The sequence below is a fragment of the Mustela putorius genome, unplaced genomic scaffold (genome assembly GCF_011764305.1).
Source record: "Mustela putorius furo isolate JIRA1106 unplaced genomic scaffold, ASM1176430v1.1 tig00004067_pilon_pilon_pilon, whole genome shotgun sequence".
Lineage (NCBI taxonomy): Eukaryota > Metazoa > Chordata > Mammalia > Carnivora > Mustelidae > Mustela > Mustela putorius.
This window is the reverse complement of record NW_025422198.1, coordinates 8313-79826: the sequence shown is the minus strand read 5'-3', so window position 1 is coordinate 79826 and position 71514 is coordinate 8313. Positions and strand designations below refer to the sequence as shown.

At 43.9% G+C, this 71514-nt stretch overlaps 2 protein-coding genes and 1 non-coding gene across 3 annotated transcripts; all 3 read right to left on the bottom strand.

The window, feature by feature from the left end:
- Positions 1–24847: 24847 nt before the first annotated feature.
- On the bottom strand, positions 24848–39886 carry ITIH6 (inter-alpha-trypsin inhibitor heavy chain family member 6). The gene is given in 20 exon segments (XM_045072770.1): positions 24848–24895; positions 24898–25025; positions 25028–25166; positions 25169–25373; positions 25650–26041; positions 26044–26139; positions 26141–26586; positions 26589–26679; positions 26682–26736; positions 26738–26793; positions 26795–27125; positions 27127–27151; positions 28009–28077; positions 28080–28164; positions 33694–33726; positions 33729–33761; positions 33764–33824; positions 36165–36179; positions 39403–39544; positions 39850–39886. Coding segments are annotated over 20 exon segments (2487 nt in total).
- Positions 39887–50947: 11061 nt separating this feature from the next.
- Positions 50948–58982, bottom strand: LOC123389897 (melanoma-associated antigen D2-like). The gene is made up of 13 exons (XM_045072771.1): positions 58977–58982; positions 57568–57600; positions 56700–57191; positions 55784–56092; positions 55594–55657; positions 55259–55338; positions 54606–54700; positions 53826–53905; positions 53690–53732; positions 53300–53362; positions 52094–52212; positions 51277–51694; positions 50948–51083 (listed from the first exon to the last, which is right to left on the bottom strand). The coding sequence occupies exons 1-12, from the start codon at positions 58980–58982 to the stop codon at positions 51285–51287; spliced, it is 1794 nt and encodes a 597-aa protein (XP_044928706.1). The 3' UTR covers positions 50948–51083; positions 51277–51284.
- LOC123389898 lies at positions 52388–52519 on the bottom strand. The gene has a single exon (XR_006604580.1). It is a non-coding gene; the product is annotated as a small nucleolar RNA SNORA11 (small nucleolar RNA).
- Positions 58983–71514: the final 12532 nt, after the last annotated feature.

Here is a 71514-nt window from a genome sequence, read left to right as displayed (position 1 = left end):
TATACCACATTATATTTACATACATATATACCATTATATATATATAACACAGACATTATATATTATATATATGAATATTACTCAGACATAAAAAGGAAAAACTCTTACCATTTGTGACAACATGGATGGACCTTCAAAGGATTCCAGGAAGTGAAATAATTCAGGGGCGCCTGGGTGGCTCAGCTGGCTAAGCATTTGACTTTGGCTCGGGTCATGATCTCAGAGTCCTGGGATGGAGCCCGACATTGGGCTCCCTGCTCAGCAGGGAGTCTGCTTCTTTTCTCTCTCTCCCTCTGCCCCTCCCCACCGCTTGTGTCCTCTCTCTCAAATTAAGGAATAAAATCCTTTTTTTAAAGTGAAATAATTCAGACAGAGAGATACTGTATGATTGCAGTTAGATGTGGGCTCTAAAGACACAAAACCCTCATTGAAAAAATCAGACTTGTGATTCCCAGAGGGAGAGGGTGCACTGAAGGGGAACTGGAAGAAAGTGGTCAAGAGGTGCAAACTTCCAGTTATGGTAAATGAGTACCACGGTACAATGTACAACACAATGACTATAGCTAACACTGCTGTGTGATATGTAGGAAATCTGTTAAGAGAGGAAAACTTTTTTAAAAAATTTAATTTTAGTATACTTAACATACAGTGTTATAATAGTTTCAAGTGTGCAATATAGAGATTCAACCCTTCCATGTGTCACCCAGTGCTCATTGTGATAAATGTACTCTGTAATCCCTACCTTCTACTTTACCCACCCACCCCACCCAACTCCCCTCTCACAACCACCAGGTCCTTCTCTTCTCTTCCTTTCTTAAGAGTCTGTTTTTTTGACTCCTCTCTGTCTCTCCGTCTCTCTCTTTTATACTGCATTCATTTGGTTTCTTTCTTTCTTTTTTAATTTAAATTCAACTAGCCAAGGTCCAGTACATGATCAGTTTTTGACATGGCGTTCAATGATTCGTTAGTTGAATTTGTTTTGTTTCTTAAATTCCACAAATGCATAAAATCATATGGTGTTTGTCTTTCTCTCACAGACTTATGTCACTTAACATTATACTCTCTAGCTCCATCCACATGTTGCAAATGGCAAGATTTCAATTTTTTTTTTCCTAGGGCTGAATAATATTCAGTCATATACCCATTATGTATCCCTTCTTCTTTATCCATTCATCTATCAATGGACGCTTGGGCTGCTTCCATGGTTTGGCTACTGTAAATAGTGCTACAGTGAACATAGGGGGGCTTATACCTTTTCAAATTAGCATTTTCATATCCTTCGTGTAAATATCCACTAGTGCATTTACTGGATCCTATGGTACTTCTATTTTTAATTTTTTGAGGAACCGCCATACTGTTTTCCTCAGTGGCTGTATCAGATTGCGTTCCCACCAACAGTGTACGAGGGTTCCCATTTCTCTGCATCCTTGTCAACACTTGTTATTTCTTGAGTTTTAGACTTTAGCCGTTCTAACAAATGTGAGATGATAGCTCATTATAGTTTTGCTTTTCATTTACCTGATGTTAAGTGATGTAAATTTTTTTTTAATGTGTCTACTGGTCACCTCTATGTTTTCTTTGGAGAAATATCTGTTTGTGTGTTCTGCCCATTTTTGAAAATTTATTTTTTATTTATTTTCATTAAACATATATATGATATACATTATATATATATACATATATATATATATATATATATATATATATACAAGTAGTACAAATATATATATTTGTACTACTTGTTTTTTTTGGTGTTGAGTTGTATAACTTCTTTATGTATTTTGGATACTAACCCTTGATTGGTATGTCATTTGTGAATATCTTCTCCCATTTTCAGTAGGTTGTCTTTTAGTTTTGTTGATTGTTTCCTTTGTTGTGCAGAAGCTTTTTATTTTGATATGGTCCCCAAAAGTTTATTTTTGCTTTTGTTTCCCTTGCCTAAGGAGACATATCTTTAAAAATGCTGCTGTGGCTGATGCTGGAGAAATTACTGCCTGTGCTCTCTTGTAGGGCTTTTAGGATTTCGGGTCTCACATTTAGGTCCTTAATCCAAGAGAGTAAATCTTAAGACTTCTCACCTCAAGGAGAACTTTTTTCCCTTTACCCCTTTCTTTTTTCTGTTCTTTTTATTGTGTCTATATTAGAAGATGGATATCAGATGAACTTATTGTGATAATCATTTCATAATACATATAAATCAATCACTCTGTATGCCTTAAATTTATAGAGTGATGTTTTCCAATAAACCTGGAAAAAATGGAGACACTCACACACACACAAAAGTATAAAAACTTCTTAGATTGTTGTATTCCTTTGGTTTCCAATACAGTTAGGGTTTTGAAAATCAATTTTGTCTGCTTTATGGTTACTTTTTGAGGCGAGCGTTTGCCGATCTTCTCAATAAACCATAGCTGGAAGTCTCTCACTATTATTTTAGTCACGCTTTACAAAAGATTGAGCAGCTTTAATTGTCCATAGAAAGAATATTTAATTTATTTGATATGGATGTGGATTGGTTGATGGATTTTATATGGGGGGAGGCTAATATCATTAATATCCCTCAAAGTCACCCTTTAGTCCCTTCACTACCGGACCCCCACACAAATCTCTAGTTTTTGTTTGATTGTTTATTTGCAGTTGTCTGTGTTTATAACCATTTTCTCTCAGGTCTTGGAATATCTCAGGGGCAGGGATCAGGTCTGAGTCCTCTTTAGTCCCTCACCTTGTCTGGCAGTAACCTGGCATAGATAAATTTTCTCTACATCTTAGATTAATAAATCCTCTAACTTAAGGACAGGCCAACACCCATTGGAGGGGTGACTCATTGACTTTACTTCCACAGTGTGGATTATGATCAACATGACTCAGCTAGAAAGGGTTTAAAAAAAAAAAAACAGCCATAGAGAAGGAGTTGGGAAGAATGGGATACAGTTCTTTCTCTTCCATTAACCTGTGTGATCCCAGTTAATGTTTTTACCTGCTTTGAGCCCTACCTACTCTAAGAAATGAGTGTTAGAGTAGGCAATTTTTTAAAAGCTCCTTTTACCTCTTTCTATGAGGAATGCTAATAACATTAAGTACCATTTATGTGTCGGGCCTTGAGCTGGGTACCATAAAGGTGTATATATATGTATGTAAATACATACATACATACATACATCATTTTTCTTATTTCAACTTCATAGCCTTGCAAAATATGACTGATTCTCTCCCTTCTACTGAGACTTAGAGGGAAAACCTCACCAACTTGACGTCAAGTGAAAGGGGAGAAGGAAATGGTGTGTGTGATAACACACACATCCCACTGGGTGACAATGGAGACCATTGTTGGACCTCATCTGTTCTATACCATCCAGCCATTTGTATCATGTGTCTGTTTGCTGCTGGCCCCAGAGTGGCCCTTGGCTATAGTCCTGCAAATCCAGAGGCAACGGGGATGATCAACCATCCTCTACACATGTGCATAGGTCCTCAGACAGGCAGCAACCAGGTAGGGAGCAGACAAAACAGGAGAGGAAAAGAGTGGAGCCTAGATGCAATGCTCTTCTCTTCTTCTTTTCCTCTCTGATGTCTACCCATCTTCGAAGGTTCAGGCCAAGTTTTACTTCCTCTGGAAGCCTTCCCGGTCTTTTTTTTTTTAAGTGAACTTCAAGCCCAGGATGAAGCCCAGTCCAAGGCTTGAACTCACAACCCTGAAATCAAGACCTGAGCTGAGATCAAGAGTCAGATGCTTAAGCAGCTGAGCCACCCAGGTACCCTGGAAGACTTTCCAGTCTTAAACCTTGTTCAAAGCATTTGGTGCTATTTACCAAGGAACTCCTGTTTGGGTAGAACACTCCAATCAGCCTGGAAGGAGGGCAGGGGGGGCATGTGTCTCCTATACCCTACTTTTTTCTCCTAGTGTTGCTACTTTACCATGTTGGGGAATGCTTATTGAACAACTGGTTGTTTTTGTTTGTTTTTGTTTTTAATTTTTTATTTTTTATAAACATATATTTTTATGCCCAGGGGTACAGGTCTGTGAATCACCAGGTTTATACACTTCACAGCACTCACCAAAGCACATACCCTCCCCAATGTCCATAATCCCACCCCCTTCTCTGTTTTTTTTTTTTTTGGAGTTTCACATCTTGCTTTATTTAAGTCCATGCTCATGTATTTACATATTTAATGACTGTGTTATGATACAAACCATCTTTGTTGGATCTTTTAATACCTAAACCATGGCTGATTATTGAGCTAATAACTTTTAGTTTTAATTCCTTAGAATCAATATCCCAAAATCAAATAGCTAGGGCAAAGACTTGATTCAATACCAGAATTCCTCTTGAAAACCAAGTGGTTGCCAACTTCAGTTACAGTGTAACACCGAGCTAATGCAGAAAAAGAAAAAAGCCCTGGCAAATGGATAAGCAAACAATTCCCATTTATACTAAGAAAGTTAAGCCCTACATACTTCATTTTTTTTAAATGAAGCAATAATAATGGGTATTTGTTCCCTTTTCACTGATGAGTATCTTATTCATGTTCAGATACTGCCTGTTTGCAGGCTGGCCCTCTTGCAAGTTTTAAACACACTGAGTTAGAAAAACATATAAAATATTTAAATTTTCATCTTGCAGAATTCAGAACTGTTTAAAAAATGTTCCCACTGTTTGGGTAATAAATACAGTGACTGTCCAAACTGTTATAGTAAATTAAATAGAATACCTTAAGAATTTACTCATTAGTAGTTGGCAGGCTTTTCCACTGTAGATTAGGGATCCACGATGGTATGCTGCATCTTGAGTAACATGATGTAGTTTTAGAACTTACTGTTCATGAACTAACATACTTTTAAATTCTGTTGGTAGTAACTTAGGACTAAGGGCAAATCATCTAGCATTCCCAAACATCTTATTTTCTCCATAGCCTGCTGTTTACAAAACTGTCAGATTCCTAGTCTCCTAGAAGCATGTATATAGAATATTTTTTAAAAGATTTTATTTGAGAGACAGAGGACACAATCCGGGGAAAGACAGAGGGAGAAGCAGACTCCTTGCTAAGTGAGCAGAACCTGATACAGGGCTCGATCCTAGGGTCCTGGGATAATGACCCAAGCCAAAGGCAGATGCTTAACCAACTGAGCCACTCAGGTGTCCCTAGAATATTTTATTAGACTATTTAACCTATCTCCTAATAGCATAAACTAGAAACCAGTTAGTTATATGATCCAGTTTAGGAATATGTGTTTTACATAATTTATAGTCCTTTACAAATAGAAAATCAATAATACAATATGCTCAATCTACACTGATTCAATTTAAGGAATCCTGGCTATCAATAAATTCAACAAAGTCCTTTAGATGGGGATTTGTTTTGGGTTTACTGCAACACTTTTTGTGTTGAAGCCCTGGGTAGGGTGACAGTAAGCCAGGTCTCCTTTTCTGTGTTTGATAATCCCCTGCCTTATAAGGCAGAGCCCACCTGCCCCCAACAGAAGCTGAAAAAGCCACCTCTTCGCTTGCCTAGACTCCTTTGCAGCTAAGCCTTGGGCACATGACTAGACTACAGTAATTAGATCAACTTATCCTAGACTTATAATCAGGAGTTAAGCCTAAGGAAGCAGGGGGCTACCTGCAATCCATTTTGCTGGTGGGTGAATGCAGCTGCAGTGGCTACATCTGATTTCCAGAAGCAGTAGAAGAGTTGGGTAAGGTGGGGACTGCAAATGATGGCATCAGTATCTCCGCAGGAAAAATTCCGAGGTGGGATTCTGGGTATCATTCCTGGCTATGTAGCCGTTGCATCTGGTTTTCCTGCTCTTGCAGACTCTGTGAATGATCTAATAACTGTTTAACAAATTTCTTTGTGCTTTAATCAGCCAGAGTTTATTTTTGTTGTTTCTAGCTAAGAAAGAGTAGGGGTTCTAGTCCCGGCTCTGCCATTGACTTGCTCTGTCCTCCAAAGTAGGTCACACACACTCTCCTGTCCTCTGTCTTATCCTCTGTTAATAGTACCATTGCTGAACTGTAGATTCCACCCTACTTACCTAGAAGATAAAGGGGACTGTGACTCTTATGGCAGTAGTAGTCGTTTGCTACTATGAAGAAACAGCTATCTGAAGAACACCTTCAGAGATCATCACTGTGTTGTCATTTTGCACCACGGTTGCTAGGAAGCTCAAGCTTCTGGGCTGTGTTGGAGTAGCTTTCTCCAGTATGGGTCTTCTGGTATAATTACTACCCCACCATTACTGAGCACTTAGTCCTTTGACCTGGTCTGCAGTGTTTATTATAGCCAAACCACTTATTCTAATGCAGTGACATGCTTGGTGGTCTATCCCACATTCATTTTACCCCTCACACAATCTGTAGCAGCCATGTAGTTGGTTGGTGCTGACCCAACCTTTACATCCAAGAGTGGGTGCGGGTTTGGTCTAAGCCAGTTAACACGACCCTATATCCTAGGACACAATAACTGTTTTGAAAGTGGGAATGTACACAAGTTGAAGCTCTGGACTTCCTGTCAGTGTTTGTTGCTGTTGGCTATCACCCTGTTGTTAAGGGAGCCAAGCTTAGGATAGAGTGACTGTGGAAGGCAATGAAGAGATAGATAGAAAGGAGCTGAATGTTACCTTGGTGACATCATTGAACAGCTGTGAACTGGTTCTTAAACCGACCCTGCTTTTGAATTTCTTTCAGTTACATGAACCAATAAGTCCCCTTTATTAAAATAGTTTGAGTTGGATTTTCTACCACTTGCAACCAAAATTATTGTAACAGAGATCTATGCATGAAATCTCAAGACTTTTGGAGAAAGAAGTGAGATTAATTAATGAATAAATGTTTTTGGAGGCTCACAGACACCTTAAACTAATGTAGGCTCCCCACCAAAGCCTCCTTCTTCTCCTAGGTATCCCCATCTTAGGAAATGGCTCCATCATTCACCCAGTCTCTGTATATCCAAATGTTTATGTGTCTTAAGGTCTATGTGTCTTAGTGTCTTTGTAACACAATGTCTTTTGTATTTCATTTTCTCCTTATGTCTGTATGTGAGTGCATTAGCATCTGTGTGCCCTCAGTGTCTGTTTGTCACAATGCCAGCATGTTGGTTGTGTATCTCAGTTCAGTGTTTCTGCATGCCTCAGTATCTTTATCCTTGTCTGTGTGCCCTAGTGTTTTTCTGTGTGTCTTGATATCTGTGAAAAGAGTCTGCATGTCCCAGTGACTGTATCCCCACATCTATAAGTTCCAGTGTCTATGTGTTCTTCTGTCCGCATGTCCCAATGCCTGTATGTTCCAGCGTTGGTGTCAATGTCTGTATGTTCCAGTGTTTGTGTGTTCCAGTGACTGTGTTCCAAAGTAAGCATGTTGCAGTGTGTTTATGTGTTTTGGTGTTTTGTGCGCTCTACTGCCTGTACTCCAGTTTCTGTGTGTTTGGGTCAGAGTACCTTAATGTCTGTATGTTTCACTAAGGATGTCCCTGTGTCAGCATGGTGTCGTATGTCTGAGTTTCAGTGTTTCTGTGTGCCTCGGAGACTATATCCCTGTGTCTGTATGTCCTAGTGTTTATGTGTCACAGAATTTGTAGGTTTAAGTGTCTGCAACCAGTGTTCGTATATCTCATGGTCTATATGTTTTCTGGTGTCTGTACCTCCCAGTTTCTGACAACCTCAGCGTTTGTGTGTTCCATTACCTACGCATTGCAATTGTCTATGAGTGTCAGTGTCTGTATGTCCCAGTGGTCGTTTGTCTCTGTCTGTGCACCTTGTTTCCCTGTGCTTGAATGTCCCAGTGACTTATTCCTTGATGTCTCTACCTACAAATGTCTATGTGTCTCAGGGGCTGTGTCCCAGTGTTTATACTCCGACCCCTCACGTATCTGTCTATATCTCAGTGTTATGTATCTGAGTGTCTGTGAACCTCAGTGTCTATAAATCCCAATTTCTGCCTCTACCCCTGCCTGTGCATCAGTGTCTGCATCAAAAATGACTGTGTGTCACAGTGTCTATGTATTTCCCAGTGTCTGCAGATCATAGTTTCTCTCTACACTAATGTCTGGGTGTCCCCAGTATCTGTTTATGTCTTAGTGACTATACATTCTAGGGTCTGTGTGTCTTGGAGTCTGTGCATGTTCGAGTGCCTGCATCCCTCAGTTTCTCTATGTCCCAGTTTGTGTAACTTGACCATGTGCATGTTACATGTGTCTATCAGTTTCAGTGTTTCTGTGGACTTCAGTATCTATAGCTCAGTGTCTATGTATTACAGAGTCTGTATGGGCCAGTTCTGTATAGCCCCATGGCTGTATGAGCCACTGCCTGTGTAAGCCTCTACAACTCTATGTCCCAGGGTGTGCTCCAGTTTCTGTATGTCCCAATGCCACTGCGCTTCAGTACATGCATATTCCAGTATTTGCTTGTTCCACTATTTGTGTGTCTCAGCGTTTTTGTCTGTCCTTGTGTCTGTGTGCCTCAGCGCCTGTATCCTGTTGTCTGTGTGTCCCAGTATTGTCATGCTACTGTGTGTCTCTGAGTTTCTGCTTCTGTGTGCTTCAGTCTTCATACCCCGGTTTCCTTGTGTCTCAAAGGTGTGTGTATCCCAGTGTGTGTGTCCATCTTAGGTCCTATGTGTCCCTCTGTGTATCCCAGTGTCTGTATGTACCGGTAACTCTGTGGCAGTGTCTGGTCCCATTATCTCTGTGTGCCAGCATCTCTGTGTGCTCTGACATCTATTCTAGTGTCTGTGTGTTAGTGTATGCATTCTAGTGTCTGTGTGTTTGTGTGTATACCTGTGTCTCTCTGTGTGTTAGTGGTTGCCCATGTTTCTTCATGGCTGTGTGTTTCTTAATATTTATATGAGCAAGTATCCAGCTGTGTTCCAGTGTCTGCATATTTCATTTTCCCAAGGTTTTTGTGCCCCAGTGCCTCTGTACTCTGGTGTCCGTGGCTTCCATTTTATATTGTGGTCCAGTATCTGCATGTCTTTGACCCCCTGTAAGTCTGTGAGTTTCTTTGTCTTATTCTTCACACATCCCTGTGTTGTACATCCTATTAGTCCCTGTTTCAGCATCTGTATACCACCATCTCTGAGTGTCCCTGAGTCTCTGCCTGTATTATGCATCTTCTATGTTCTTGTCTCTGTGCATCCCTCATCACTGTGTTTTAGTGTCTGTGCATCCTTGTCTTTGAAGGTACTTGAGTTTCTGCATATCCAGAGCCTCTTCAATCTACTGTCTGTGTCTTCCTGTCTCTGTGTACCCACAGATCTCTGTGTCTCAGTGCCTGAGAAACCAGCGACTGTCTCTGAGTGTTTGTACATCCCTTCTTCTGTGCATCACTGAGTTTAGTGCATTCTTGATTCATTACATGTCCTTGAATCTCTGCGTGTTCCCAAGTCTTTACGTGTACATGAGTCATCGTGCATACTTGAGTCGGCGTGTCCCTAAGTCATTACATGTCCCTGAGTCTTAGCTTGTGAACTAGCATCTGTGCATCTCTGTATCTAGGTGCCCATGAGGCCCTGTGTTCCAGGACAAGTGTCTCAGAGTTTCTATCTCTGTGCATCCCCAAGTCCTTGCATATCCCTGAACCACTGTGAGCCACTGGAAGGTGTGTCTCAGGGTCTCTGCATTCCTGCATCTGGGTGTCTCTGAGCCTCTGTGTTGCAGTGTCTGTGCTCCTGAATCTGCATAAGCCTTCTTCCATGTACCTTTTGTTGGTGAGTCTCTGAGTCTGTGCATCTCTGGGACTTTGTTCTCCATGTCTGTGATTTGGTATTTACTGCCATTCCCCATTTACTTCCCCCAGTTTTGGCCAAGTTTTGGCCAGTTTTGCACTTCTTTCTTTCTTTCTTTCTTTCTTTCTTTCTTTCTTTCTTTCTTTCTTTTTTAATTTATTTGACAGACAGAGATCACAAGTAGACACAGAGGCAGGCAGAGAGAGAGGAAGGAAAGCAGGCTCCCCACTGAGCAGAAAGCTGGATGCGGGGCTCGATCCCAGGACCCTGAGATCATGACCCAAGCCGAAAGCAGAGGCTTTAATTAACTGACGCAACCCACTGAGCCACCCAGGTGCCCCCCTGCACTCATTTCTTGATGTTGCTGTGACAGTGCCTTAAGTTCTTCGGTGACTCAATACCCCTATTTCTCAGTCCCTGCCTCATTTTCTCTAGGTTCCTATGGCTGTGTTCTTGTTTCTATGGGTCTATTTTCCAGGGTGCCTCTCTGCATCTGTTTCTCTTACCTTTTTGCTGTGACCCTGCTTTTGTTTTGATCCGATTCACCACCTCCTTGTTCCTGCCTTGCTGCTTGTGCCTAGTGTCTGATCAATGTCTTTTTATTTTAAGTTTCTATTAAAATTCCAGTTCGGTAACATACTGTGTAGTAGTACTTTCAGGTGTACAATATAGTGATTCAACACTTCCATACATCGCCAGTGCTTATCACAAAAAATGCTCTCCTTAATCCCCATCACTTATATAACCCACCCCCACCTCCTGGTAATCATCAGTTTGTACCCTATAGTGAAGAATCTGTTTCTTGGTCTCCCTCTTTCTCCCTCCTTCCTTTTGTTCATTTGTTTTGTTTCTTAAATTCCACATGAGTGAATCATACGGTGTTTGTCTTTCTCAGACTGACTTAGTTCGTTTAGCATAATGCTCGGTTGCCCCATCCATGTCATTGCAAATGGTAAGACTTCACTCTTATGGGTGAGTAATATTCCAATATATATGTATACCATATTCTTCTTTATCCACTCATCAGTCGATGGACACTTGGGCTGTTTCCATAAGTTGGCTATTGTAGATAATGCTGCTATAAACATTGGGGTGCATATATCCCTTCAAATAAGTATCTTTTGGATTTCATGGGTAAATACCTAGTAGTGCACTAGATGGATTATAGGGTAGTTACCCCTTTAACTTTTTGAGGAAAAACTGCATACTGTTTTCCAGAGTAACTGTACCAGTTAGCATTCCCACTGACTGGTGTAAGAGGGTTCCCCTTTCTCCGCATCCTCGCCAACACCTGCTATTTCCTGTGTTCTTAATTTTAGCCATTCTGACAGGTGTAGGGTGTAGCTCATTGAGGCTTTCATTTGTATTTTTCCTGACGATGAGTGATGTTGAGCATCTTTCATGTGTCTGTTAGCCATCTGGATGTCTTCTTTGAAAAAAAAAAAATGTCTGCTCTTGTCTTCTGCCTATTATTTTTTAAACTGGATCATTTTTAAACTGGATCATTTATAAGTTCTTCATAGATTTTAGATACTAACCCTTTATCACAGGTGCCATTTGCAAATATCTTCTCCCATTCTGAAGATTGCTTTTTAGTTTTGTTGATTGTTTCCTTTGCTGGTCAGAAGTGTTTTATCTTGAAGTCCCAATAGTTTATTTGTGCTTTTGTTTCCCTTGCATCAGGAGACATATCTAGTAAGAAGTTGTTATGGCCAATGTCAGGGAGGTTACTGCCTGTGTTCTCCTGTAGGATTTTGATGGATTCCTGTCTCACATGGAAGTCTTTCATCCATTTTGTGTATGGTGTGAGAAAGTGCTCCAGTTTCATTCTTTTGCATGTTGCTCTCCAGTTTTTCCAACACCATTTCTTGAAGAGACTCTCTTTTTCCCATTGGATATTCTTTCCTGCTTTGTTGAAGATTGGTTGACCATGTAGTTGTGGGTCCATTTCTGGGTTTTTAATTTCAGTCCCATTGATCTATGTGTCTGTTTTTGTGCCGGTACCATATTTGCTCGATCACTACAGTTCTGTACTACAACTTGAAGTCCACAATTGTGATGCCTCCAGCTTTGCTTTGCTTTTTCAAGATTGCTTCGGCTCTTTGGGGTCTTTTGTGGTTCCATACAAATTTTAGGACTGTTTGTTCTAGCCCTGTGAAAAAAATGCTCTTGGAATTTTGATAGGGATTTGCATTAAATGTGTAAATTGCTTTGGGTAGTATAGACATTTTAACAATATGTGTCCTTCCAATCCATGAGCATGGAAAGTCTTTCCATTTCTCTGAATTGAAGTCCTCTTCAATTGCTGTCATTAGTGCTTCATAGTTTTCAGAGGGCAGGTCTTTCATGTGTTCCGTTAGGCTTATTCCTAGGTATCTTGTGCTTTTTGGCACAATTGTAAATGGGGACAATTCCTTGATTTCTCTCTCTGCTGATTCATTACTGGTGTATAGAAATGCAACAGATTCCCATATATTGGTTTTCTTTTTTTATGTCCTGTTACTTGACTGAATTCGTGCATGAGTCCAAGCAATCACTGGGGGGAGTCTCTTGGGGTTTTGATATCGAGTATCATGTCTTTTGCAAATAGCGAAAGTTTTACTTCTTGAGGATTTGGATGTCTTTTATTTCTTTTTGTTGTCTGACATCTGTGGCTATGACATCCAATACTATGTTAAATAACGGTGGTAAGAGTGGACACCCCTGTGTTGTTCCTGACTGAAGAAGGAAAGCCCTCAGTTTTTGCCCATGGAGGATGATGTCAGCTGTGGCTCTTTCATATGTGATCTTTAGTATGTTCAGATATGTTCCCTCTACTCAGCTGATGGTGTTTTTCATGAATGGATGTCCTACTTTATCAGATGCTTTTTCCGCATCTATTGAGAGGACCATGTGTTTCTTATCGTTTCCTTTACTAACGTGGTGTATCACTTTGGTTGACTTACAAATACTGAACCACTCTTGCGGCCCAGGAATAAATCCCACTTGATCCTGGTGAATGATTCTTTTAATGTACTGTGGGATTGAATTTGCTAGTATTTTCTTGAGAATTGTTACATCCATATACATCAGGGATATGGGCGTGTAGTTATCTTTTTTTTTTCCTGGAGTCTTTGACTGGTTTTGGAATCGGGGTAATGCTGACTTCATAGAATGGAACTGGAAGTTTTTCTTCCATTTCTATTTTTTGGACTAGTTGAAGAAGAATAGGTATTAAGTCTTCATGTTTAGTAGAGTTCCCTTATGAGGCTATCTGGCCCTGAACATTTGTTTGTTGGGAGATGTTTTATTACTGATTCCATTTCTTTGGTGGTTATTGGTCCATTCGAGTTTTCTATTTCTTCCAGTTTCAGTTTTGGTAGTTTATATGTTTCTAGGAATTTATCCATTTCTTCCAGGTTGTCCAGTTTGTTGTCATATTGTTTTTCATATATCTTCTTACACTTACTTGTATTTCTGTGGGGTTGGTTGTCATTTCTCCTCTCTCATTTGTAATTCTATTTGGGTCCTTTCTCATTTCTTTTTTATAAGTCTAGATAAGGGTTTACCAATTTTATTGATTTTTTTTCAGAACCATCTCCATCTCCTCATTTCTTCGATCTCTTCTGCTGTTTCTTTAGTTTCTAGGTCAGTTATTTCTGCTCTAATCTTTATTATCTCCCTTCTTCTGCCAGCTTTAGGCTTTGTTTGTTGTTCTTTCTCCAGCTCCTTTAGGTGCAAGTTTAGGCTGTTTATTTGAGATATTTCTTGCTTCTTTTTTTTTTTTAAAAGTTATTTATTTATTTATTCATTTGACAGACAGAGATCACAAGTAGGTAGAGGCAGGCAGAGCGAGAGGAAGGGAAGCAGGCTCCCCGCTAAGCAGAGAGCCCGATGCGGGGCTCGATCCCAGGACCCTGGGGTCATGACCTGAGCTGAAAGCAGAGGCTTTCACCCACCGAGCCACCCAGGTGCCCCTCTTGCTTCTTAAGGTAGGCCTGTATTTCTATATACTTCCCTCTTATGACCACTTTTACAGCATCCCAAAGGTGTAGAACTGTCATGTTTTCATTTTCATTTGTTTCCATGTATTTTAAAAATTTCCCATTTAATTTCCTGGTTGGTCCATTCACTGCTTAGGAGCATGCTGTTTAACCTCCATCTGTCTGTGGTCTTTCCAAATGTTTTCTTCTGGTTGACTTCAAGTTTCATACTGTTGTAATGAGAAAAGATGCATCGTATGATCTTGATCATTTGGCACTTCTTGAGGCCTGACCCAATATGTGAGCTATTCTGGAGAATGTTCCATGTGCACTCCAAAAGAATGTGTATTCTGCTGTTTTTGCAATGAAATGTCCTGAATATATCTGTTAAGTCCATCTGGTCCAGGGTGTCATTCAAAGCCAGTCTTTCCTTGTTGAGCTTCTGCTTAGGTGATCTGTCCATTGCTGTAAGTGTAGGGGTGTTAAAGTCTCCTACTATTACTGTGTTATTATCAATGAGTTCCTTTATGTTTGTTGTTAATTGTTGTATATATTTGGGTGCTCCCAAGTTGGGGGTATAAATATTTACAACTGTTAGATCTTCTTGATGGATAGTCCCCTTTACTATGACATAGTGCCCTTCTTCATCTCTTGTTACAGTCTTTGGTTTAAAATGTAGTTTTTCTGATATAAGTATTGTTACTCCAGCTTTCTTTGGATGTCCATTTGCATGATAAATGTTTCCCCATGCCCTCACTTTCAATCTGAAGGTGTCTCTAGGTGTACAATGAATCTCTTGTAGACAGCACATAGATGGGTCTTGGGGTTTTATCCATTCTGACACCCTATGTCTTTTGATTGGAGCATTCCATCCATTTATGTGCAGACTAATTATTCATACATATGTATTTGGTGCCCTTTCGTTGCTTGTTTTGTCATTGTTTCCAGACATTTCCTCTGTTCCTTTCTTGTCTTTGTCACTTTTGGTCTTCCCTTCCCACTCGAAGTGTCCTCTTTAATACTTCTTGCAGGGCTGTTTTAATGGTCACAATCTCCTTTGGTTTTTGTTTGCCTGGGAAACTCTTTATCCCTCCTTCTATTCTGAATGATAGCCTTGCTAGATAGAGAATTCTTGGCTGCACATTTTTCCCATTCAGCATGTTGAATACATCATGCTACTCCTTCCTGGCCTGCCAAGCTTCTGTGGAGAGATCTACTGCTAGCTGGATGGGTCTTCCCTTGTAGGTTAGGGATTTCTTTTGTCTTGCTGCTTTGGGGATTTTTTTTTCTTCACCACTATCTTTTGCAAATTTCACTACAATATCGTCTTGGTGTTGGCCTGCTTTTGTTGATTTTGTTGGGAGTTCTTTGTGACCCCCAGAACTGGATGTCTCTTTCCTTTCCCAGATTAGGGAAGTTTGGGGCCATTAATTCCTCAAATAAACCTTCTGTCCCCCCTTCTCTCTTCTTCTTCTGGGACTTCTATGATATGAATGTTATTATGTTTGATGGAGTCACTGAGTTCCCTCAGTCTACTGTTGTGTTCCAAAATGTTTCCTTCCTTTTTTTTTTGTTCAGCTTTATTGTTTTCCATAATGCTATCTTCTATATCACATAGTCATTCCTCTGCTTCTTCCATCCTTGTGCTCATTACATCCAGTTTCGAATCTTAGTTCTTGAATTTTTCATTTTGGTCTGACTGGTGTTTAGCCCTTTTATGGTTGCACTAAGGGTCTCCCTGATGTCTTCCAAGCTTTTCTCAAGCCCAGCTAGTGTCCTTATGATTATTGCTTTAAATTTGGGGTCTTGTATATTACTTATATCTGTTTTGATTAGATCCCTGGCCAGGACCTTTTCTTGTTCTTTCTTTTGGGGTAAATTCCTCCATCTTAGCATTTTGCCTAGGTTTCTGTCTTTTTCTGCATGTTAGAAAAGCCTGCTGTGGTTCATGCTCCTGCAAGTAATGGTTTTACAGAGAAGGGTTCATATAAGGTCCAGGACCTGGTGCTTCAGGAAGTGTCTCTGGCATGTGCTATGTGCCCTCTGGTGCTGTGTTTTGGCTGCTCTATCCCTCAAGCCAGTGGTCTGCAGAGGTTCTCCTTGCCTGCAGTGGGGGATGTTTGGATCTTGGCCAGAGTGTGGCGAGTTTTAACTAGTCGTGCTCCGGTCTGCTTGTTAAAAGGGACCTGATGTTTTTTCCACTAGAATGGAACATTTACAGAATTCTGTGGTCCCTAGACATCCTGTGTGCAGGGGCTTCCATTGCTCTTCTGGGGATGTGGCCCACTGAGCTGGTCTTTAAGCACACTTGCCCAAGAATGGCAGTAGTATGGGCAGAGCACAGGGAGGCAGGACTTGGTAGAAGCAGGTAAGGCAGCCAGTGTTGGCACTATGGTGTTTACTGAAGTTAGTTTATGCTGAGGGGCGGGACAGAGAAATGGTGCCAGCCAGCTCCTTTGTCCCCAGAGACAGGAGTCTGAGAGCCCATGCCTGCTGCTCTCAGGACAGCACTTTCAGAGGAGCAAATGATCTCCCCTCATGCATCCCAGGCTTTTTTTTTTTTTTTCCCAGATCACTGCTTCCACACTGTCTGTCTCTGGGTTGCTTGTCTGCCTGGAGCAGTACAGTGCACCTTGGGCTCTATCTCAGCCACACCTGATGATTTTTAAAATTCCAAACCTCAGGGACCTGATGTGGCAGGGACCCATGCTGGTCCTCTGGGGAAGAGTGTCACAGTGGTGGGACTGACACAGGTGTGACCCAGAAAGGCCGTCATGCCAGAGCACAAGGGCACGGTATTTGGAACAACGCAGGCTAAACAGCCAGTGTCTGGGTTTGCTGCCCTCAGCAGGTGTCTCTGCACCTATGCTGAAGGGCTGGGGAGAGAAGTGGTGCCTACCAGTTCTTTTGTCCCCAGAGAGGCCATGCCACCGTTTGTGGATGCACTCCAAAAACATACAAATAGTCCCTCCCCATGCACCTGAGATGATCCACAGATCATGCAGTCTGTCCCAGGGTTGCTTGCCTGTCAATGGCTTTGGAGAAGTGTTCTCTTCATGCATATCCCTGTGTGCTCCACTCTTTCCTGCCTTTCTCTGCAGCCAGGGCACCCTCCCCTCTACAGCTGCCATGCCCCCTTTCTTCCACAAACCACATCTCTGTATTTCCTACCTTCCTCAGTGTGGCCTCTTCTCTCCCTCTAGCGGTGTAGTCTGTTCTATCAAACCTCAGGTTGATTGCTTGGGTATTCAGAATGATTTGATAGTTATCTAGCTGTGTTCAAAGGATGAGGCAATTCTAGGGTCCTCCTACTATGACGGCAGCATAGTCTCCCATCAGTGTCTTAGAGTTTACAGGGAACATCTCTTTTACCTTTATGGTTAGGTTTATTGCTAGGTATCTTACAGTTTTTCCTGCAAGTGTAAACGGGATTGATGTGCTGCTTCATTATTGATGTATAGAAGTGCAACAGAGTTCTGTATGCTGATTTTGTATCCTGCAACTTTACTGAATTTGTGCATCAGTTCTAGCAATTTTTTGATGGAGTCTTTTAGGTTTTCTATATTACGCCATGTCATCTGCAAGTAGCGAAAGCTATACTTCCTCTATCCTGGTTTGGCAGGTTTTTATTTCTTTTTGTTGTCCGATTGTTGTGGCTAGCACTTCCAAAACTATGTCAAATAACAGTGGTGAGAGTGGACATCACTGTCTTGTTCCTGATTGTAGAGGAAGAGCTCTCCGTTTTTGCCCATTGAGGATGACAGTGGCTGTGGGCTTTTTGTATTTGGCCTTTATTAGGTTATGTTCCTTCTACCTTAGTTTGTTGAGAGTTTTTGTAATGAACGGATGTCCTACTTTGTCAAATGCTTTTTGTGCATCTGTTGAGAGGATCATGTGGTTCTTCGCCTTTCTTTTATTAATGTGGTGTATCACATTGATTGATTTGCAGAAAGTGAAGCATGGTCACAGCTCAGGAATAAGTCCCACTTGATCGCGGTAAAAGGTTCTTTTAATGTATTGTTGGATTAGGTTTGCTAGTATTTTCTTGAGAATTTTTGCACCCGTGTTCATCAGGGATACTGGCCTGTAGCTCTCTTTTTTGCTGGAATCTTTGTCCGGTTTTGGTATCGGGGTAGTGCTGGCTTCATACAACGAATGAGGAAGTTTTCCTTCCTTTTCCATTTTCTAGAATCGTTTGAGAAGAATAGGAATTAAGTCTTCTTTAAATATTTGCTAGAATGCCCCTGGGAAGCTGTGTGGCCCTGGACTCTTGTTTGTTGGAAGTTTTTTTGCTTGTTTGTCTGTTTGTTTTATTAATGACTCAATTTCTTTGCTGGTAATCAGTCTGTTCAAATTGTTCCTTTCTGTTTCAGATTTGGTAGATAATATATTTTTTAACATCTTAATTTTGATTTTATTTTTTCAGTGTTCCAAGCTTCATTGTTTATGCACCACACCCAGTGCATCACGCGATATATGCCCTCCTCAATACTCACCACCAGGCTCATCCCCTCCCCCCATCCCCCTCCCCTCCAAAACCCCCCAGTTTGTTTCTCAGAGTCCACAGTCGCTCATGACTCATCTCCCCCACTGACTTCCCCCAATTCACTTTTCCTTTCCTTCTCCTAATGTCCTCCATTTTATTCCTTATGTTCCACAAGTAAGGAAAACCATATGATAAATGACTTTCTCTGCTTGACTTATTTCACTCAGCATAATCTCCTCCAGTCCCGTCCATGTTGATACAGAAGTTGGATATTCATCCTTTCTGATGGTGGTGTAATATTCCATTGTCTGTGTGGATCATATCTTCTTTATCCATTCGTCTGTTGAAGGGCATCTTGGCTCTTCCCACAGTTTGGTGATTGTGGACATTGCTGCTATGAACATTGGGGGTACATATGGCCCTTCTTTTCACTACATCTGTATCTTTGGGTAGATTGTATGTTTTTAAGAATTTATCCAGGTTGTTTTTCTAGGTTGTTGGTATATTGTTGTTGTTGTTTTTATAAAATTCTCTTATAATTGCCGATATTTCTGTGGTATTGGTTGTCATTTCTCCTCTCTCAACTGTGACTTTATTTGGGTCCTTTCTCATTTCTTTTTTATAAAAGTCTAGATAGGGGTTTACTGACATTATTAATTTTTTTCAAAGAACCAGCTCCTGGTTTCATTGATCTGCTCTATTGGTTTGTTGTTGTTGTTGTTGTATCTGTGTCATTTAAATCTGTTCTATTATTTCCTTCCTTCTGCTGATTTTAGGCTTTGTTTGTTGTTATTTTTCTAGCTCCCTTAAGTATAAGGTTAGGTTGTTTATTTGAGATTTTTCTTGCCTCTTAATGTAGGCCTGTATTGCTATATACTTCCTTCTTATGACCATTTTTACTGCATCCCAAAGGTTTTGCACTATTGTGTTTTCATTTTCATTTGTTTCTGTGTAATTTTTAGTTTCTTGACCCATTCACTCATTAGTAGCATGTTGTTTAACCTTCATGTACTTGTGATCTCTCCGTTTTTTTCCCTTCTGGTTGACTTGTGGTTTCATAGTGTTGTGGTCAGAAAAAGTGCATGGTATGATCCCGATCTTTTTGTATTTGTTGAGGCATGATTTGTGACCTAGTATGTGATCTATTCCAGAGAATGTTCCATGTGCACATGAAAGGAATGTGTATTCTGCTGTTTTAAGAGGAAATGTTCTGAATACATCTGTAAAGTCCTTCTAGTCCATGTGTCATTCAAAGCCGTTGTTTTCTTGTTGATTCTCTGCTTAGATGATCTGTCCATTGCTGTAAGTGGAGTGTTAAAGTCCCTTACTATTATTGTATTATTGTCAATGAGGACCTTTATGTTTGTTATTAATTGTTTCATTGGGGATCCTGTGTTGGGTCCATAAATGTTTCCAATTGTTAGATCTTCTTGCTGTATTGTCCCCTTTATTATGAATCGTGTCATTCTTCTCTTGTTACAGTCTGGTTTAAAGTCTACTTGGTCTGATACAAGAATCAATATGCTGGCTTTCATCTGACATTTTTTTGTGTGAGAAATGTTTCTCTAGCCCCTCACTTTCAATCTTCAGGTGTCTTTAGGTCTGAAATGTGTCTCTTGTACGAAGTATATAGATGAACCTCATTTGTTTTTTGGTTGTTGTTTTTTTTTTCTCATCCACTCTGACACCCTGTGTCTTTTAATTGGATCATTTAGTCAATTTGCACTCAGAATAATTATTCATAGTATGTACTTATTGCCAATTTTTTACTTGTTTTTGTCATTTCTGATTGACCCTTTCTTGTCATTATCATCTCTCCTTTGCAAAGAGTCCCTTTAGTACTTCTTCCAGGGCTGTGTTATTGGTCATGATATCCTTTAGTTTTTGTTTGTCTGGGCAATTCTGTATCTTTCTTTCTATTCTGATAGCCTTGCTGTAGAGTATTCTAGGTGGCAGATTTTTCAATTCAGCTCTTTGAATATATGATGCCACTCCCTTCTGGCTTTCTGTTTCACGTTTCTGTTGAGAAATCTGAACCTAGCCTGATGTATCTTCCCTTGTAAGTTAAGGACTTCTTTTGTCTTGCTGCTTTTAACATTTTTAACTTATCACTCTATTTTTCAAATGTAATTACAATATGTCTTGGTGTTGGCCTGCTTTTGTTGATTTTGATGGGAGTTCTCTGTGTCTCCTGGTTCTGAATGGTTGTTTTCGTCCCCAGATTGGGGAAGTTTTTAGCTATTATTTTCTCAAATAAACTTCCTGTCCCTTTTTCTCTCACTTCCTCTCCTGGGATTCCTATGATACAAGTGTTATTAGGTTCGATGCTGTCACTGAGTTCCCAAAGCCTTTTCTCATGATCCATAGTTCATCTTTCTCTCTTCTGTTGAGCCTCATTATATTCCATCATTCTATCTTTATACCACTCATTCATTCCTCTGATTCTTCCATCCTTGTGGTCATTCCATCCAGCCAGTTTTGAATCTCAGTTATTGTCTTTTTCATTTCTGTCAGGTTGGCTTTTAACTCTTTTATCTCTGGAGTAAGGGTCCCTGAACTCTTCCACTCTTTCCCTAGCCCAGTGAGTATTCTTATGTTTGTTGCTTTAAATTCTCCCTCACTCATGTTACTTATATATGTTTTGCTTCAATTTCTGGCCACGGCCTTATTTATTTATTTATTTATTTATTTATTTATTGCATTTGGGATGAATTCCTCCATGTGACATTTTGTCTAGGTCTCTGCCTTCATCTGTATGTGAGAATAGATAGCCAGTTATGATTCCTGCTTCTGAGAGCAATGGCTTTATGAAGAAGAGGTCATGCAGTGTCCAGGGCCTGGCACTTCAGTGAGTGTCTCTGGTGTGTGTTGTGTGCACTCTGCTGGAGTGTTTTGGCTGATCTATCTTTCAGGGTAGTTGTCTGCAGAGGCTCTCTCTGCCTGCGGTGGTCAGTGTTTGGTCCTTTGCCAGAATGTGGTGAGTTTTAAGCACGTGTGCTCTAGCCTGCTTGTTAGATGAGACCTGATACTACCTGAACTGGAACTGAAGCGCTGAAGAACTCTCTGGCTGGAAGATGTGGTGTGGGCAGGGGTTTCTTCTGGTCTTCTGGGAAGGGGCCCTCTGCATTGGGACTGGAGCAAGTTTGACTGAGAAGGATAGTCTCTCCAGTGTGCAGGGGTGTGGGGCTTGGTGTAAGCAGGTTAGGCAGCCAGTGTGGGTGCTGTGTTGCTTCCTGCAGGTGGCTCTGTGTTTATGCTGTGGGTCAGGGGAGGGAAATAGTTCCAGCCAGCTTCTTTGTCCCCAGAGCAGCATCTCCACGAATACTGGCTCTCAGGGACACACTAGGAGAAGAACAAACAAACCCTCCCACTGTGTGTCCCAGGTGCTTCTCAGATCACTGTTTCCACACTGTCTGCCTTCAGGTCCTTTGCCTGCCTTCTCTTCAGGAGCAGGGCAGTGCCCACCAAGTCTATTCCAGCCAAGCCCACTGACCTCTAGAACTCCAGCCTTTAAGCCCCCTTGGTTGCAAGAACTCATGAAATTCAGCCACTCTTGCTTTCCAGGCCAGTGGCTTTGGGGATGCATTCTCTTTATGCGTTCCCCTGCATGCTCCTCTCTCTTACCCTTCTCTGTGACCACAGCTCCCTCCCCTCTGCAGCACCCAGGATTCTTTTCTCCCCTAGTCCATGGATCCCCACTTCCTTACCTTTTTGGATGTGGCCTCGCTTCTCCCTTTAGTTGTGGAGTTTGTTCTGTCAGTCTTCAGGTCTCTTTCTGGGGCATTTAGGATGATTTGATAATTATCTAGTTCTGATTGTGTGCGAGGTGAGCACAGCATTCCCCTACTCTGCTGTCATCTTGTCTTCTCCTACTCATGGCTTTTTTTATTTTTGAGCCACTCTCTGTGTCCCTGTGCCTGATTCACTGTCCCCATCTCTTCATTTTTGGCCTTGCCTGCCTATTTGTGTGATTCTGTTTCTGGGTATCCCCAGGTTTATTTTTATTCTGTGTCTTTGCCCCCCTGCATCTCTGGATAGATTTCCTTGTCACCGTGTCTCTGCCCATTTGTTTATGTTCTGTGTGTCCGTTCCTATGTGTCTAGGTTTCTTTGTTCCTATCTTGATCCTTCCAGACATGATCCTGTGTATCTGTTCCCATTTCTACCTTGTATCCATATGGCTGTGTTTGTGGATTCACATCCCCATGTCTACTTATTCTGGGATGTGTATGTGTGTGTGTGTGTGTGTGTGTGTGTCTTTCTCTCACTCCTTTTCTAAATTCTTGTGTCCCTATGTCACAGTGTCTCCACTGTACCTGGGCCTCCAGCTTGCCTGTCTTTATGCCTCTCTGTTACCTAACCTAACCCTAACCCTTATGTCTTGGCTGGTGTTTGTCACAGTTTGGGTGTCTGCATTCCCATGCTTTTGTCACTGGATCTCTGAGTATATAAATTTGTGCTCCAGTTTGACTCTTGGTGTGCTCCTCTGCATGCGCCCATGTCCTTGGGTCTTTGTTACCAAGTCTTGGTATAAGTAACATCTCTGTTTCTATGATTTTGTAGATCTGTGGTCTTGTGTCTCTGTTTTCTTCTCCCATCCCCTATCCCATTTCTGTCAGTTACCATGTCATCATGTCTCTATGCTTCTACTTCTTCAACCTTGGTATATTTGGGCTATGGTTTTGACCTATGTCTCCCTGGTTACTTCTGTGTCCTTGTGTCTCTATGTGTCACTGTGTGTCTCGTCTCCTCTGCTTTTGTGTCTGGGTCTTTGTGAATATCTCTGTCTCTCTCTCTCTCTTGCTCACTTTCTCTCTTCTTAAGACTTTTTTTTTCAGTAGTTCAAGGAGAATTTTCTTTTCTTTTCTTTTCGAATTTTTATTTAAATTCTAGTCAGTTAACATGCAGTGCAATATTGGTTTCAGGAATAGGTTTCAGTAATTCATCACTTACATACAACACCTAGTTTTTGTTTGTTTGTTTGTTTGTTTGTTTGGTTTGTTTTGTTTTTGAGATCATCTCTACATCCCAACGTGGGGCTTGAACCCACAATCCCGAGATCAAGTGTCACGTGCTCTCCTGAGTGAACCAGCCAGGAGCCCCAGAAAAACTACTTAAATGACTGAGGGAGTTACAGATATTTGATGAAGTCTGGAGTGTTTGGGGGAGGGTGGGAAGGACATCTGAGCCAAGATCTAAGTTGTGATCTAGAATTTGAGTGGCAATGCAAAAGATGAGCATGGTAGACAGGGACCAGGGCAGGTAAGTTCAGAGCAATTATCAAATAGAACAGCTTGAGAGAGGTCCCATAGTGGAGTTGGGGTTGAGGCAGGGCCCATTAGGGAACGGAGAGGAGGCCAGGGTTGGGGGGTGGATAGAGTTCAGAGAGTGAGTGGGAAAAAGTGAGGTCAGAGGGGTATAGGATAGAGGGCAGATCACGTAGGGCCTTGTCGGGTATAAAAAGAACTTTGGGCTTCATTCTAGGTAAGATGGGAAACTCTTGAGGGGGGTTAAGTGGGAGCGGGACATGAAGTAATCTTTGTTTTTCAATAATCCTTTTGCTGCTGAGGAAGGATGGCAAAAAAAAAAAAAAAAAGAAGAAGAAAGGAAGAAAAGAAAGAAAGGAAGGAAAGAAAACAAGCAAGCAAGCAAGAAAAAAAATATCCCGAGAGAGGGAGCAGGGAGGGAGACCAGTGAGGAGAATGGAACAGTTTTTTCTATGGTAGACATGATTGTAGTCTGCCCTAAGATAGTGACAGTTGAGGTGGTGAGAACTGGGTGCATTTAGCAAATATGTCAGAGGCAACATTGCCAAGAATTGAAGATGGATGGGATATTGGCAGGTGGTGAAGGAAAGGGGCATGTCAAGGATCTCATGCCCAAATCTGTATCTTGGTGACTTACTGCCACCACCAACTAGTTCTAATCCTGCCCTATAATGTCTCCCAAGAAATGTTGCTCTTCTTAGGAAGAGAGAACAATGGAGTGGTGGAGCACATTCAGTCTGCAACCAAATGATGCAGGCCCAAATGATGCCATCCAATGATGCAGGCCTAGTTGTGTGACATGGAATAAGTTACTTCAGTTCCCTGCACTTCAGTTTCCCCATGAGTAAAATGCAGGTATCCACAGGTTGTGTGTGTGTGAGTGTGTGTATGTGTATTAAATGAGGGACTAAAAAAGCAATATATAGACAAGTACCTGCACATACGAAGGACTAAAAAATGTTAACCTTTGTTACTTCACAGTCTTTAGGAAATTTAAGGATAATTGTTATCTTTTCCAATTTGTGTACCCCTCTCCTTAAGCAGGGCTATATATAGAGCACAAAAGAACTAATCAGACCTGCCTTACCCAGTGATGCCTCCAGTTAGAACCCTGTATCCCTACCCTGTCCTGGAAACATGAGCAATTCTGTTGTCCAACAGAGCAAATGTCAAAACCACAACTTGATCAGTTTCTTTCTGTTTCGCTTTCCCAGTCTTAATATCCCTCCTCTCTCAGGGCCTCTAATTCTGTGCTTAGGTTCTAAGGCCCAGAGAGGTTAAGTATCTGATTCAAAGTCTCAAAGCAAGCAAACAGGCAACTGTCATCACTAGAATCTGCAGAAGCTTTGTACATTCCTAGTTCCCGGAGCTCTCCATTCTTACCTCCTCCTCATGGCTTGACCTCTTGCCCGTGGCACTAACCATCTTCATCAGGAGTGAGGAAGGTATAGAAAGCTGGTGTGTTTTCAAGGACTCCATGATCATGGACTCCACCATTGACTTAGACAGCAGCTCTAGCTCCTCAGGGAAATGGAGCAGGCTGGCCACCTCAGGGAGGATGCTAGAAGGCAGCAAGACTGGCACATTTGGGGGCTGCCTTCTGGCATAGGCCTGGAGCTGCTGGAGAGGCCCATTGTTGGGACTTCTGACACAAGTAGTCCCAGAATTTGCCTGGTGTTTGGGGGCCCCAGCAGCAGATCCTGCTGAAGCCAGAGCTTTCTCTCAGGGCAGCAGAAAAGGGCAAGGTGGAGTCAAAGGGAATTGGGAAGGGTGCTCCAAAGACAGAGGTGGTCATGGTCTTGCTGGGACTTGCAGGACTTGAGGTTGTGCTTGTGAATGTGTTTGGATCCTGAGGAGGTAGGGGCATTGGTCTGACAGGTCTGGGGGATAACGGGGTTTTGGGTTTATTGGGGATTGGGGTGCTAGGTTTGGAAAATGATAAGCTTGGGTAATTTTGGGGAGCTGGGGTATTAGAGTTAAGAGGTGGTGGGACTGGGGTGCCTGGCTGGCTCAGTGGGTTAAAGCCTCTGCCTTCGGCTCAGGTCATGATCTCAGGATCCTGGGATCGAGCCCGGCATCAGGCTCTCTGTTCAGTGGGGAGCCTGCTTCCTCCATCTCTCTCTGCCTGCTTCTCTGCCTACTTGTGATTTCTGTCTGTTCAAATAAATAAATGGGATCTTAAAAAAAAAAAAGAGGTGTTAGGATTTTAGGGATGTTAGGTTAAGAGGATGCTGGGTTTAGGGTGTGACAGATTGTTTGGGGTCTTGTGAGCAGGAACCTTTGGTCTAGTTTTTGTGATAAGTGTTTTGAAGACCTGAAGCATGGAGACTCCAGGATTGGCCTGTGGCAAGCTTTTGGGTGACTGTGATGTGAGTATCCCAAGTTGGGAATGTGATAGAGCATCCAGTTTGGGTTGTGATGGAACACCAGGTTTGGAGGACAGTGGAATATCATGTTTCACAATGCCAGCTTTGGGCTGGGATGGGGTGCTAGGATTCAGAAGTGGGACTTGTGTCTTGGCAGTCATGGGTAATAGGGTACCAGGATTCTGGTGTGATGGCACGCTGGGCTTCAGAAGCAATAGGGCACCAGAGTTTGAGGGCCAAAGGTAGCAGTTTTTTTGTGTTCTGGAGTTGGCTGAACCAAAGTGCCGGAATCCTGTTGTGTAGGATTTGGGGATTTGGGGTGTGCTGGGGTGGATAGGGTACTTAGTGTCCTGACCCAGTGGCTCCAACTCCTTGGAACTGGACATAATTTCTGTAGAAGCAGGAGCCATTGGGGATAAGTAGGACCTTGGTTTCACAAGCCCTAATTTGGGAGAGACCTTGGGTAACAAGGCTGACGGGGCTGTGCCTGTCCCGAGGCCACGTCTGCTGGCGGATGAAGGCATAATGGTGCCTAGTACAGCTGCAGTGGAAATCTGTGATCTGACCTTCCCACTTGCCTCCTTGGGCTGCACCATGACCAGTGAAGTCAGAGGTGTGACAACATTGTTTTCAAGGGACAGCTTGAGGACTTCGGTGGCCAGCAGGCGGCGAGCAGACTTGGAAGCATCCCTCAGCAACTCTCCACTGGTGGTGTAGGCCCAGAGGCAGCAGGTGAAGTGGGCTACGTTGTAGGCCCACTCCCCTGGGACACCAGAGTTCTTCTGGCTCTGCTGGTGGCTGCCCCACTGTGGCAGGCTACAAGAAGCTGACTCTTGGGGCCACAGGCTGCCAGGTGGATGCCAAGTTCCTGCTTTCCTACCTGCCTGCCTGTGCCTGTCCTGCCACCACCAGTTCTGAGCCACGAAAATAATGGGGAAAAGGTCCAAGGGGAGGCCCCAACCAAGCCTCCCAGAGGAGGGGAGGCTCTCCCTTCAAGAATGCACGTCTGCCAGCGGAGGAATGGAGATCTCCTCATAGAGGCCCTTCAGCTGTAGGGCTGCATCAGTGCCCTCATACGTGCACCAGACTTCTCCCTGGTTCTCCAGGGGCAGGTGACACAGCAATGGGAAGTCAGCCTCATCCCTGAAGGCCAAACTAAAAAGGGACACCCTGTTGCCCAGTGCCTGACAGATGTTGGAGAGGATCACCCTAGGGGTCATCACACTGGCTATGGGCTCCGCATCTGTCAGGAAGATGATGAGACGGATCCTCCTCACACTGCAGCCCTGACCAGTCTTCTGATTGCTGTGGTTTAGCAATGCTATGCTGTAGCAGAGCTGCACTGATGTTGGTCCCTAATTGGGAAGCAGACCGTGAGACCATCTTTTCTAGTTATTTCTATCCCCATTGCAGACACCTTAGACACCTCACCAACCTCTCAGGCTCAGTCATTTCTCATCTTTGCTCAGGCTGTTTCTGCTGCTTATCCTTCCCAACACTCCTGCCCCCCACACGGGTTCCCTGAGATCTGACAGTGGGGCCCACATGTCCTTGGCTTTTATCACTCCCTGTCTCAGACTACGATTTGCCTGTTTCCTGGGGGGATATCTAATTCTCTAGTCAGACAGGCATCTCCCCAATGATAGCAACCCCACCTCCATGCTATAGGGGAAGGAAGGGCTGAGTTTACCAGAGGTGGCGGGTCGGGGAGACTTCAGTACTTCTCTGAGAGACGATTGATCAAAAGCCAGAATCAGGGCAACAGCTTGACCAAGTGCTTGGAAATACCTACATAGATTATTGATTTTTAAAAGTTTTGGCAAATTTTTCTGAGTATGTGCTTTAAAGAAACGCAGGGCCGAAGAGGAATGTGCCCTAAAATACATAGTGCTAAGTTCTTTCAACTAGGAAAGGGGAGGCAGAAGGATGAAGGGACATATTTGTATAAAATATAATAGTGATGTTTCAGGTATTGTGAAAGGTGAGGTAGATGGGGGAACAAAGGGAGCATTTCAAAAATTCCCCATATCTGGGGCACCTGGCTGGTTCAGGCAGTAGAGCACGTGACTCTTAATCTCAGGGTCATGAGTTCGGGGCCCATGTTGGGCATGGGGCCTACCTAAAATAGAAAAATAAATAAATAAATAGATAGATAGATAAAAAGGAATTCCCCACATTACCACAGCCCATCCATTTTAGTGGGTAGGTCTACACTTACGACCACCAGCTTCCATGTGACCCAGGTAGTCCTTGGTGCTGTGGATATTCTGGATGCTAGCTAGATGCTAACCAAGTCAGAAAAGGTGATGGTTTAGAAGTGGTCGTTGACCCGCGCGCCACCCAGGATCACGTTCGTGGCCTTTTCAGTCTGTGGGATATGGGTGAAATGAAGGAGATGGACCAAGGCTGGAGGTCTTGCTCAAGACTAAAAAGTTACTTCTATACAAGGTACTGAGGCCTAAGTGTGGTATGGTTTTAAGACTCTCTGACTCCGGCACTCCGTAAGTCTAGAATTCTCGGGGTCAAAATGCTACAGGCCCTATGGATCTAAGCCTAGAACTGCTAGCCACATGTAGCTACTTAAATGTAAGCTAGTTAGAATTAGAAGAAAAATTATGAATAAACTGTTCCTTTACTTGCAGTAGCTACATTTCAAGTGCCCAATAACCACACAAGGGTTATTGCAGAGCAGTGGCTACTCCTGTATGGGACACCTCAGAACTTCAGAACTTTTCCATCATCAAGAGAGTTCTATTAGACAGTGGTGGTCTAGAAGGTTGAAGCTCCATGCTTTCAGGGTGCTAGGGCCCTATGTGTTCCATGGTTCCCGGACCCCATGACCCAGGATTCAGTGATTCCAGGACCCTAAAGCTTAAGACCTTTATGATTCTGGGTCTTTATAACTTCCTTTAAGTGACTTTGCAAGCTCTGGTTCTGCCCTGTGTAATCTGTTCTTTTACCTCACCTTCCATTTCTTCTAGGCGGATCCTCTCCTCAGTCCCCAGATAACCCAGATCCCATTCCCCCACCCCCAAACTTTGCTCTTATTGTGCCCTTTAGGTAACAGACCTTTCCACTTCCCCTTTACTTATTCATATCTTCACTGCTCCTTCTCTGGGCAGCCCTTCCTTGATTGCTTACTCTGACCCATGCCCCTTGTACCCAGATAGTCCCTGTCCCAGATGGTTTGCTCGCTGTCATATGTAGAATGTTTTCATTTTCCACACTGATATTGAGCCCTCTGAGAACAGGGCTTTCAATACTTCTCCCTTTTGGCTCCCTTATCCGTAACAATACCTAGCATAGGTCTAGGCACATTAGAGTTTCAGGGAACAGGGAATGCAGGTCCTAGTATTAGGTACCTCTTACAGGGCACTTGTTATGTTTCAGGCACTGTGCCAAATACTTAGATGCATCAGCTCATTTAATCGTCATAGCAACACAATGGAAAAGATACTGATATTATACCCATTTTATCAGTGACAACACCGAGGCTCAGAGAGGCAGAGTGACTTGCTCAAGGTCACACAACTAGTCACTGATGAACCACGGATGCAAATCCATATTTTTGGAGGTGTTTAAACATTATGCCTTCCAAGTTTTATATTTGTTATAGATTTCAGAGACCACAGGGAATACCACTTGTGACCCAACTTTCTCTACACCTTAAACTGATAGATAGTATAGAAGATGCCTTGAATGCTTTTCAAGGGGATCAGAGTCTTTCCTGCCACAGGATGAGCTCAGGGTAGAGGTCACACATTCTGGAATGGAATAGGGAGCTGAAGTCTGAAGTCTTCCTCAAGACTGAAAGGTTATTTCTCTACAAGGTACTAAGGCCTAAATGTTGCATGGTTTTAAGGATTTAGCCACTCATTCTTGTTTTCATTCAGAGGACTGAAACATAGAGCATGATGGCCCTTCCTGAGAATCTCCCACTAACCAGAGACAAATCGTGTTTTTAGAAGTATGTCATTTAATCTATTGAGATTTTCCAGCTATCTGTCTGTTATTGATTTCTAGTTTATTCCACATGGTCTGAGAGCATATATTTATTGTATGATTTGTACTCTTTTACTTTGTTAGGGCGTGTTTTACGGCCCACGATGTAGTCTATTTTGGCAAACATTCCATGTGAGCTTGAGATGGATGTGTATTGTGTTGCTGTTGGATGAAGTACTGTGTAGATGTCAATTATTCAACTGATTAATGGTGCTGTTCTGTTAAACTCTGTCCTTACTGATTTTGTGCCTGCTGGATCTCTCCATTTGTGATAGAAGGGAGCTGACGTCTCTAACTATAACAGTGGTTTCATCTATGTCTCTTTGCAGTTCTAACAGTTTTTGCCTCATGTCTTTTGACATTCTATTGTTAGGTGCATTACACATTAAGGATTGCTGTGTCTTCTTGGAGAGCCATTATATAATTATAGTTATATAAGATTTTTTTTTCAGTCTGAAAGCAGTCATGGTTTATTAACTGGCCAAACTGCGGAAATAGTGATGGCAGATACCTTAGTTTATCCTTCTAATAAGCTGTTCATCTGGTCTTCCCGCTATTGCCAGCAACTGCGCCTCCCACAAAAATGGGTGATCCTTTTCTTCGTTCCACTTCATGGAGAAGATAATTGCAGGGCCCCTGGAAGTTTTTTGGTTCTTTGAAATACTTTACAGTAATACTTTATAGGTCTTGTGAATCAGATCCTCCATGCAAACAATGCCATATTTACCAAGAGATCAACCAGTGTGTTATCTGTCAGGGATATTTGCTTTGTTTCTTTAAACAACGCATCTCCTTATCCCTGATAACTTACTTGCTCTAAAGTCTGTTTCATCTGAAATTAGTATAGCTGCTTCAGCTTTTTTGTGATTAGTGTTCAGAATGGGATATCTTTTTTTCCCATACCATGACTTTTAGTCTATCTGTGTCTTTTTATTTAAAATGGGTTTCTTGTAGACAACACAGAGTTGGGTCTGCTTTTGTTTGTTTGTTTTTTGTTTGTTTTTGTTAGGTTCCGTTTTGTTTTAAATCTCAACACTGATAGTCTCTGTCATTTAATACGTGTATTTAGACCATCATGGTTTTAAAGTGATTACTGTTATGGATAGATTAGTATTTGACATGTTTTTAACTGTTTTCTATTTGCTACCCTTGATTTTCTTTTCTTTTTTCCTTCCTCCCCCTCCCTCTCTCCTTGCCTGCCTGCCTTCCTTCCTTCCTTCCTTCCTTCCTTTTTTTTTTCTTTCGGTCTTAAACTATTTTTCTGTCTTCTGTGGTTTTAATTGAGTGTTTTATATGATCCCATTTTCTCTTGTCTTTTAGCAGAGCCATTATGGTTTTAATGTTGTTGTTGTTGTTGTTTTTTTTTTCTTATTGATTGCCCTAGAGTGTGTAATCTGCTTTTTACAACTAATCCAAGTCCACTTTCAGAAAACACTATACAGCTTCAAGTACCTCATGGAAGAATATTTCCAATTCATCCTTCCTGGCTCTTATGTAACATTGCTGTCATTAATTTCACTTATCTATAAGCTGTATTCACTGAACACATTATTTCTATCACTATTTTCAGCAAACTCTTTTTGTTACATCTATTAATTAAAAAAGAAAAGAGTTTCTTTATCCATAATTCATTCCTTTCCTAACACTCTTCCTTTCTTTATGTAGGCCCAAGTATATGAACTACACCATTTCCCTTCTCTCTGAAGAACTTCTTTAAACATTTACCTGTGCAAGGCAGGTCTACTGGCAAAAAGTCCCTCAATTTTTTTGTTTGGCTAATAAAGTCTTCCTAACTCATTCACGCTGGAAAGACTATTTTGCTGTATACAGAATTCTAGGCTGGTAGTTTTTGGGGTTCCTTGTTTTGTTTTGCTTCTCTTCAATACGGTAAATATTTCGTTTCACTCTCTTTTTGTTGCATGATTTCTCAAGAGAAGTCCAATGTAATTCCTATTCTTGTTCCTGTATAAGTAAGGTGATATTTTCCATGGGCTTTTTTTTTTTTTTAAGAAATTTCTCTTTGATTTTCTGTAGTCGGAATAGGATATGCCTATGTGTAGATTTTTTTTTTTTTTTAATCTTGCATGGTGCTCTCTGAGCTTCCTAGACCTGTGGTTTAGTGGCTGTCATTTATTTTGGAAAATATGTACCCCAGTAATCCTTCAAATATTTCTTGTGTTATTTTCTTTTCTTCTCCTCCTGGTGTTCCCATTACACATATGTGATACTTTTGTAATTGTATACAGTCCTTGGATATTCTCTTTTTCTTATTATTTGTTTTACATTCTTTCTCCTCTTTGCTTTTCGGTTTGGGAAGTTTTAGATCTATTAACATATCCTCAGGCTTATTGACTTGTTCTTTGCCCATGTTCAGTCTCCTAATGAGCCCACCAAAGACATTTTTTCATTCCTGTTATGGTGTTTTATATTTCTAGCATTTACTTTTTCTTTTCTTAGGGTATCCATCTCTGCTTGCATTACCTGTCTATTCTTTTTGCATTTATCCACTTTTCCCATTAGAGCCCTTAGCATTTAGTCATGGCCACTTTAAATTCCAGGTCTAATAATTTCTCTGCCGTATCAGTCTGGTTCTGATGATTGATTCATCTTTTTGGACTGTGTTTTGTTTTGTTTTGGTTTGTTTTCATTTTAGCATAGCTTGTAAGTTTTTGGTGAAAGCAGACATGATGTATCACGTAAAAAGATCCTAGGTAAATAGGCCTTTGGTGGGAGATTCTATGTTTATCCGGCCAGGAATTAGGTTTGTGCTTGCTAGGTGCTAACAGTTTCATGTGTCAGAGGCAAAAATTTTCTTTTAGAATCCTTGTTTTTGACTCCTCTATTGTCTTGGGTTGCTTGGGATAGTCTTTCTTAAAGACTCTAAGCTTCCAGTTCCATCAGCTATAATCTCCTGTTGTTATGCAGGAGTGCAGTGCATGTGGTGATATTGTGTGGGGGAAGGAGAAGCATTTCATAGTTCCATGCTAAAAGACTAAGGGCAACTATGCCCCTGAAATATGACCGCCACAAGTGCTCCTCAGCTTTTTCCTGACCTTAGTTGGGATGGGTAGGCTAGAAAAGTTTGGAGTTGGGTATAGCCTTTCCCCTACACTTGAGACTACAAAAGACAGCTTTCAATATTTCCCTTCCCCCAGTTTGGTTACACTCTGGTATCGTACAAGTTAGTAGACTTGGGCCCCATGGGCTCTATGGTTCAGAACTTTAAGGCTGTACTGCTCCAGGTCACTTGGACTTTATCATTCTCAAGTCCCAGAGTATTGTAGTTCAAAATATACTGCTTCCGGAACTTTATGGATTCAGGCTCTAAACTCAAAATCTCTTTGGCCTATGGCCCCAGTATTCCATTTTAAGGGTGCTCTGTAGAAGGGCGACAATATTTTAAATCTAGATGGATCCGGGACTTTGTAGTTTTCTAAACACTACAATGCCAGTGCACTGTATTTTTTCTGGCTTTGAGGTAAAGTAAACAAAATGAGACAAAACAAACCTGTGGCCTCTGGAAGGTTCAGAGTCTAAATTGACTATGGTTTCCTTTTTATACTGTTGACTCGGGTTTTATGACACCAGAGTTCTCCAGCTTGAAGGTTCTATGGCTCTGGGCCCCTTGGTGATCTGAAGTTTTGTGGTTAAGGGTCCTGATGGTTACAGCCCCCCATGTCCAATGTTTCAATGTTCCCAGTATTCTGTGGTTTCAGGTCTATGTGGCTCCTGAATGTGCAAGGTACCAGGACCCCAAGGGAGGGCTTGGCCTCTAAGATCCCAGGGTCATGGGAGGTAGAGTCTCTGGTCCCAGGGGACCACTGTTCCTGTACTCTCTGCTTTCTGAGCCTTCTAAAACAAGAGCTATAACAGGTCTGGGCCGGGTCCTTGTTACCTGCTTCATCGTGGTGCCAAACATTGAAGCCAGCCACTTGTATTAACAACGAATACCACGTTTTTTTCTTGATAGGTGGGAGGCTTCTGGGGGCAAAATAATGAATAAAATAGCCCTCGTAAATCTGGACAAAAAGAAGTGAAACCAACAAGAAGTAGGAAAGGCAGTCTAAATCAGGTCCCCTCTTATTCTCCGGCATAGCACCCTGTGCCTTTTTCCTTCCTAGGCCTTCTCTCTGCTTCTAGTTAAATAGGCATCTGTGAGATTGTTTGTTTTAATGTCCACCTCCTCTACCAGAGCTGTGTCTCTGCTGTTCAGGCTGTCAGCCCAGGGCCTGCCCCAGAACTGTGGAGTGAACGAGGCTGGCTTGTGGCCCAAGGCTCCAAGGATCAGGATCTCTGTAATATGGTGAGTTTTCCTGTTCATGAGAGCTGACTTGCACAGTCCTGAGGGCCCCTGGGGACATTTTTTGCCTGGGCTCCAGGAACTGTAAGTATTGTTTTAAAACCTCCCCTTTATAGAGTGAGCCAGGGGCCCAGCTCCATTGCTGCCAGGGGCTGAGAGTTTGCAAGGCCTCCCTCTCTTCCTTAAGCCTCCTTTCTGCTGTTGCTGGGCAGAGTAGGCAGGGAAGGAGGGAGCAGAGGCTGGGTGAGCTGTTTGTTCAGAGGGGATTGGTTTAGACCAGGTTGCAGATGCCTTGGGCTGCCAAGGATGTGATTGGCTGCTGACCCCCTTCCCCCACTCCATCTCCCCTCTGCAGAGCTTGGGGGCTGGAACAGATGAGGGAAGTGGAGGCGGGATGTCCCTGGGGGCCAGTGTCAGCTCAGCCTAGGGAAGTATGGGCTTGCTGAGGGTCTGTGCTGCTCAGTAGCCTGAAGTAAGCTCTGCCTTGGGACAGCCAGCTTTACTCTCCTCCTCTGCTGCCATTCAGGCGCTCTCTGATCACAAAGCCTGGACACATTATCTCCTTCTCTTTCAGGGGGAAAGGAGGATAAGGGAGGACATCTTGCTCTTTCCCTCCACTCTAGCCTTTGAGTTAATTCACACGTGCATGTGGAGGCTCTGTCTCCACTTTCTCCTGACGCTCTACAGCAGTTCTCAAAGACCTGGGTCATCCACCATACCACTGCCCAGGCCCAAGGCAGAGCCCAGCTGTCCTGAGATTCCTGCTATAACCTGAGCAAGTGAGAGTTTCTGGGAAAATCACATTCCTATCTCCTCATGGTCCCAGGCTCCCTGGTGGCCTCACACCTCACATCCTATAAGCCAGAGGCATGACCCAGGTCACCACCCCTCTCACGTTCCCCTCAGCTGCCATGCCACCTCACTTGGAGGAAATGTTTCCTTTCCTTCCTAATGAAGAAAACTAATGGCACCAGGCCATGTCCCTTGGACTGCCCACCCCACCCTTGCACAGGGTTCACACACCCATACACCTCTTCCTCTATTAAGGACAAAACAGTCTTGTCCTGGACCCCATGCCCTCCCAGGCTCCATCACCTCCTCCGCCAGTCAGACCCTTCTCTCCAACCTGCCCCACACAAGCTCCTGGGTCTTCTTTAGGATATGGAAAGTGTTGTGTCTTTTCCACCCACTAAGACAATCCCCACTGATCCCAATCCCATCAAAACTTTAAACCATCTTCTCTCCTCCCTGTAGCATACCAAGGTAATGGAATCACCAACTGCAGTGGTCGGTTCACGTCCAGTTTATTCCTCTCCACACCACAGACTGGCTTCAGCCCCCGCCACACACTGACTCCTCTCTTAGTTGGTTTCCAAAACTCAATAGGGTGTATTTTGATTCTTTTTTTTTAATTTTACTTTTTATTTTTTTATAAACATATAATGTATTATTAGCCCCAGGGGAACAGGTCTGTGAATCACCAGGTTTTACACACTTCACAGCATTCACCATATCACATACCCTCCCCAATGTCCATAATCCCACCACCCTCTCCCCCACCCCCCTCCCCACCGCCACCCTCAGTTTGTTTTTTGTGACATTAAGAGTCTCTTATGGTTTGTCTCCCTCCCGATCCCCATCTTGTTTCATTTATTTCTTTTCCTACCCCCTAAACCCCCCATGTCGCATCTCTACTTCCTCATATCAGGGAGATCGTATGATAGTTGTCTTTCTCCAATTGACTTATTTCACTAAGCATAATACCCTCAAGTTCCATCCACGTCTTCACAAATGGCAAGATTTCATTTCCTTTGATGGCTGCATAGTATCCCATTGTGTATATATACACCACATCTTCTTTATCCATTCATCTGTTGATGGACATGTAGGTTCTTTCCATAGTTTGGCTATTGTGGACATGGCTGCTATAAACATTCGGGTGCACGTGCGTGTTTTTTGATTCTTATCAGACTGCATCCCCCTGATGTATTTCACAACTGGCGATCACTTTTGGTCCCAAGAAGAATCTTCTGTCCTGGGAAACTCAGATGGCAAACTCTCCTTACTCTCCGACCAGTTCTCTGGCCCATTTGATTCAGTCTCTTACATGAGTTTCCATTTTCTCTAAGCAGTGCTTTCTGATTTTTTTTTTTTTTTCAGTCATGGCAAGCAAAGAGAATGATTATGCTTGTGTAACACAATGGAGGGAAGTGGGGGTGGCGATATAGAGCTCTGAGCAGACTGCTGGCAGCTGGTGGAGCTAGACACCCAGAGAGCTGAGGAGATCAGTGGCTGCTGGACCTTAGCAGTTGCCATCGTGGATCTGCTCTTCTGGCTCAACACGTTCTCCCTGGGTCGCTTCCCTAGCTCTTGTACTGTCAGTCCCTGAATCTCCATGATGACCCAGTACCACATCTTTCTCCTGTCCAATGTTCTCCACTCTTCCCCTTCCACAACTGCATATCTGATCACTGTTAGACCCATTCCCTTGCACGTCTGAAGATGCTTCCAACGTATTTTGCCCAAACAATAAATTGCTATATTTCCCCCATCCTGCCTTTGTGTGCCTTTGTCCTTTACAGACCCTATCATCCACATGGTCACTCCAGATACAAACCTGAGCATCACCCTTGAATCTTCCTGTGCCCCTCACTCCCCACATCCAACCAGCTACCGATTCCTGCTGGTTTAATCTGAAGGATATATCCCAGGCCCACCCCTCCTCTCCATTCCAGACTAACAAAACCCAAATTCAAGACTTCTTTCTCTTTGGTTCTGCTCCTTCTTTTGCGGCCATGCATCTTTGCAGCAGCTGCTCAGTCAGGTCTTCCTAAACTCAAAACCCCATAATGTCATTCCCTTTCATGGCTCCCTTGTCACCTTCAAGACTTATTCCATGTTCCTCGTCACACCCCTGCAGCACTCGTAGCCTTCGGTCTCACCTCTTACCATTTTCTTGTGTCTCAAATGAATGCTCCAGGAACTCCAGCCTACGTGAGGCTCCCCTAAACACCCCTGGATATTTCCAGCCTTCATTCCCTGTATCGTGCAGGCCTCGGTTGGCTAGAATGTCTTTCCCATTTCACAGCCCCCTCTCCCAACTTGGCATCCATTTTTGCATTCTTTCACCCAGGTCAGTTTTTCACTTCTGCCAGGGAGCCCTCCCTGACCACCTTCTTCCCTCATGATGGCATCCGTCCCAGACTTGTGTTGTCATTGACAGAGAACTTTTCATCGTGTGTGTGTGTGTGTGTGTGTGTATGTGTGTGTGTGTGTGTTTTACCCAGAGACAGTGAATAGGATCTCCGTGTGATTCACTTCAGGGTTCCCAGCATCAGCCAGCAGTGGGCATGAAGCAGATTAGGTACCCAGGGAGTCCCAACTGAGTGAATGAAGGGGTGAATGTGCAGGACTTTGAAAGATGGGCAACCTCAAGCAGGAATGGGAGGTCAGTGGAGGGATTCTTGGTAGCGGATGCAGGAGTCAGGGCACACAGTAAATGGGAGTATCTGTCTTGCTATTTAGTGCCTAATTCCATCTGTTCTGATTATGTTTCTGCTCCAGGCAATGGTCAAAAAGGTAAAAGAATGAGATGCAGACAAATACCTCAATTAACACCCCACAGGATAGAACAGCAGGTTAAGGCCCCTGCTGCCACCTACTGGCAGGGTACCCCTCAGCTCTTATTTGGAGAGGGAGACTTATTTTACTCCCCCTCCGCAACAGGCTGGGACCATACCATACCTCTGTGCCTCTGCACACACTGTTCCCTACATCTCTCTGCATCTGCTATTCCCTTTTTCACCCCAACGACCCTGGCAGAGGTAGAGTCTCTTCATATTTTTCCCAGGCTAATTTAAAGGCCAACTCCTTTAGGAAGGCTTTCCTGGAACCCTCCTCAGTGGTATCTGTGCCATAACCCATTACAGATTTATATGCAGCATTTAGAACCGTTTTATGACTGCCACAGGTCTATGTATCTGGCTGCTTAGGGGCTAGGATGTTCCAAAGGAAGACTAGGGGTTGTGTCCACCTCATTTCTGAGCTCCCAGAATCAGTGAGGACAGGACTGGGCTAGAGTAGCTCTGCTTGGTGGTGATGTATCCACATATGAATGAATGAGTAAATATGTGCAGGGGGAGAGGTGTTACCAAAGCACTATATTAGCCTAGAGCAGACGGGAAAATTGTCAATGGGCTGGGCTCATCAGAGAGGTAGCATTTGAGCAAGATCTTCAAGGACAAGGACCAATGGAGAAAGGAGGGAGAAGACATTCCAGGGCAAGCAGAGAGTATGAGCAAATACTCAGGCACAAATGAGTGGCAAATTCAGGTGTTTTTTGTAAAGAAAGGCATGTGGCGGTGGTGTGGTGTGTGGGGGCAGCTGGAGGGTGGTTCGTGTGCTGCAGGTGGTGAGAGATATGGCAAGAAAGGAAGGCTGGGACCAGACATCTCGGGCAGCCATGCAATCGTTGTCAAGCCAAGGGTCTTGGATCCATGCTGGAACCTCCTGGCAGAGCATGAGATTTCTGCATATTCTTCATGAATGTGTGAGCTCAGAAATTAAGGGCTCCCGGTTGAGGCAGATGGCTCAGGTGAGGCAAAAAAAGAATTTTTAAAACTTAGAGACGGGCATGAAAGTGTGAGGGAACATGAGAATATCAGAGCTGCAGAAAGTGTGAGAGCCCCATGAGTGGGAGAGACCCATTACTGGCCCAATGGTTCACTTTCCAAAAGGACTGGTGAAGAGTGGGCTATAATTTACTTCAACCAAGAGTGGATTCATTTCAGGGTGCCTGGGTGCTTCAGTGGGTTAAGCATCTGCCTTCGGCTCAGGTCATGATGGTAGGGTCCTGGGATGGAGCCCTGTGTTGGGCTCCCTGCTCAGTGGGGAGTCTGCTTCTCCTCTACTTCTCCTTCTGCCTCTCCCTCTGCCGCCCCCCACCCCTCCTCCTGCGCTCATTCACTCTCTCGCTCTCTCGCTCTCTCTCAAATAAGTGGAGTCTTAAGAAAAAAAAAAAAGCAACGGGTTCATTGGAGTTTTATTCAATTTATGCAGTTCTGAGTCTCCAAACACTTAGAGGAAGCGCATGTATGTGTCTCCTGTGGTGTCAAGTCATGTGTCCCTATACATCATTCTGTCTGTGTTCACTTGTCCTCACTGATCTCTAGGGAAAATCAGATGAGCAATTTGCAGAAGCCAGATTACTGGCCAGGCCTGTCTGACTCCAGAGCCAGACTCTTTCCATTCCATTTCCATTTCCATTCCCCCTCACTGCACATCTCCAGCGATGCCCTCCATGACTCCATGTGCTGGACCACAAAGTGGGCCATGGTGCCTGAACTGGAAAAGGCAGACTGGTCTTGCAGTGCTGGGCAGAAGGTGATATTCAGACACAGGTCTCTCCCCCTCTCAATCCTGGTAGATGGGGACGAGTCAGCCTCACCTGTATGGGTGGGAAGGATTGAGAGGGGGTGGCATGGAGGGCTCACAGGCAGAAAAGGGATGACATCAAAAGGGGCAATATCTGAGCATGGGGAAAAAGCAAACCCTGCACCACCCGCTGCTCTCCTCCTGCTTACAGCACCCTTCCACTTGCCCAGTGTGCTATAATCCTCTCCAAATCCCACAGCTAGCTCCTCCTGCTCTGCCTCTTCCAGCAGGCCCAGGCCTGACCCACCCAGCCCTCCCCAAGCTCCCGGCTCTAGAAGTCTGACCCTCACCCACAAAACCTTGCCCTGGCTCACTTGCCATTCGTCACTGGGCCCAGTCTCTGGAGGCGTGTCATGTCTCCACCTAGACCAGAGACCTGGGTCTCCTCCCACAGAGGCTGTGTGGGTGTGTGGCTGTGGAGAGAGACAAACACGGAAACGGGGCCTAGGTCCCCCTCCCTGCCCCTTACTGCTGTGGAAAATTGCAGTCTAGCAACGAAAACAATCTCCTCTGGGATAGAATTTCATGTGTTTTTCTGGAACACACACACAGCCCGCCACCACGGCCTTCTGACTCTCAGAATCACGTGTGTGAAGAAAGGCTTTTAGCGCCTCATGAATCACAGATGATTTTTGGTCCCGGATGTTTGCCGAGCAGGCCACAAGATCAGCTCTTCTGGAATTCCAGAGCCAAGACAAATGTCCATTTAGACATGTCCCGTTGCCTCCCTTTTTCCAGAAAATGGAACCTTGGGAATTCTGCGTCAGCCCCCCCTTCTTCTGCTACAGCTGTCAGGAAGCGTAGGGGCAAAACTGAGCCCCCATACTCTCTGAGGACTTCTGCTTACATACATTCCCTTGCGCTTCCTCCTTCAGAGGTCTTTGTTCTGTTTTTTCCCCACAGGATTGGCCTCTCACCTCTGCTTTAACCTTTAAGGAGAAGGGGAGGGAGCTGCACATTTATAGCTTAGGGCTTAAGAGTGCAGGTGCAAGGACTCAGATGCTCCCTGTGGGCCCCCTAGACAAGTTATTCACACTCTCTAAGCCTCAGTCTCCTCATCTGTAGCATGGGAATTATAATAACTCTTATTCATAGACAGCGTTTGTGGGGATTAAATGAGACCATTTACGTAAAGCACTTGAACCATACTTGGTTCTTAGTATGTGCTCAATAACGCTAACAATTACAGTTATATCACATCTTCATGAGACTCTGCACCAGTGATTTGAAGGAAGGACCATTTTCTCAATTCTCACAATGGTCCTGGGGCTGTGGATGGCATCTCCCCATTGTACTGGTGGGAATAGTGAACGCGGAGCAGTGGAGTCATTTGCCTGAGGTCCCACCTTAGGAAAAGGTCAAAGCCGGGTTCAGAACCCAGGTCTGTGTGTTGTCTTTATGTATGTATACCACCCTGCCTCTCTGGGTCAGTAGGCTCAAAATGAGGCACAGGCCTCCAAGCTAAAAACAGTTTGGTGAGGGTGGTCACATGGCATGAGTGGTTTCTTGCGCCTGTCCATTTCATCTCCAGAGGAGGTGGGTAGGCCAGCTCAGTGGTTTTCCAATCTGGCTGGATACCCAATTTCACCTGCAAAATGGGTTAAGAACATAGATTCCTGGGCCCCTCCATATCTTACTGAAGCAAAATCCAGAAGGGTGGGGTCAGGAATCTGTATTTCTAACAGCTCACATAGTGATTCTGATGTAGCTAGTTGGACTTCAAAACATCTGTAGATGAAATTTTTTTATATTTTTTATGTTTTTCACCATACGGTACATCATTATTTTGTGTTGGTTGTATGTTTTAGACTGAGCCACCCAGGTGCTCCAATTTTTTTTTTTGTGTGTTATGTTAGTCACCATACAATACATCATTAGTTTTGATGTAATGTTCAAAACAAGGCTGGCAGCCAGGACAGTTCTCTGGCCTAGAGAGCCTGAAATGGTATCCCCTCAAGGGCAGCCTGCACTTCACACTGTTTTCCCATTTGCCCTTGCATTCTCAGTGCGTTTCATTTGAGGAAATTAGTTGTGGCTTCTGCTACCCTTAGTGGTATAAATATCAAAGGTTATAGATCAACCTATTCTGTCATTCCCTCATACACACTTACTTACTGATTCATTTCATCATTATTCATGTTACATTCATCCACTCCATCCTTTACTCACACATTCATACTTTCCATTTTCATTCACATTCTCTCTGTGTCAATTTCAGAATGCTATTAAAAAAAAAACAGATGGCACCACTTCAGTGGTAACTGAGGATATAAATTAGTGAAAGACATAATTCAGAGGTGGGTTGAGTTAAGCGAACGTACAAGGGATGGCCAGATACCCAAGGACTAATCAGCTAAAGTCATTTCAACTCCAAAAAATGAAGGATCAAGGGAATAGGTTATAAAGAAAGAGGTGAATTTTATAAATGGGGACATGGGCTGCCCACCAGGAGTTTATGGCCATTGTTAGGGGGGACTCAGACAAGGTCAAGAGACAACCCAGTGGGGTAGGAATACATGAGAATAAATACTTAAATCTCGGATCTTCCTCCATCTCATGGCCAAGGTGTGTCTTGTTTGCCAGAACAAGGGAGCCGGAAGGATCAAATCAAGAAAAGTCATTATCCTAGGGCACACAATAGGATAGATAGGGTTCAACAGGAGCAAATGGAATAATGGAAGAGAGCCCAGTACCATTATCTCCTGAGCTACCTTTGTTCCTGATTGGGGAGGCCCAGTAATCTGTTTCTACATCAAGATCTTCTATGTGAGCTCACATTACCGTGGTGAACTGAGTGCAGGGTCACATCCAGTGCCACAAAGTCTAGTATATTAGGAACACCCAAGTTACACGGACTGCATCAACTTATGCCAGCATGGTAAGAGTGAGATCAACTTCAGAGTTCACGTCAGAGGTGACTCTGGCCTCTCAGGCTCAGAGCAAGCAGGTAGGAAGGACAACATGCACCACAAGGCATTGGCTGAGCTGGCCCAGGTAGGCCTGTGGGTGGGGTGGTACAGCCACTGCCTAAGTATGGGAGGACTCAGTAACAGGGGTAAAATCAGGTTCTGGTCACACCTGCTTTTCCACCTAATCAGTCGCTCTATCTTGATCTATTCTTGAAAGGTTCCCATGTGCTAACAGCACCTCTGTTTAGCTTGGTATTGGCACTTCAGGTTGCCCAGGTCTGGCTGCTCCTCCAGCCCCATTACAGTGAGCACTCCTCACCCCTGCCTGACTGGTTCCCTCCTCTGTCCTCTCACAATTCCTGTGCCCTTTCTTGTGCAGTTTCCGCCACCTAGGATGCCCTCCTCTGTCAGCTAGTGACCATCAATGCCCTGACAGCTGTGCCCTGATATGCCCATTCTTGAATCTATTTTTTTTCTCTTACTCAGGGCTGATGTCACAGTCCCCACTCCCACTTCAGGCCGTCCCACTGTCAGTACTTGTCACCAACCAGTTACTACTCTTTTCTTGCCCTCTCTCCCTTACCCCCTTCTATGGCCCAGCTCCTGACATGGTTTGGTCTAGGGAAGCCTTTCCCCTGTCCTCTTCTGCCTTCCCAGACCAGTCACTGTGCCTTGTGTTCCATCTTTCCCAGTTCTGGCCCATCTCTGACTATGGCATGAATTTCTTTTTTCCAGCCAAGCATAGTAACCTGCAACATTACGGTTATAAAATAAAATAAGGCACAAATTTTCCTTAGTGTTGTCCCTGTGCCTGGGCTTGTTAACACAGGTATTGTTCTTGCTGGGAGGATGGCTTTGGGTAGAACAAATGGGAAATGGGGTGCAGGAAGAAGGGAGCACTCTCTTTTATTGGGCAAATGTGCACAGTCACAGCACCATCTGCTTCCACAAGTGTGGCCTCACTCAATCTTCACAACAGCTCTGTGGGGTAGGCATTACCATTAACGGTTTATTGAAACCTGAGGCTGAGGCCCAAGGAGGAGAAAAGAGCATCCCCAGGTCATATAACCAGTAAAAAAGAGCTAGGATTGAAAACCAGACTTTCCTGACTGCCCCTAATCATCCCCCACTGCAGAAGTGGTAGTGTCCTAAGCAAGGCACTGCACTGGAAGGCCTGGTCCTCATGGCTCCCTTTCTCTTACCTTCAGAAAATGGCAGGCTCCCCTTAAGGGGGACTAAGACCTTTGACTCCCACCCCCTCTACTCCCTCAGAGCAGAATAGAGGGTACTGGTGGCATCACCCTTTCCCCTATGGCACCACAACTGTCTTGCCAGGGGTCTCTGATTGGGCCAGCTATGGCTTTGCCCACACAGCTCAATACCCAGTTTGGGACACATGGCCATCTCCACAATGCATACTGCCCTTGCACATAAATGTGTGCGTTTTGTACAGGTAAATGCCTGGCACCAACCCTTCATACTTATGTGCACCAGTGCACAATGCAGCTTACAAAAACACTTTCCCACTGAGTGTCACTAATAATTAATTCATAGAAGATGTCACCCCAATGTGGACATCTAGGTGCTTCTCATCCACTATTCAATGTGATGCTCACAGGACCAGGCTGTGTGTGAGCTAATGTTGTTTACACCTTACAGGTAGGAGATCCAAGCCGAGAGAGAAGAAGGGATGTGTCTTAGGTTCACATAGGGACCATGTAAGGAAGCTTAGAACAGTTTAACCCCCTGTTGCCTACCTCCCAGTCAAGGGCTCCTTCCACCAGAGAACACTGACTGCTGACTCATAATCCATAATCAGGGACATGTGTACATAATACTATATTTTTAACAATGTATGCTTATGTCTATGCAGTTGTGCTGATGTTCACCACACACCATCTGTGACTAATAATAACATGCCTTTGCAAAAGAAGAGTGAATCACTTTGCTCATTTGGACTCATAGTTCTTCACGGTTTCTCTTGGTGCTGTCATTTTTTCCCTCATTGGATTGGTTGTGTGTTGAAAATGGGACGCTCTGAGACCCATGAATACTGTAGTCTCTAATGCACATGTTTGTTTAATAAACAAGTAAATGTCTGAGTGAGTTGAGTGGGTGTCTGTGACAGAATTGGGATGCTATATGGAGCCTCCGACAAACCCCCAACTGGAAAATCAAAGCTCAAGCCTCTAGAGTTTTTTTTGAAGCAAAAGTCATGCACTTTGTGTCAAATAATACTCTCCTTTTTAAAAAATTAAATTTAATTTTTTAAAATTTATTTTAGCATAACAGTATTCATTGTTTTTGCACCACACTCAGTGCTCCATGCAAAAGTCCCCCCTTTGCCCTCTATAAATACCCACCACCTGGCAACCCCGACCTCCCCCAACCCCCCCCCCGCCCCTTCAAAGCCCTCAGATTGTTTTTCAAAGTCCATAGTCTCTCATGGTTCACCTCCCCTTCCCAAATTAATCCTCAACTTCCCTTCTCCTACTCCATCTCCCCTTGTCCTCCATGCTATTTGTTATGCTCCACAAATAAGTGGAAACCCACATGATAATTGACTCTCTCTGAACTTATTTCACTCAGCATAAATCTCTTCCAGTCCGTCTATATTGCTACAAAAGTTGGGTATTCATCCTTTCTGATGGAGGCATAAATACTCCAAAGTGTATATGGACCACATCTTCCTTATCCATTCGTCTGTTGAAAGACATCTTGGTTCTTTCCCACAGTTTTGGTGACCGTGGCCATTGCTGCTTATAAACATTGGGGTACAGATGGCCCTTCTTTTCACTACAATCTTAATACACTCCTTTAAGAAACAACTCCTAGCACCTGATGACTAATTTAGCAAAGTTAAATTACTGATCCTGGTAGAGCTTGAATACCTAACCTTGGGATCCCCAAGTGACAATGCAAACTGAGCTGCCCATCTTGGGCGTGGTGCATCTGATTCACCAAAGCCAAAAAGTGGGGCAGGCAATAAACAACACTCCATCAGCAAAGGACAGTGGTGTAAACAAAACCAGTCTGGAGGAGCATCTGAGTGGCTCAGTGGGTTAAAGCCTCTGCCTTTGGCTCAGGTCATGATCTCAGGGTCTTGGGATTGAGCTGCTCAGCAGAAAGTCTGCTTCCCTTCCTCTCTCTCTCTCTCTCTGCCTGCCTCTCTGCCTACTTGTGATCTCTTTCTGTCAAATAAATAAAATCTTTAAAAACAAACAAACAAACAAACAAACCCAACCAGTCTGGAGAAGGTCCTGAAAGAACAAATGAGTTACAGGAGGTTCGCACTCCCATAACACCTACTCCTGCCACACTGCTTGCTCTCTGTCAGTTCAGACCTAGATCTTTGTGGGTAGTTCCCAATAACCAGTTTACTGAAGAAGAAAAAATCCAGAAGCATGTGGTTTGCAGGGTGCCGCTGCTGATTAAGGAGGAACTAGGTGGAAGTTGACAGCTGTAGTGTTAATTGCTCCACTCAGGCATGACCCTGATGGGAAGTAAGGAAGAGAAATCCTCTTAGAAGACAAAATGATGTATCGTATGGTGACTAACATAACACAATTAAAAAAAAAAACTGCTTAAGAATAAATCTGGGGAAAAAAGACACTTAAAATTATGGATTATACTTGAAATCCTCATATTTGATAGACCCAATTTTGCATTTAACATCAAATAGATCTATTGACATCTTAATAAAAGCTGATTTTGTAAATGAAATGCTTTAAAGACATTAGACGGGATTCATTAATTAAAAATGTGTGCCATGTTTCTCTTGCATTGGGTTTCCTCCTTGAAATGATGGCATAAATTACAAGGAAATGTAGACAAATTATGTGAACACTCTTGATGGCTCATAGGACCATTAAAGTGAGGAGCAAGAAAGACATTTGGCACATAGCATGTAACGGTCACATACCAGCACTCTAAACAGAGGGCCTTGTCAATTAAAACCTCTTTTTGTCAAATAATGCTAATCCATATTTCATAATAAAACTAAATAGTACAAGATTTTAAAACTATATAAGATTATAAATAAATTGTTCTTATCAGAAGAAGAAAGAAGGAAGAGGAGGAAGAGGAGGGGGAGGGGGGGAGGAGAAGGAGAAGGAGGAGGAGGAGGAAGGGAAGAATGTGACGGCCGTCAAAAATCTCGGAGCCATGCATCTGGTTGATCTCTTTATCCACAAAGTGACCTGGCCAGGCACACAATCAATACCAGCTAAACACTCTGGTCAGATGGTCCAAGACTGGGAAGGAACAAGACTAGAGAACTGATAGCAATAACAATAATGCAATAAAATACTTAGAGAGTACTGAAATTAGGCTAGTTTCAGTAACAAAGACTATAACCATCCTCTTTATTTCCTTTTTTGCTCTCTCTCTGTGTAATTTATTTCCATCCTCTTCATCTTTTGCCCCATTGTAGAACATAGTGTGTGCATGGTGGCTCAAACCTACAATTTAGTTCATAGCTTGTAGCATATCTAGAAAGTGTTGCAAGGTAACTAGAATAGGAAAGGATATCATCCAAGATTACCCAGACTTGGAGCTAACAGATAGTGGGTGACAAGATTTGTGGTAATCTCCTTTTGGAGAAGGGGTGAGTGTTTATACATGATTTAGTAGCATTATGTTGAATAAAGGCCATTTTTGAGAGTGTAAGTTTGGGGAAAAGTTTGCTATCCATTTTTGTTCTCACAAATGCTTGATCTCTAGTAAATGTTTCTTGTTTCTCTCTCTCTCCCACCCCCAACCCCCCTTTCCCGGGTACCCAGAATTCATTCCACCTTGCTTTATTCATTCCCAAAGGAAATATTACTCTAGGGCTTGCATTTTCAATGTGGGGGTGGAGGTGGAGGGGTGGCAAGTAATCACCCCCAAGGGGGGTGGAAAATTGGCTCTTGGGGAGGCAACAATAATCAAATACTATTGTAATAGTTTGTGGTCCTCTAAGGCTCAAGCCTATCGGATAAAAAAATCTTATTCCTCAGTTTTAAATTTCTCTTACTGGATTTCTTGGCTATCACACGAGCAGCAATGCTGAAGTCATGGAAGATACACAAAAAAAGGTATGCAAGGTTAGTGTTACAAAATCTCAGGGAATAGATGGCTGTGACTGGAGGACTTTGAATCCATTGCTTCTATGCAGTCATATAATGAGAAGTGGTCTGTGAGTGCCTGTTGGCTGCCATTGACTGCCTTTGATCTTCAGTGCCCTTATGTTATATGGGCTTTGAGAATTAAATTAAAATAGTTTCTGTTTAATTCTACAAAAGTTATTCAAAACCATCATTTAATTACGTCAGGTAGTGAAAAGAAAAAACTGTTAATACCCGAGTGAATATCGAGCAGCTACTTATTTTCTCGTATCAAGCAACACTAAAAAATTAAGTTCACTAAAAATAGTTATAAATTTCCAAACTGTTTTACTTTTGCTTTAGAAAAATAAGTTGTTCTTTTTAAAAAAATGTATAAACACTGCTATCATATCTGTTGTTGTAAAAATGGCTTGCTGGAAAAAAATGAAAAAAATAAAAAAATAAATAAAAAAATAAAAATAAAAATGGCTAATATTCAGGGGTACCTGGCTGGCTCGGTTGGTAGAACGTGTGACTCTTGATCTCAAGGTCATGAATTCAAACCTCACATTGGGTGTGGAGCCTACTTAAAATAAATGGCTAATTTTTATACGTAATTTGATATGTTACATGTAAATTACATTATAATGTAAATAAATTGTATTTATTTCTTTCAGTTTTCAGCAAATACATATGACTAAGTGGTTCATTCTGTTAAGAGTCTGCCTTAGGCTCAGGTCATGATCCCAGGGTCCTAGGATTGAATACATCAGGCTCTCTGCTCAGTGGGGAGCCTCTTTCTCCCTCTCCCTCTGCCTGCTGCTCCCCCCCAGCTTGTGCATGCTCTCTCTGGTTCTCTCTGACAAATAAATAAAAATCTTTTAAAAAAATTTTTTAAAAATATTAAAACAACAAGAGTTGTTCGTCAAATAGCTATAAAGTTAAATGTTAATAGCTTTTTATAATTTTTAAACTTTTAACTTACACATTTTAGTCACCACTAATCCTGTATTTAATAAAAAAAATATTTTTATGTATAAAGCACAAGTATAAAATTATTAATATATATATACAATATATGTGGTATCAAAATTTAATGAATTGCTATTCATGCAATAGCAATTAGGACAAAAAATTCTAAAAACCCTTCTTAAGGAGTGATAATGAAAAACAGGGAGAAAAAGGAGAAACTGCTCTAGGAGGTCTTCCATCTCTTAGCCAAGGGGAAGACATACAATATAATCCAGACTTATTTGGAATTTAATATGTACTGAAACAAAGAATGAAAAATTGTGGGAATTCATTCATTGCAGTAATGGCCTCCAAGCTGACAACTGGCAAAAATATGAACTGGAGTCTATCTCCATTTCCTCTTCCCTGCTCTGGTCACTACCCACTTGCCTGGAAACCAGACTTCATCTCTTCCCCCCTGCCCTACATGCCTTCAGTCCTTACATTTGGGAAAGGAATAAGCCAACCTCTTGTCCTCTCAAATTCTAGGCCTTGCATTAAGGGAGAAGAGATGGAGAGCCCTGCAAGCCCCAGTGATCTCAGAAAGAAGTGGAAAGAGTGAAGTTCTCCCGTGACTATGATATACCCTTATCTCTATCAAGCACTATTAACTTAATTATTCGAATTATAATCCCCAAGTTACTTACCAGCTCCCATCACTGCCCCCCATTCCATTTTCAAATGGACATTACCTGAGAATCTGAGGGGGGGCCCTGGACACAAATATCCATCCACTAGAGTTCTTCCTAAGCCTAAGCTGTCCCTGACTTTGTCTACCTCTTCCAGGTACTACCCAGCTCCCAAGGAAACCAGGGTCTATGAACTCAATGGAAGAACCTCTGCTTTCTGTGAAGAACACCTCAAGTACAAAAGCAAGTCTGGATTCATGGCCATAGGCAAGGAGCTGCCTTGCTCTAAATGGAAGTGGTGAGGTTTTTGTAAATGGAAGTGGTGAGGTTTTTGTTTGTTTGGGTTTTTTTTTTTTTTTAGATCTTTAATTGCCTAGTCTATAGGAGGTAAGAGGCAGCTATTTCTAGGTCCCCCATAAGATTCTTTCCCAGTGATTAGGGGTCTGGTATTGGAGGATTAGATGCTGGGGGCTTCCTGGAGAAAAAGGTCCAGGGGAACACTCCCCAAAATAGGGTGAAGGTCAATCTCTGATCACCTGCAGGCCCTATGTCTTAGTGGGCAGTGTAGCTGAGAGGACACCTTCAACCACACAAGTATACTTTGGCATCTGGTTCCAAATGTTCCTCTCTACCCAACTCCTACCACCATCCTTGGTGATTTCACTGTCCACATGGATAACCCAACCAACACCTTGGCACCCCAGGCTATTGACCCTTCATCTCCAGAAAATGCCATCTTCTCTCCCCTTTACACACCCAGTCCTTGGACCTTACACCACTCAGAGTTCTCTCCACTCAGTCCTCTTAAATACAATTGTCCCACTGTTTGACCATATGACTAGTCCCCCAGATCATCTTTCCAGTTTTCTCAACACTCCTTCCCAGATCCCTAGAACACTGCCAGACATACAGCAGGTACTTGGTATATTTACTTAACATTCTGCCCTGTTCAGACTTCACTGAGACTCCTGCCCATAAACTCCTAGTCTCCCAATTCATCACACAATTTCCTCATCTGCCTCCCCAAGCCTGCCTGGGTCCCATGATCTATCTCTTCCACTATTCTGTGTATCTACTAGGTCAGATACTATGCACACAGTAATGAAGATGCAGACCCACATACTCAGTGCCCTCAATCTAATTACCTTATTTCAGAACCAAATTCTTGGGATAAATTAATTCATCTTCTTGATTCCAAGATTGCTGGCACCTTACTATGGGGGAAAGGTCTCCCAAAAATCAAGAGCTCCATCCTATATTGGAGCATCCCCTCTGCTTGACATCTTTCCGCAGTCCCCCTTTCCAAATCCTTTCTGGATAGTCCCTTCTCCCAGGCCTTACCCCTCCCACCTCCTCAAGGCTACCTGATTTAGTCTTTGACATCTCCCTTTTTATTGGCTTCTGCCTGCTAAAGCATTTCTCTCCTTTCCCAAGAAAATCATCTTTTGTTCCTGTATCTCCCATTAGCTACCTCTCTCTCCTCCCATTCTCATCAAAATTTTCTCAAAAACTGAAGTCTGTATTTGATGTCCAGTTTCTGGACAAACATGTCTGTTTCTGCTTGATTTGCCCCCCTCAGGGCTCTTCAAAGTGTGTCCTCTGTGCTTAGAATCTTCATGACTCCCCACCCTACTGCAATGCTGCCTACATTGCAGACTAGAGATTGTGGACCAAGCTATCCCAGAAAGATGCTAATGTTGCTCCCCTGAATCTAGTAAACACAGATTTATTTTTAAATGTGATACCAAAATATGACAGCCCACCAAAAAAAAGAGCAATAAACTCAGAAATGGCAAATAGATTTAATGTAGAATATCAATTTCAATTGATGGATAGTGGCTGCCTAGAGGTGCTGTGTTGAGTAGGCTTCTGAGGATGCACCCTGGCTTGAAGAGATAAACTGCTGGGATTAGGAATATCTGAAAACACAAGTAAAAGAAATGTAAAAAGTCAACTGAGAGTCACCGAAAGGGAAGGAAACAAAATGCCAAGAGTGGGGTTTTCCCACATGCTCCCATATGGTCCTGCAAACCTTGGCCTTCCTATAACCAGCCAGTTCCTTACCCCACCCCCTATAAGCCCCAGCTGTCCCAACCCAGTCTAAGTAGATACCTGAAATCTCACTTATAGGAGAAACCACAGGCACCAGAGCTGCCACTTGTGCTGGCACCTGCTCCACTGAGGCCCGCAAAAAGCCCAAACGTGAGAGTGGCGGTCAGGCTGGCACTGGCACTGAAGCCACCACTGGCACTAGTACTGGCACTAGCCCCAGAGCTAGCACCACCACTCTCTTGGCCTTTGGCTTTAGCTTCAGCTCCTGCCTGGATCCGGGCTTTGGCCCAGGGTCCAATATCAGCTTCGTCCCAGTTGCAGGGCCCAGCAGCATTTTCAGAGCCAAGCCCAATGCCCATTCGAGCTCTGATCTCAGCTCTCGCCTTGGCTTCAGCTGCAGCCTCAGCAGCAGCCTTCATATCTGCTTCCATTGCCTCTCGGTACTGAGCTGCCCATTCTTTGGGATCCTTCTTTTGTACCTAAAAACAGAAATAACCACCATCAGAAGGATCAGAATCCAAGAACTGAGCACCCTAACTGTATGCCAGGCACCATGCTTCATGCTCTACACAACAGTAATTAATATAATAAATACTACTAATAGTTATGTACTTTATTCCATCCCTGTTCTGATACTTATTAGCTCTGGGACCTTGGACATGTTACCTAACAACCTCTCTGAGCCCGATTGTTCTAATCTGGTCTAGGGAATGGATGTGCTAGTTGTACCAAATCAGCTAAACATTTGGCCCAGAAGCAGAGGCTTCAGAATGTTCACATGTGAGCCGCAAGTGGCTCTATGCACAGCCCATGCCCTAGGCAGCAGCACCACCCATACTACTCTTGCTATACCAAGCTTGGGAAGCTATCCAATTACCCTTGCAGGCAAACTTGAGGACTTTTTTCATCTTGCTGGTCTCATAGTAGGAGCGCAGGCCCCAGAAGAACTCATACTCAGGCGGATTGCTATTAGGGACTCTGGCATAGTCCAAGTACCTTGAAAAGAGAAGTTAAAAGCCTTTGTGTCTAAAACACACCATAGCCCACCCATGTATGGACTGGATAGGTTCTAAGTGGCAACCTCTCCCACTAAGTACTTAGCTTTTCTTCCAATATTGAGCCCTGTCCCATTGGTCTTGTCCAGAAGCCATCTGGAGGTGCGGGGTGGGACATGTGTAGGCTACATGTTCATAAGAAGGCTACAAAGTTTTGTGCCCCTTGTCACAATGAAACCCAGATTCTTTTGGGGGCTGTTATAAACAGAAGAGCCATTTGTTTAGGTCCCCAGCTCTGAGCACACCCTACCACTGGGGAGTGTCCATGACCTGGTGAGCCCTGCGACAATCTACCATAGAAAATGACTGTAAAGGGAAGAAATAGTCCACCAAGAGTAGCGTACTTTGTGCATATTTCTGACTGCATGCATGGGGAGTGTGTGGCATGTGCTAAGGATAAAGGGTACGGTAGGCCCTGACCAGAAAGTCAGGAGGCCTCCATGACCAAATTGGACCCTTACCAGCCAGGGCCATAATCATACTTCCACTCTCTGAGACCCAGGTCCCTCAACTAAAAGTGGGGATGGGATGGCAGTATCTATTCTGCGCCGTAGTTACAAAAATGAAATGAGATACACAAGTCAAGTCCCCAGTACAGTACCTGGCTGCCTAAATCTGTCACTCTACAACGTTTCTTTATGGAGATTAATTTCTATAAAACCCTGGTTGGCATGGTAAAAAAAAATCCTAGGCATTGGGGCCAGGATCTAAATATAACTCTCCCATTTGCTACCTATGTAGCTATTTACTTGAGCAAATTACTTCACTGCTCTGAACCTCAGTTTACTAATATGGACGACACTGGTGATGACAATCCCTACCTTGAAAAACTGCCCCAAAAGCGTATGTGAAAGTACATGTAGGTCAGGAAATGTGCCCTCCTGTTCCCTCTCACTACGTCAGGAATAAGCTACCTACCACCTGCGCACGCGCACACACACACACACACACACACACACCCATAGGTTAATTACTCAGTTCTGAAATAAGCAAAACACATGGAATACACCATCATGACACATACTTACTTCTGCTTCACAAACTCATCAGTAATAAGCTTCTTCACATCCCCAAAAAGTGAGTGATGTATCCTGACAGCAGAAAAAGAAAAATCCATCAATTTATCAGTCAATCAATCAATCATATTCAATCAATCACTTCCCAGATGTATACAGACACATTTTCAACATGGAAAAGAAGTTACCAGCACAAGAGGAAAACTCCATAGAAGCCCAAGAGATAGTGAGACAGGGGGAAAAGTTTGGGACCATTTCCCCATCCAACTAGGTTGGAACCCTGGACCCTTTACCAGCACCCCCACCCATTCCACCAGACCACCAGACTGATGCAATCCTGGAACCATCCTTTCTTTCCAAATGACAACACGGACAGCAAGCACTGAGAGAGCCCAATCATACCCAGGGCGCAGCCCCAGCTTGCGCAGCACCTCCCAGATGACAGCTGCAAGAGGAGGCAAGAGGAGACAGGGACAGAAAATGAGCATGTAGACTTCCAACTGTGGCCACCCATTCAGCTGCATGCCTACCCACTCACCCTCACTGGACCGATTTCCATTCATAAAGATGATGCTAAGAAGCACCATGAGGAGACCTAGCTTTGGTGAATCCTTAGTCCTAGGGAAATAACAGAGTAGAGAAAAGGTTTATGTCCAGCAGCCATCTTCAAAAAACACACCAGCCAGATCACTAGGCTATCCTTTCCCAGATTCCTGAGACATGACAGAATTCTGCCTAGTCTATGCTTCAAGCTCTATGTGACCCTGAGCAAAGCACTTAGACTCTTGAGTCTCTGTCTCCTATAGAGTAGAATGGGAAAATCCAATCCTCCACCCCAGGTTGCCAAGAGGTTGGAAGGATGCCTGTCAACCTAGGACAACCCAGGGACCCAGCCAATGTGAGTCCCTTCTTTTCTCTGCTAGACCCCCTCTACCCCAAGAGAATTCTAGACAAAGCCCCAGTGATTCTGCTGTCCTTCAAGCATCATGATTCACCCACACCAGGGAGCCCTTCCTTGAGAAGCATTCTACCAAAGCCAGTAGAAAGAGACATGCAATACATGTCTGCTTTCCTGGGAAGTTTCTGAAGAAACAGAAAACAGGAAGAATGCACTGCTCCAAGATGCTATACCCTTCAGTCAATCATAATAAAGCACTATTAGCATGTGCAGGGCTCCAACTATGTGACAGAACTGGAACAGGGGCTTTTTAAGTCCTGTCTTCCTACCTCTCCAAGGGACCATGGGGAGAGATGACAGGAATGGGGTAGTGCCATAGACAAAAGCAGAGTCTCCCACCCCAGCTCTTTCCCAGCTTACGTTCCCAGTATGCCTGCATCAGTGGGCTCTAAGGTGCTGAGAAGAATGTACAAGTGGTCATTCTTATCGATTTCCTTCAACTGAATCCCAAACACCTAGGATGGGGAAAACAGCTTGTTAAGATCACAAATTCAGCTTCCTGAGCATCCCACAGCTCCCATGTACTTAGGTGTGTATGGGTGTGGATGCAGGTGTGGTTGTGAGTGTGTGTTGTGGGAGGGGAGGTTGGTAAGTGAGATAATGTAGATAAACCTAAGTGGTTGGCTCACAGCAAACAGGTAAGAAATCTACTGTTGTTCTCAGCATCATCTCTGTGATTTGTGGAAATCTAAGGAGACAGAGAATGGGGAATGAAAGAAGACGAGAGCATGTAAAATGCATTATAGGACATCTCCAGCAGCAGACAAAAGCAGGACTAAGTCGGGTGGCTTGGGTCCTAGCTGTGCTTTTAGGAGACTTGCTATGTGACCCTGGACTAGTCTATGTCCCTCCTTAGGCACTCTGGTTATGGGGAGGCCCCTTCCTGTCTATCTATTCACACAGTGATAGGGCTGAATTAGTGAGTCTCTGTGGTCCCACCCCAGAACAGACATGTACACTTGGTCAGTTCGATGCTTCCCCACTGCATCCATCCCCCATGGCTGCCCCTTCACCTTCTCCAAGGAATAGCCTGCTCGTTCAATGATTTCAGGGTACACATCAGTGTATTCTTTGATGATGTCCTTCAGCATGTCTGCAAGGGGAGAGTGTTGCAAGCACCTGAGCTCAAGGGAAGCCAGGTGGCCCCAAATCCAAGCTAAAGACCCTCTGCAAACCCTGCTGTGGGTGGCACAAACAGGTTCTGAAGTAATGAACAGAGATGCTAGCACTACCAAATTAGAACTCTGGGAGTACAAAGGTAGGAGCATAAGGGCAAGGAATGTCCTCAGCACATGGGAAAGAGGGCAGCGGAGGGCACAGCTTAGGGGGAGGGTTAGCAGGACTCTACCTGAGCGTTTGATGGGAATCTTTGTCTGGTCTTTAACCAAGAGATACTTCACCAAATCATTTGCCTGGAAAAGGGAAAAAAAGGTAGAAAGATCAAAATATGTTTTGCAGAAACATTTGAGAAGAAGACAGAAAAGACAGGCAATGAAGTAAATAAGGCAGGGCAGAATGGAGAAAAACAGGGTTCTTACCCTCCCCTGCAAAAGGGCCACATCTCGAGGTGGTGGTGCTTCAGGCTCTTGGGATGACTGGAGCTTGGCAGCTCGACGGCGAGCCTTGCCCCTACGGGCCTTAGGTGACCTCAGGGAGAGCAAAGCTCTCCGGGCCCAAGCAGCCAACCGAGTCCTTGATGCCCTGCGGGCCCAAAAGGCTATGGGGCCCCTTGAAGCCCTGCGGGCCATTGAGGCCATTAGGGCCTTTGAGACCCTTCGGCCAGCTGCGGTTTCAGAAGCTTGACTCTGATCACTGTTTCCATCGTCTTCGCCATTCAGATGTTTCACCTGCATCAACGGAGAGGAAGTTCAATATTGTCAAATGGAGCAGGTGGTCCTTTTCCCTCATCTTATCTCTTCTAGAAGGCCCATTAATCCCACCCCTAGAGTAACACCTTAACTAGACACTGGCCACGTTGAGTCTTGGCTTTGTTTTTCACTGATTCCCATGCAGGAATTTCATCTCTCTACCAGGCCTGGAGCAACCTAAGGCTGGGGCCCAAGGATTCTCCTCTTCCTATGTCCACCACTGACTCTGCTTGTACCACCCTGGAAAAGTCACCCCACTTCTCTGGGACTCAGCTTCCTTTTCTATAAAAACTGGATTACTTTCAGGATTTAATGAAATAATCTATATGAATGCGTCTAGCTCAAGGTCTAACACATGGTAGCTACTATGGAAATATAAACCGCTTTATTTTCACATTGCAGCTACGTGGACTATCTCAATTCTCTATAAGTCTGTGAACTCTGCAGAGAGAAAGTACATCACATGCCTCTTGTTGTTCCTTCCCACCAGCCTTAACCAGCACAGGGAACTTTCTAAATGTTTGCAGAACAAATGAACCAACTGAAAGAAGCAGAAAGAAAAGACTGGTGATTATAGAGGTCTTACCTTTCTGGCTTTCTTGGCCTTGACCTTGGGCCGAGTATCCTGATTCTCCTGAACCTGAGCAGCTGCACCCTCAGGCTTAGGTTCATCTGCCAAAGCCTGAGAGGCAGGAGCCTCAGTATCCAGGGCCTTTGTAACCACCTTCGTATCAGCCACACAGCTGACCTTTTTGGTCTCAGTGGCAGGCATTGTCACAGGCTGAGGGTCAGCACTCTGCATCTTGGTGTCAGCTGCTGGACTCTTCTTTTCAACTGCCAGAACCTGGGTATCAGTCAGCTTAGTGGTAGGTGAGGCCTGAGTGGCAGCTGCCTTCTGAGCCTCTGGGGCCTTTGAGACTTCTGTGGCCTTTGAGACTCCTGCAGCATTTGACACCTTCATGGCTTCTGAGACCTCTGGTGCCTTTGAAGTCTTCAGTGTCTCTGAGACCTCCAAGTTCTGAGTCACTGTCAATAGGGTCTGTATCTTCAAGCCACTGTCCTTCTCTGAAGCTTCAGTCTGCATGAGGAAGCAGGAAAGCTCACAGACCTCCCCACCCCTAACTAGGCGAATGGTTCCAATATTCCAGGGCCTCACTCCTCTGACCTATACTAACTCCTCCTTACAGTGTGCTCTGTCCACCTAACCCCAACAAGGCCTCTCCTTCCTCTGAGCAGGTGGTGAGATGGCAAAAGAAGGGCACCTCCCTCCTTCTTTTCTCCATCCTTCATTCCTTCCTACTTTCCTCCCTCCCTCTACTGTGGCGGGGGGAGGGCACCCAGGCAGTTATGTGGGTAAAGAAGGACAAGGATGGGAGGGGTGGGTGCCAAGGAAACTAAGGCAGGAACAGGGGCTGAAGAAAAGTAGCAAGGTAGAGGACAGAAAGAAGCCTTACCTGGAAGCGGGTTGGACCCCTGTAGCTCTCTCGCTTGTGTCAGAACACATGTCTCAAGTTGGCCTGGCGAGCGCTGAGCCTGAGGAGAGAAGGCCTGTGTCAAAGTGGGGTGGAGGGTGGGGCTCCTGATCGTCCTCTCCAGTTCTGCCTGGAAGCTGATCCTCACTTTCCCCAGGGCCCCAATCCCAAAACCCCTCCCCCAGCCCAATGACTCCGTTCTCCAGATTCAATAATCCAAAGCGTCTAGATCCCAATTCTCCGCAGCCGCACCTCTCTTTCCTTCTCCAGGAAGATGTGCCAGCGCGGGCAGCTCTAGGGACCCCGCCCCCGTTTTCAGTAGTGAAAACCCCCCCACCCAGCCGCAGGCCAACAATGCGCATGCGCGTTCGCTGCAGGGCCCACCTCAACCCGCCCCGCTCTCCCAGAACAAGCTTTCTTTTGATGTCCACCGTGCACATGCGCATTCGGTAGCTGCCCGTCTCTACGCCGTCTTTTCTACACGCCCCTTCTTAGCGAATCCACAGTGCGCATGCGCAGGGGCCCGGACTCAGTCCACCACCCCCTTCAACACACTCCCTGCTCCAGGTCCGCAGTACCAATTCAGTCCCGCCCCTCCCCTACATGGCTCCCTCTAAAATACTTCGCGCAGTGTCTGGCGGTCTTGGCCCCTCCCCTCCTTACACCCACCCCAAATCCACACTACAGCCCGGTCCCGCCCTTTTTCACAACACGCCCCCCTCCAGCCTGTGGCAAAGCGCATCTTGGTTCCCGCCCCTTCTTTAATACACCCCCCCCCCTCAAATCAGAAGGGAGCCAGTGATTCCATCTTGGGCTCAGCCAAACCAGGGTTCAGCCCCCCCCCTTCCCATCCGGATGGATCCGGTATGATCCGGTCCCTAACAGCAGTTTTTCTCCAGATCCAAAGGGTGGGGGCCGATCCCTACTGGGCTGTGATCCAGAGCCGGCCCCGCAGCTCACCTCCTCCTAATTTTCAGAGTGCGTCCACTCTCCAAGCCCCTCCAAAACTCCTAGACTGCCCTCCCGCTCCAGACCGGAAGTGGCCCCGCCCCTTTCCGCCTCCTAGGGGGCCTCGGTTGCAGAACGCCAGTCTTGCCCTTCCCCCCCCTCTCTGCTACTTATTCCTTATCGCCCGTATTCCCTCTGCCTTGCTCCCTGCTCCCCTCGCATTATCTATTTTACCTCACAGAATTGCTTATTCTCCTTCCTTACATCCTCCCGTGTACCTGTGCAACCCTTTCCCTAGCACTCCTTAACCCTTCTCTGCATTCTCTATTTTTCTGTCTCTGGATTCCACTTTTCCTCAGTATTCCCCCTCACCCCTCCCAGTCCGCCACCCACGAACTTGGTTCCTCTCCTCCCACCACTAGTCTCTGATTCCCAGTCGTTACCGCCATGCTACCCTATGTAGTCCTCAGCCTACATCCGCGCTCCAGGTCATCTCTCCCTCAGCTGCAGTGGTGCAGTAAGTATTGCCCACCTGCCTGGCTATAGGTTGGAGGGGACTGAAATCACTGTCTGGCTGCCAGGAAACCCAAATCTCAACGCCCTCCACCTTGTCCTCGAGCAAGTCCGGGATGATGTCTGCCCTCTCCGCAATCCCTCTCGAAGTCTCAGCCTCCAGGACTAGAGCTGCAGCCAGCCCCAGCCCAGCCCCTTTCCGCAGCCCCCTGCCACCCCCCTCCTTCCTTGGGGGTGGGGCAATGGGGGCCCTGCTCAGGGCTGTCTGACGCCAAAGCCCATGTTTATGCCACGGTACCAGACTCAGTCTGCAGACCTTCCAACTAAAATCATCCTCTCAAAAAGCGATTCATTCATTGAATGTATTTATTTTTCTATCTTTTTTCTGATACAAAGGTAATGTGTTGTGAAAAATTCAAATAATGCAGAATATATAACATACCAATGAAAGGCCACCATTATCTTATTTCCCAGAAATAACCACTACCAACATTTTGATATACATCCCTCTAGATTTTTTCGATTCATATACTAATTATTTGGGTTTTCTCCCCACAAATGGTATCCAACCACCTACTGTTCTGTGACCTGCTTTTTCCCCATTATATATTCTTTTTTTAAAAAGATTTATTTATTTATTGGACAGATCACAAGTAGGCAGAGAGGGAGGAAGGGAAGCAGGCTCCCCGCCAGGCAGAGAGCCTGATGGGAGGCTTGATCCCAGGACTCTGGGATCATGACCTGAGTCAAAGACAGAGGCTTTAATCCACTGAGCCACCCAGGGTGCCCCGCCCATTATATAGTTCTAAACAGCTTTCCATAGTGCACATTTTTCTAACAGATGAATAATTTTTTCTGTATAGATGGCCCATAATTTATTTAACCAGTCCAGGATACCGGATATGGACACTTAGCTTGTTTCTCTTTCTCTGCTTCATGCTTAAAGATGCTTTCCACACTCCTATCTTACAATCCCTATTTTTTCAAGCACTTTTATGACTTCTGTATCTACATTTACATATTTGATTATTCCAAAATCTGTTTTGTAAGTGTTCAGCTTAATTATTTTCCAAAATCACAGTTCTTATCCCTATGTTATTCCCATGTGCGAATCTCTTTTTCCCACTGATGTGAAATGACACCTTTATCACCTAATAAATTTGCATAAGTAATGGGGTCTATTCAAAAGAACAAAATAAGATGAGACAAAAATTGTCATTAGTTATTGAGTAATATGAATGCCGACCTTGGACAACCCAAGGCCATCAAACTAAAAGACCCATAGAAACCATAATAAAATTCAGCACAGCAGTCAGTTACAGAAATTCCAATGCCTTTCTTACACTCAAAAGTAATTCAAATCGTTTGCATCCCCCCCCCCCCCCCCCCCCCCCCCCCCCCCCCCCCCCCCCCCCTACCTCTTCTGTTTTATGAGGTCACCTTTTCTTAGTAAGCTAATAAAACATCAAATTCCCTTCATTTTATAAGATAATTCGTACACACACACACACACACACACATTTCCCACACATTTAAGATAGGCCTCTGTTCTCCTGACTCCTCTCTTCTCTGAATTGTTGCTCCCTCCAAGTTTCTATCAGTTGTCACTTTCTTGCCTCCTTCGGTTCCCTTCCCCATCCACAGGGCTTTATTTCATGCTAGACACAGCTCCTCCTTGTCTTCCAGCTCTAGTACCCAAATTCTCATTGCTTCTAAATCCCCCTAGCCAGCCTTGAATACCAAAGATAAGGACGTTGGCCTTGATCTTGAGAGCACTGAGAGGTTTTTTTGAAGGGTCTTAGGTTTTGATCCAATGCAGATTTGTGTTTTAGAGACAATTACCCTAGCTGCCTAATCCCATCAGGAGTATAGGATTAGATGTCTACCTGGAAAGAGGGTGAGTAGTCATCTAGGTAAGCAATGATCGTGGTTTGGCCTAGCCTCATAGTGGTAGGAATGGAGGGTAGTGAGAAATAATTAAATTCGAATATATTCAAGAAGTAAAAAAAAGCCAAAAGACTATGAATAATTGGGTGTGGGGACAGGGGTGAGAAGGAGCGAAGTATCAAAGGGCACTCTTAGGGATCTGATTTGAGCGACCAAACTGTGTCAATGGTAACCCCATTTCACTGAGATATGGAATACTAACAGAGGGGAACTAGGCTTGCTATGCGAGATACCTGTGGGACATCCCAGAAGAAATATTCCACAGGCAGTTGAATATAACATGCCTGACGCTTAGGAAAGAGGTCTGGACTGAAGTTACAGCCCACCCCCCCCCCTGCCCCCCACGTACCCCCCCCCCCCCCCCCCCCCCCCCCCCCCCCCCCCCCCCCCCCCCTGCTCCTAGAAGTCATGCAGTTATATAAATGGGGTCTTTCCAAGCTAGCACTTTTAGCACCTGAGAAGCCTGTGCATCCCTAGAAGAGATGGGGCTCAGGAAGAGCCCTGGCGACCAGCCGGAGTGACTATAGCATAGGTGGGGGCAAAACCGAGCCCAGGAGGAGCCGGTTGGTAGTGACCAAAGACGATAGGGAAAAAAGCAGGAGAATGTAGTGTCACAAAACCAAGTGCAAAGATTATTTCAAAAGGAGGAAGGGGTCAATATTGTTGAATGCTATCAAGAGGTCGAGAAAATATATGGTTTTCACTTATTTGTGGAGCATCCCAAATAGCATGGGAGGACATGGGGAGTTCGAGAGGAGAAGGGAATTGGGGGAAATTGGAAGGGGAGGTGAATCATGAGAGAGGACTATGGATTCTGAAAAAACAATCTGAGGGGTTTGAAGTGGGGGGTGGGAGGTTGGGGTACCAGGTGGTGGGTTATTATCGAGGGCACGGATGCATGGCTGCACTGGGTGTGGTGAAAAAAATAATGAATACTGTTATGCTGAAAATAAATTAATTAATTTTAAAAAAGAAAGTCCTGAAAAAAAATGTCTAGGGTTTAGAAACAATCAGGTGGTAGTGGTCTCTGGTGACCTTGGCGAGGATAATTTCAGTACAGACATTTGTGGCATTCTTATCTTTTCCTTGAGTAATAAAACTCTTGCGTTTTGCTGGGTACACAACCTCCTTGAATAAAGGCATGCCATGAAGACTAGGGTTAAATTCTAAGGATAGTGGAGCAGTAAACCTAAAAAGAACCTGGGTTGTTTTAACAATTTCACCAGTGCACTTCATACTGGCTTTGGACTGCCTTACCCTCTAGATTCTTTTGGGTGGCGGTTATTTATTTGATTTCAAATACATATATGTCTTATTTAAGCCATTTTTACTTGGCCGTCTATGCCCATGCAGTAGCTTCTTGATTACAGTGAGCTGAGATTTCTGAGGTATTACAAGGCAATGAGTATAAACTACTCTTTCAAGAAATCCCTGAGCCTGATTTGAATTAAGTTCTCCCAAAATTCTAACCCTAATTAGGTTGTTCTTCAGCCTTTTTCTGTTGTTTTTCTGAACACCACCTATATTCCAACCCAAACGACGAAACACTCACTGTTTACCAGATAAGCCCTGCTTTCTCTTGCTTAGGAGCCTTTTGTACAATTTCTTACCCACAAGAACACCCTCTGTTACATATCCTATGTTACAACTTCCACATTTTAAATTCCAGAAACATTTCAGTCCTAGTTGTGGCCTTTGGGTTAATCCTGGAATAACTTTAAAGGAATACACAGTTTTGAACAAGCTTAGGATTTGGGAGATTAATGGATTCAAGTTCAGGGGACACTCAAGCAAAATCTCAGTTTTAAGTCCATTGGTGAGGCATTCCACAAGATTTATGAAGCCAAACTTCCCCAGTCCACTCTCAATACCACCATCTTCCTAAACCTAATACAATAGTCACACCCTTACCTTATGACCTGGGAGAATCAGGAGGACCGCAGAAGAAACTTATCAGAAGAGAAAAACAAATTCATTCACAATCTTTACCCTTTGAGCAGAGGGATTTCTTTTCAACCTGCTCCTTGTGAACACTTGGGATATTTTGATCTTTGGCACCTACCATAACAAACTGATTGATCCAAGGTCACTGAAGTCCCAGACCAAAAGTTTACATGCAGACAACACCATCAGCAGGTCAAAATACGTGAGATCATAATGGGTCCTACATTATCAATAGGTGACACAAGGGGACAAAGGTGAAAAGGTGAGTTATTACCAGCAGCTCTGTTCAGGAGGATAAGGAAAGCAGGCACGGCTAAAGATGGCTTAGTCGCAGAACATCAGAGAGGCGTGAAACGTGCCTATCTCCAGGAACATCTAAGATTTCAAATCACTGAGGATTTAATTGGAAACCCAGAATATCCTCCTAACCACCAACACTTCTCCTAACACCGTATTTTCCTTTCCCAAACTATCCAAAAATAAGTACCTCTTAATTTTGCAAAAATTTTGGAAAATTTAGAGATAAGTCGGTGGAAGTAGGTGGCAAAGGTTTGCTTTCCAGGGATACCTATCATGTCTCGTAGTTCATCTACATCTGCATAGTCTAGCAATCAGCTTAAAACTGGACCATCAGGACTTTCCTGTTCTTCATACTTTTTTTTATCAGTCTATTTCCCCATCAACTAGGAAAGGCCTACTATAGATCCCTCTCCTGGTCCCCACTCCTCATGCTGTTGGGCCCTTATCTGTCCTTTCGCCTCTGGAGGAGGCAAGTCTTCTATTTTCGATTTCAGATTCTACCTATGTCCCCTATCATGAGCTGATGGTGTGAAATGTATCTGTGCTCTTCCTTTTATGTGCAGGACAAATCTATTTTGTAATACTCTAGAAAGTACTGGCAGACAGAAAGCCATATACCCACAATCACAATGACCTCATTTTTGTTAAACCAAGGACAGATTTCCCATAGATGAGGAAAAACTGGCTACCCCCTTTTGGACTAATTCTTTTTCCCCCGCTCTTTGCACATTGAGTCCTCGTTCTCAGCACAAGTCTGGTGAAGCAGGTTCAGGCCCACCCCCCCCCCCCCCCCACGGCCATTCAATAGTCATGAGCACCAACCTCCCCTGCATTGTTTAAACATTGATATTCCTCTTTTTTTGTTCTTGCTTAATTTATAACTTGAAAAAATATAGCCTCCCTCCTATTATTCCCATCCATTTTTGACAGATAATTTCAACTACCACACATTTTAGTACAAGGATATTAGGGTCACTACCCTCCCCCTGCCCCATTCAATGACTCACTTGTCAAGTTTTTATCTTTCCTTTACATGTTCAGGTTATTAACATTTACCATTCTGTTCTGCAGCCCACAACCATGTCTTTTATGTTTTGTCCCCAGGTTGGCTCTAACACCCTGAAAACCAATAAATAAACATTTGCGTTATCATGACTATGTAAATATTTTTCAAAACCCAGCTGCTTGGGTACTGGAGCCAAGAATACACTTCCTTCTTTACAAGTCCCAAAGACACAGGTCTTTGAGCCTCTCAAAGAAGATTTCTACTATCAAGGTAGAAGAGAGTCTCCCTTATGTTCTGTCAGTGGCTTTAACTCATTGTTATTACTTATTTTGCTTATATATGGACCATGATTTTCTCAGTTATACATTACACACACACACACACACAACACACACACACCACACACACACACACTTTCTAATAGACTTTCCTTTTCCCTTGAGTCATTTGCCTTTATCATATTCATTTTCATTCCAACAAATATTTTTTGAATGTTTCACTATGTACCATACACTTGGTTGTAGATGCTGAGGTTACACAGTGGTGAAGATAGACATTCTTGCTCTCAAGAGCAAATATTCTAGTGAGAGCAAGAGAGACGAAAAACCATAATCAGATAAAGAAGTAAAAACTATATAATAAGTTAAAATTGTGGTAGGTGCTATGGGGGGGGGGGGTGTTAATAAATCATGGTGGTAAAAAGAATGTGGAATGCCAGGGAGGGTGGGAGATTATTGTAGTTTTAAATAGGTTGGTCAGAGAAAAACCCAACTGAAAAGGTCAAATATGAGCAAAGACTTGCATAACATGAGAGAGCTAACCAAGAGGACACCTGAGGAAAGAACATTTCAAATGAAAGAACAGTCAGTGTAAAGGCCCTGGAACAGGACAGTGTCTACATTTTTTCCTCCTGCCTGACATTTTTACTTGAGAGCATAAAGGTCAAAGTTGCTAGAGTGAAGACAGACGAGAGGGAAGTAATATGAGGGTGATAGATAACAGGGCTTAATGTGTATCAGGTCCTGTAAGCCACAGTGGATCCTACAGGAGACTTTTGAGCAGAGGTAGGTGAGGATCTGACTTTGGTTTTATGAGGATCCCTTAGGCTATTCGGAATACAATAAGGGTGGTGGTGGAGAGGCGGGGTTTGTGGTTGCAGGGAAGATGACAAAGGGAGAAGGCAAGAATGGGTGAGGAGGCTACAGTAATCCCTTGGGGGGGAGGTAACCACTTCCTGGTTGCACTTTTTTTTTTTTTTTTTTTTTTTGTTCAATGGGGGCATCTGTTCTGGAAGTCCTTCAGTTTTGGAAAATTAACTTCTAATAGTGTTTTTTGAACTATTCTTCTTTCATTTTTTCTGTTTCTATCTAGAACTTCTATTATTCAGATGTTGAAAACTGCTGATCTCTATCTCTCTATAAAATTTCCTCTCTCATACCTTGTGTTTCTTTGTTTTTTGTTTTTGTTTTTGTTTTTTGTCCCCCCACATTCTGGGAACCTTCCCTCAATTTATTTCACAGTCCTGTCGACTTTTTTTTTTATTTCAACAACTGATTTTCCGTTTCTTTTTTAAATTTTTTAATTTTTTTATAAATATATAATATATTTGTATCCCCAGGGGTACAGGTCTGTGAATCGCCAGGTTTACACACTTCACCGCACCTCACCAAAGCACATACCCTCCCCAATGTCCATAACCACACCCCCTTTCTCCCAACCCCCCTCCCCCAGCAAACCCTCAGTTTGTTTTGTGAGATTAAGAGTCACTTAAGGTGATTTTCCGTTTCTAAGGAGTCTTTCTTTTCTCTGATTGTTTCCTATTTTGTGGTATCTAGCTCTTGTTTTATTCATGCTGTATCTTCTTGAATTTTACTGAGAATATTATCATTTTTTCCCTGCAGTTCTTTCTTGTTTCCAAAATTCCCAAATTGCTCTGGGATCAGTTGTTTTATTTGTTTACTTTAGTTTTTTTCTTCCATGCTGAAGGTTCATTTTTAATTTGCTTGAGCGACCCCTTGGGGTTATCTATTCGTTAGTTAAGAGATAGGACTGGTAGCTGGTTCTTGTTGTACAAGCAGGGGCTGTTTTTCTAATGGGGCTCTCCTCCCTGAGGAAATTCTGACAGGAAACAAAACTTTGTGTGAAACTTGGAGAGGTATAAACGGACAGGCTATGAGTGGTCCAATATCAAATGGGGAGGAGGCTTTGTTCTCCGTGGCACCTAATGCCATAGGACTAGTCGGAGTGTTCCCTACGGAGTTGTGTAAAAGGAGGTTAGAGATTTTGCATGAAGCTAAGTACTGGAAGCCGTATGTTCTCTACAGGGGTGGGAAAGGGCAGGGAGACAGGGGTTTTGGCTGATATTGACATCCCATGTGGCAGACCTTCCAGGTAATCTTTTTATCATCTCTACTTCTCACTGTCATCCTCAATTATACCATGCAGACACAGGGTCCAGAGCATCTCCCAGGTTCCCTATACGTGACTAATGCCCTACCAACTCAGCATCTCCCCAGACTTCCTCCATTTACTAAGTCCGCCAGAGGGACAGGGAGCTTCCCCCATACTTTCATTTCAGTGCTGGTCTAATGGCACACTCTAGTCCTAGCAGTTTAATATTTACCTGAACACTAATCTTTATTGTTCCAAGCATTCTACAAAAATACTCAGTGTCATCTTATATCTTTATTACAACTTGACCACAATCTTATGAAGTATTCCTTTCGGTGTTATTATTATCTTAATTTGTTATAGGAAGAAATGGAGGCGCCCCATAGAGCGGTTCTGATTAACTTAATAATATTAAATACTAACATAATATTATTATCTCAATGTTACAATTCAGTAAGTGACAGAAACACTGAGCTTTAAAATCCAGATGATTTGAATCCACTAGTTCTATTTTATAAACTACCTGTGTTATATTTTCAACTCTCTCCCTAGCCCGTCTGGGCCCTGACTATTCTGTATTATTGATAAGTCTCACTGTCTGTGGAAGTTCTAATTGTTATGGGACCCTAAGTACAGCCTTTCTTGTCTCAAAGTTTAAAGTAGTGCCAGAAGGGACCAGGATTTGGGCCTTTGCACCACCAACCTATCTCATAACTGCAAACTTTTGACGATGATCCATTCCTAATGTGACCTTTCTCGGGCCGCGAGTTTCTGGTCTCCTCTAGATGTTTTATAGGAAAGAAAAAACTCCACCTGGAGCACAACATAGCAAACAGACAGATCCACCAACTTTAGTATGTTTAGCTTTTATTCATCTACAGCGGATGAGGGGGATTTTAAAACGGAGGCATGGAACTGCCGCCCCTCTCAGGTAGCATGAACAAACCCCAGCTCTTGGACAATTTTCCGGATGGCCTGGGACTAAATGCCACATTCAGTGTCTTCACCCACCCTTCAGGATAGGTACTTCTCTTTCAAGAGAAGGGATTACCGTGAAGGAAATGCAAGAATTTGGGGATTGGACCAAGCCAGAGGTGAGTATATCTGGGTGGAGATGCTCATGCGTGTGTCAGCTTTTTGCTGGACCATCCTCCTTGAAATGAACATAACGGGGACCTCCATCCCCACCTCATCAAGCCCAAAAGTTAGTTTGGGGAAAAGGAAACAAACAGTCTGGGATTTTTTAGAAAATTAGCTCTTTGGGAAGGGTAATAGGGAAAAGTTAATGGCGATCGTTTTCTCTTAGTCTACAACTCAGAAGCTAGGGCAGAGAAAAAGAGATATTATCGTCGAGCACATGTCAGGTGCTGCTGCAAACCAGAGATTTTAGAGTTACTCTTCACTTACGTCCTCACAGTGTCCCCCGTGACCTTAAGCTCTATTACGTGTCCCCATCAAATAGAGGAGGAAAACAGAGGCGCAGAGGTTATCAGACCTAGTTTAGGAGTAAGTGCGGAACTAAAATCAGTGACTCTAGGTCCATCTGATCCTCAAATGCCTTCATTTCCCAACTGCCCATTACACTGAGAATGAACTAGGGGTCTGTTATATGCGGGGCTGATAAATGGAAGGATCATGGCTTACAGAAAAGGTGAGGAAGAAGATCAGTATGTTCTTGTAAGTGACCCTAAATCTATGGGCCAGTTACCAACACCTTGGTAAATGTGGACTAGAGGTAGTATATAGCTCAGAGAGTCCATTCTAGAGTTAAATAAGGATCATAGGGTGGCCAGATGGCTTCTCATGGCTTCGGTGCATGTGGCATTTATTCGGATGTAATTTTTTATACTTGAGATCTGAAGAGGAAGAAAATAAATATGTTTGTAACAAGGCGTGCATATAGTAGGGCTCAATGAATGACAGGCCACTCTATTATATCTCTAACGGCTTTGCCAGCTCAAAGTAAAATCAATGTACTAGCAGCATCCGCATCACATGGGAGCTTTTCAGAAAAGGCACCCTACACAGGCCCAGCCACGGACATTGCTGAAATCAAATCTGCCATTTTTTAAAGATTTTATTATCTTATTTGAACAGAGTAGAGACCGACACAGGTAGGCAGAGAGGGCAGGGCAGACGCAGAGAGAGGAGGAAGCAGGCTCCCTGTCTGAGCGGAGAGCCCAGATGCGGGACCGATCATCACCGGACCCTGTAAGATCATGACGCTAGAGCTCGAAGGCAGAGCGGCTTCTTAACCCACTGAGCCACCCAGGCCGACCCCCAACATCTGCAATTTTAACACAGATCTCCAGGAGATTCATGTGCACATTGAAGTTGCCTGAAACACTTGTAGCAGATGTCCCCTTAATTTGTGATCTCGCTGAAAATCTGGTTTCTGAGACTTGGATAGAATTCACAGAATATTAAGCAAGATGTATGAAATGGATGACAGAGGCAGGTCTCCCCCTATCTGTCTTCAGCTCTCCAATCGCCACCTGTTCTCCTGTGGTTCGGAGTTCTGGGTTCCGCAAGTAGCATGTTCCTAAGCACATGTAGGCCCATGGGAGAGTCTACTTAACTCATTCTTCCTGTCTTTCTCTCTCACGCTGTTGATGACAAGTTAGTGTGTACACTCTATCTACTATGGTTTCCCACTGTACCTCCACACGCTTGCAGGTCACCTCTGTCCTGTTCAGTTCAATCTACATGCTGAGGCGCGCATAAAACCACCTTTGACGCTTGCAGCTGCCTCACCTTCTCCTTTATCTCCAATTTCACTTATGTAATGCCGCTTCCAAACTTATTGTTTTATTCAATATCAGTTGTGGACATTTTTATATCTTTTGTCCATTTTTTTTCAGTTATGAGCATAGTGATAAAGAGCATGCATTTGATGGAAATCAGATTTCTTGAGTTTGAATCAATTGGCTTTGCCAATTTTGGTACTCAGGACACGTCACATTCAATTCTCCAGGGTCTCATTTTACACATCTGTAGGATGGAGATAAATTAAGGAAACTCCCACCTGGCAAGAAGTTAAATGAGTTTACGCACATGTGAAAATGTCTTCTAAAACCAGTGCCAGGGACATCAGTCCCTGATACTATAGCTGATTAGTTTTGTACAAACTTTTCTGATACGATACCGACTGTGTGACTTGCACTGGGCTGGGTAATATGGAAAGAGGGAAGATAAAATCATACACTGTCCCCCCCACCCAAAAGGGGGGGGGAAAAATCCAAAGAGTTCACAGTTAATGGGGACAGGAAACAAGGAAGCAGGTTTTATTTAATAATTGTGCGGGGAGAAAAGAGACGTGTGAATGCAGGATTATGGGAATTTGGTGAGGCCTCAGGAGACAGTTAATTCCCCATCCCCAGCAGTCAGAGAAGCCTTCCAGAGATGACATAAATTGAGGCTTGAAATATGAGAATTCACCAGGTGAGTAAGGGAGACGGCAGGGCTGGGGAATGTCAATGTTGCATGTGCCCATCACTTTAGAAATAACTGCAGTCCAGGGCACTTAAGTGGCACAGTTCGTTAAGCATCCTACTCTTGATTTCAGCTCATGATCTTATGCTCCTGAGATCAAGCTTCCCATCCCCCATCAGTGGGGAGTATGCTTGGATGCTCTCTCTCCCTCTCCCTCTGCTCTTCCAACTCATACTCTCTCTCTCTCTCTCAGATAAATAAATCCTTAAAAAACAAAGAAATAACTATGGCCCATAATGAGGAGACATGCAAGGTTTTTAAGTAAGATGTGACATAATTGAAATGGGGTGGTGGGAGGGCCAAACTGGGAACAGAGAGCTCAGTAAGAAACTGAAGGATGCGGGAGATGAGCAGGGCAGTGTTGGTGGGATTAGAGACCATAAAACAGAAGAAACAATCTGTGTATGTTGGAAAGTAAGTAATACAGTTACGTTCTTTAGGTGCCAACCTGATTTCAGCTTTGTATGACTGGTAGAGACAGGGCCTTCTTTGAGATGTAAAAATGCGGAGAAGGAATCAGGTCAAGGGGAGCTTACTGGGGACCGCATTGCCCATATAACACCTTAGGGTGAACTAGAAAAGTTCCCCCACCCTTGGGGAAAGGACTCGATTTAGCAGTTGAGTAAGGCCAGCACAGGCAGTTTCAGTCTTTGTTCTGACCTCCTTCACCAGAGGGGGTCCCTGTACTGCAAACTACCTGCAAGGCCTCTCAATAGCCCTGGGCTTTTTGTTCATCTGGACCTTTGGTTTTGATGAGCACACGGTGGCCCCTTTAGGTCCCTCCGGTTAAGGAAAGTGTTGGAGGGGGATGTAAGAATTGTGTGCCCCTCCTGCGCCAAGATGGGGACGCAGTGCGGTTCACGAGGGGATAGGTTCGGTGCCCTGAAGGGGATTAAAAGTGGACTTTCTAGAAACCAGTGATTTCCATATAGGTAAGATTTTGAAGAACGACAGGGTTCCATAATCATTGCAGGGATAAAAAGATCAAGAGAGGAAAACAAAGGCAAGAACAGCGGTCATTAGGAATTTCGATATTATGAAGGCTAACCCAGAGAGGTGGCTGGTTACAAATGATTGCAAAAGAAGGGCTAAGTTTGATTGGGGCAGGAATTTGGTATTTTTTCACTCCAAATAGGGAAAAAAAAAATAGAAAACACCAAACTTTTTTTTTTTAATTAGGCAAAGTAGGGCGTGGAAGGGGAAATATGTTCTTGGGCAGACTCTGATGGAAAGTATGCTTGTTGGGAAAGGCAGCGCGAGGAATAACAGCAAGAAAGAGACCCAAGTGTGCTGCCTGCTCGCTTCTTGACCTAGCTCCACCCTATATCCTCCCATACACTCCAGAAAAAGACCTTGTCGGTGCGGCCATTGCCCAAGTCACAGCCAAC

Excerpts from the sequence above, each read along its gene's own strand:
- LOC123389897 (XM_045072771.1), bottom strand. Across the intron at positions 53,733-53,825 it reads TGGAAATCGGTCCAGTGAGG|CTGTCATCTGGGAGGTGCTG; the intron begins GTGAGTGGGTAG and ends CTCCTCTTGCAG. Across the intron at positions 52,213-53,299 it reads GATGAGTTTGTGAAGCAGAA|GTACTTGGACTATGCCAGAG; the intron begins GTAAGTATGTGT and ends TCTCTTTTCAAG.